This window comes from Zingiber officinale, chromosome 9B, assembly GCF_018446385.1.
Source record: "Zingiber officinale cultivar Zhangliang chromosome 9B, Zo_v1.1, whole genome shotgun sequence".
Lineage (NCBI taxonomy): Eukaryota > Viridiplantae > Streptophyta > Magnoliopsida > Zingiberales > Zingiberaceae > Zingiber > Zingiber officinale.
This window is the reverse complement of record NC_056003.1, coordinates 27,791,378-27,852,325: the sequence shown is the minus strand read 5'-3', so window position 1 is coordinate 27,852,325 and position 60,948 is coordinate 27,791,378. Positions and strand designations below refer to the sequence as shown.

Genomic DNA, 60,948 nt, shown 5'->3' with positions numbered 1-60,948 from the left:
TCTATTTTTCATTTTTAAATTTATTTTATCAATCCAAATAATTCATTTTCTCTCCCTTCACCTTTCCTTCCAAGTAAACACGTCCTGCACCTTTTCGCTGGTTCGTACGGACAGTTCGAATTCCAAATGCGGTGGGGCCGTACAACATAATCCATAAATTAATTCTGCGGCTCTCTTTTCTTTTAATTCCGCTCTAAATGACGCAATTAATGGATGCGTGAGACGTGAGAGACTTGTCCTTACGTGCAATTTGCACCTCGTCGCATACTCTTTCTTTATATGGGCGGTCGCATACCGCCTCATTTGGGTGGAAAATAATTGGATCGCCGAGAGGGATGTACAGGGGCGGGTTCCGCGTCGGCCGCCGCCTCGTGCGGATTTGGCGCCGCCTCTTCCCCCGCCGCAACGGGTACGACAGCCTCAGTTCCGGCCGCCGGCGCTCGCGGGTCAGCCAAGCCTCGGCGGCGGCGGCGAGGAGGATGTGCGAGTGGGCCCGCGGCATCTCGCGCCGCCTGCTCGGCCACCCAACAGTCGGGGAGCGCGCGCCGCTCCTCGAGGAGGAGTGGAGGGCGCCGCCGAAGGGGCACCTGGCCGTGTACGTGGCGGAGAAGGAGGGGGAGCGGGCGAGGCGGTATGTCGTGCCGGCCGTCTATTTCAACCACCCCTTGTTCAGGGAGCTGCTGCGGGAGGCGGAGGAGGAGTTCGGCTTCCACCACTCCGGCGCCATCACCTTCCCCTGCCAGGCCGCCAAGTTCGAGAGCGTCAGCAGCAGGATCGCCGCCGGCGACCGCCGGAAAACTAGCATAATTAATTAAATAGTGAATTTTATTTTCTCTGTACAACTTTTAATAAAAAAAAAAAAGGCCAGAGAGTGAAAGTGTTACAAACCAAATCCTTAACATCATTAATTTTCTAACTTTAAATTGACCTTATACCGCATACTCTGCACATCCGATAAATCTGAACGTCCAAAAATTCGTCTAAATATTTCGATCCTCAAAAGTGAATTAGAATTCTCGGACAGGTCTCCCAAGTCCCAAATTTACGCTTAGTTATCCATAAGTGTGCATGAGTATGTGTACATTAAAATTCCTATATGTATACTTTTTTTGATCTTTTAAATTATTAAAATGAATTTATCGAAATGGTCATTATGGCAATAACACAAATACAATTAATTGAATAGTTAAATTCAGATGGTTGTGATAATAACATACATGCATATAATTTAATTGACATTAATTGCTAGATACTTGTGCCTTCTTTAGGACACCAATAATTTTAATTAATTAATTTATTTACTTCAAAACAGGGAATTATTTATATTATAAAGTTAATAAAACTCTAAAAATTATTATTAGATATGTTTTAGAAATGTTTTTTTTTTTTGCCTAAAATTATCTAAATATCTTCAAAAAATATGGTATGGAAATCAATATTCTTTGCTCATGATATGAAAAATTAGATTTGTTTAAGATATAGTTGGTTTTAGAGTTAATAATTTAAAATTTAGTGTGATTTATTATATTTAACTTATGAAAATTTATTTTGGTGCCAAATATGATTTATATTATATCATACATATCAAAGTAATTTAATTATATAAATCGAAATATGATTGCTTACTAATATAATAATTACTAAAGATAGTAAATTCCTGAATTTTCCATGTAACTACAGTAGCACTCAAAATGCTTGCTAAAGATGGTAAATACATGAATTTTTCATGTAACTACTGGCTAAAGATAGTAAATACATGAATTTTACATGATGATAAAAGTTGAATACGTTTGTTCCTAGCGCCCCTGTCAATTCGTCCCAGGGTCAATATAGAGGAGGTAAATCATGGGTGACTACTAGCCTTTGGAATAGTGACTAGCACATAAGAGAGACATTTGCCGAGATTCGAATCTCAGATCTCATGATGGTAACATCTCATGCGTTAGCCACTAGACTCATCCGAGGGGACAATACATGAACTTTACATGTAACTAGTGTAGGAAGCCATCATCAATCCTTTTCTAACTATATAAAAATTACAGAATTCTAGCCAAATAAGTTCTGTGCAACCTATGTAAGAAAGATATACTGCTTGGATTCCTGGACAATAGTTGGAACATTGGTTCTATGTAAGATCCTTTACAGGTGAGGTTCATTAGAAGAAAATCGATTAAGAATTAAGATAGAAAAATAGGATAACATATTTCTTGACATAGTATCTCTTTTTCAACGACCTCATACCAACCTCCTGAGCATCTCAACACATCCACAAGTCTCAAAACAACCAAAACAGACATTGATTTTAGTAAAACCATGGAAATACACCCTTAAATCATAAAAACTTCAAAATGAGCCTAAAAATTGCTGTAGACCACAATAAATGACAACTAGATCTATTGATCCTAAACTTGGATACTTGTCTCTAGTCCTATTTCCCATAGTCAACAAATTTATACTACTGATCATTTTCAACAGAACTATTATTTTATCTATACTCATCATCACCATTTTCACAATAATTATCCCCAATTAAATACAATCACCGACCTACTGGTCAATTCAGGAAACATTCTTGAACTACAACAACAACATCTAAATCAACTCCTAGACCAAATAGTCTTAACTTGGGAACATCAAAATCAACTCCTAGCTACCCAAAGACAAAATCTTGATTTTCTAAAATCTTTACAAGACACCTTAAACAATAAAATTACTCGGCCTCCTTCTCATTCCAGTGAAACCTTATCTAGTCACTTATAAGAAATATTACTCACTTATAAGAACCAAATTAACAAGGAATTCACACTTATACATAAAACCCTAGAAGAAATAAAACTTAAATGAACAGGTTGCAGTATAAAAATATTCATTATGAAGAAGCACTTGAATTCTTCAAACAATTTACTAAAACAAAAGAAAATGAATATTGTAACCTTAAGTTCATTGGTCTTGGAGACCAAGTATTAGTTCAATAAAATAAAACTATATTAGTTTTGCGTACTTCATTACACTATCATCTTACTATACTAAAAAACTAATTAGTAACAATAGAAAGTCACTTCCATAAGAATGCACAAGCAACTGATATCAAAGAAGCCTTAGGAAACCTAAATAAAGATCTAAGCAAACTTTACCTTAGAAAAATAATTCCCAGACAACTACCTAGTACATACAAGTTTCTTACTTATACTGAAGGAAAATCCAATGAATCTAATAAGTCACACAAGAACTCAAACTGAGTCTTTTGTAGGGCCTTCCTAAACTTTACGAGGATAGACAAACATTATACCTAGAAGAAGACATAGTACTTTAACATATCAGTTGGAAGAATTAATAGATATAGAACAAAATTTAGTTACTTTTTCAAATGAACAATTGAATTCCCTAAAGCTATTATATTTATATAATCAAGGGCTTTTATCCTTTTCAACGACACTATATAGACAACACAAAACACAACCTCTTCATCTACCTGATGGAGGAGAAAAAAGATTTACCCTCATGACTGAAGAATCAACAATAACACTCTTACAATGCAAACATAATTATATCCATTTAGTACTAATTGTGTTTGTTCGTGGACTCACAAGGAAAAGTATAAGAACTAAAGTCTTTTTAGTTCTATATGATTGTTAGTTTTCATATAATGACAAAGCAATTATTGGCTTAATTAAAGTAGATATGAATAGTAATCTAGGGATTACTTATTTCTACCCAAACTTCAACATGACTGTTATGGATTTTATTGAACATATTAAAATCTCTGTCCAAGCAAGAAGCTATGGAGAGTTTCAAAAACATAATATAGTTGATATAATTTTCTTAGGGAAAACAATGACTAATATCAATAATAGTTTTAAAGTACAAATAAACAGTATTTATTGATACTCTTACTACATGAGGTCTTTATTTCCTTAAACAAAAAGACTTTTCTTCTGACATACTAGTAAGATTAGATTTGACTTTGATTCTATATCTTAGTATTAAATCATAGACTTTGCAACCAATGGAATATATTATTTATAAGGACAGACATGAGAGTTCTATAGTTATATTTCACAATTATAAATCCTCCACTTCACAAGAAGACCATTATGAACCTAATAATCATAACTTGAATTTAATGAATCTTGAATATATCCTTATCTTAAATACTGAAACCTCACAAAACACACATAATAATTTATTTGATGACTTAGATGAATTTGTATACATGCCAGTTGAAATTGCCCAATACTTTACTCCCGAGGAGCTATTGGAATTAGAAGTTTTCATCAAAATACACCAAAAGTTAGAACCAAATTAGACATTATACTTTAATGATGACTCCAATACTATTGCACACAAAATAATTACATAAGTTAATCTTATAAATCCTACTGCATCTAGCGGTACTAGTACTTGACCATAACCATTACAAGTAGGTTATCCAAAAAGTGTTGGTGCAGCGGGGATCGACAAGAGGGGACCGGCAAGAGGGGGGTGAATTGCCTGCAAATAAAAGTTACCCTCAAAGCGTTTCAACTCTAAAATAAAGTAACACTTAATAAAAGAAAGAGAAGTGAAGACAAAATTTTTAACCTGGTTACAACCAAGAGGGTTGTTAATCCAGGGCGATGGAAAGCGTAGTAAGAAACTCCTTCTTTGAAGGCGGAGAAGTCTTTTACACTTTGAGAGCACAGAGATTGCAGAGAATGAGATTACAAGAGTTGAATTTTGTTCTAATTCGTTGTTCTTGAATAGCTACCCGAGACCCCCTTTATATAGGGGTTCTAGAGCTTATCAGATAACCTGAACCTTCAGGATCAGGTTTGACTCGAGAGGGATCGGTCGACCGATCCCCAGGTTCGGTCGATCGAACCTGCTGTACCTACTCAGTCTTCCGTCCAAGTGCAGTCCAGGTGCAGTCTATGAGGATCGAGCTTTGGTTCGGTCGACCGATCCTTATGTTCGGTCGACCGATCAGCCAACGGTCTTCCGGCTGAGTTGGCTCGATCATCTTGCTCGACTAAGTCTCTGGATAAACTTCGGTTTGGTCGACCGATCAGTAGGTTCGGTCGACCGATCAACTTTACCAACGGTCAGCTTCTGACGTGGCATTGGTTGGCTACTGATTGAGAGAGGTTCGGTCGACCGATCAGGAGGTTCGGTCGACCGAACCATTGACAAGTCAACTTCCAGTTGACTTGCTCTAGTTTGACTTCTTTGGGTGATTTCGGTCATCCGGAATAGGGCTCACCCGAACCCAGTTCCCGGCCTTCTCCTCGAGCAGTTTTTCGTCCCGGCTTTACGTCCCTCGAACACTGCATATGTTCTTCACGCCCACCGGGTGTACTCTTCCGCAGCTCTCTCGTCCTTCGGACGCACCGAGCCCGTCGGCTCCCTTCCCGTGTCGTCCTTCTCGCTAGTTGCGTCTTCCGCTCAACTTCCTGCGCTTCTAAGCTCCTGCACACTTAGACACAGGGATCAAACACAAAGCATGACCTAACCTAAACTTGGTTGATCACATCAAAACTACCACGGGATTATACAAAAAGTTCCATGAGAACTATAGATTATAGCGAACGTCATCCCCCATGAACAAGAATTACTTCATATATAAATAATAATCCTTTACTCCGAACTATAGGCAAATGAAGACCTCCTGAAATTACTTATTTTGGAAAAAATTTAGTCTTATTAAACATTGGCGAATGTAATGACCCTTAAATGTATGATTCCTACTTAGAGCAATTGATCGTCTCTGTTAAGCGAGACTATTAAGCTAAACATGAATTAGACATAGAATCTGGCAACGCCATGATACGAGTCAGAGAAAATTATTTAAACGATGTAGCCCAAGTCATGGGAAGCCTATAAAACCAATTATCCTAACGAAATAGCACGAATAGGCTCGTAAGGAAATAACATCCTTAATTATTATTAAACTATTCATAGGTTATTTACAACCCAAGATACAAATACAGGATTAGATATAAGACAACGTGAAGCCATGAGAGACTTAGAACAACTTCAACTATTTACTTGGAACTAAATAAAGTCTTTTTGTAATGACTTCCTAACATTAATTGTGGTCTCACGAAATCATTGTAATCCTAAATTAGGAGAAACATTATTTAGTAAATTTCTTAGAGATTTGGGAAAAGAAATACATAAAGGTTGGACCAACATGAAAGTAGCATCACAATATGACAATATAGGAGTCTGTATTCAACACATTATTTTAGTACTTAAAGAAAAATATACATATATAGATGCAACTTAAAAACTAACAATATGAGTTCTGTAGCTAAATTTATACTCTCCAACAATATGACCTTCCTTAAACTAATCAACGCAATAATTATCTACCTCCTTCTATTCGATCTCGACAACTTGTACCAAAACCAAAAATATATTAGGCCAAGGAAAACATATTATGTAAGAAAAAACAGAGGAAAAAAACTATATTTAAATAAAGATAGTCATGTACAAAATTTCAAACCTAAGAAAACCAATACTATTACATGTTTTTCCTCCAACGAACCTAGTCACTTATCTTCGACATGTCCCAATAAAAAAAATCTATATCCTAGGGAAGCCAAATTAATTATTTGTACCAATTTTGACTTAGTTGAAATCCAATCCGTTGTTTCAAATACTTCCTCTATTTATTCAATTATCTCAGTTGACGATATTGAAGAACTACCACGTACTTCTAATTATATATAGGTTAATAAATTATTTCCTAAATACTCCTAATCCTTATCACTATCCTGACGTTCCTAATTATAAGGAATATATACTACAAGATCTAGATGAACTTACTTTTTAATGGGTGGAGTTTCCCGATATGAATTTTATGTTGACCCAACTTAATTCGACATTTAAGTCACTTATAGACAGACATTTTAATATGGGTGATTGTCAGCATGCCTGGCTTTTAAAAATAGGGACTCATAAAATCCCTTGTTTTCTCTATAGTTATTATCTAGCTATAGATACACGTGGCACTTGCAAGCTCTGTCGAAAACAGGCTTGTATTCTTTGCCTTCAACAATTCTTCTCCATCACTATCCCAACAAGCCCTCTAGCTAGAGGAAATACTCGTAATCTTCTACTAGAAACTAGGGTATTTGTATTAGAAATCCATATTAATCTAATGGAAAATGAACTACACGATCTCATCGCTTCACCTCCATAAACTATATACAAAGGTAAAGGAATTCAACTCCAAAACACTCCCCCCTATACGAACTTGGTTTTTATTAAAGCCTCTAGTATTTGTAATATTGAAAAAACTTTAGATATTAGAGTTAAATATCTTTTGAGTATCCATGGTCATGAATTTATATTACATATTTTTTGTTAACAGAGCTACTAACTCTACTATTGATGAAGCTGCTGTTCTTTCTGTTATACCAAAAAGGGAAGCCTAGTGCACAAAGCTCCCGCCATACAGGGAAGGATCCATTATATACTGTCTTATCCTATTTTTACAAGAGACTATTTCCAGGATTCAAATCCGTGATCTTTTGGTCACATAGCAACAATTTTACTATTGCGCCAAGTCTCCCCTTCTTGTTATACGAAAAACTCTTATAAAAACTGCATCACAACCATTAGTCAGTACTATGGCCAACAATTATCCTGTACATAATTTGTTACCAATATCCATCTTTGGTTTTATAATAATTGTGGAACATATAGCACTCCCCTACCACTTTCTAAACTTTAGGTTAAACCATTACTTCATCCTAATATTCACTTAATCTTAGGGTTTAATTTTCTTCTAGCCCCGAACAGGGCTTTTCTTCTTACAAAAGATTATGTCATTTTCTTTTCCACACCTATAGTATCTCCAATAGTATCTAATTATTCATCTATTGTCCATTCTTCAAATACAAATAAGACTTCTATCGATGATACTATAACCCTAGACTATTGTCAATGTTCTACTAAATATGCTTGCTAAATAGCCTATGACCCGACAAGTAACCCAATCAATCAGACTTGTGACCTAGCTTTACAAGAATACTAGGAAAACTAGAGTTACTTGGCTATTCAAGCTCTTCTACAGACCATCTCCATCCAACTTGGACTGTACCACCAGACTTATTATTTTCTCAACAATTACTTTAGGTAATAAATACAAATCAATCAGATTTAGACTTTTTAATATCTAGACTTGAAACACTTGAAATTATTAGTCATAATCCTACCAAATATTGGGATAGAGATAAAATCTACTGCAATCTAGGAATCATTAACCCATATCCCACTATTAAAGCCCAAGACTTACGATATACAAATTGGAAAATAGAAGAATGCACAATGTATATTAAACAATTATTAAGTTTAGGCATTATACAACGATCTACGTCTAGACATAGAAGTACAACCTTTAGGGTGCGTTTGGTTCAAGTTATCATGTATAACCTTAGTTATGTGATTACCAGGTAATCACATAACCAAGGTTATGGGGAATAAAACATAACCAAATATTGTTTGGTTCAATCTAGGTAATGCAACAAAAACTTGTTTGTTTGAAAGTTTTAATGAATAACCTAGTTTAATATTTTACTATATTACCCTCAGTTACAAAACCAACTATACATATTATTATTATTATTATTATTTAAACTCTACTATATTTTACTATATTTTCACATTTTTCTTTATTTTTATATATATTTTTTATTTTGTTTAATTTTTTATGTTTTTTTTAAAGTTTTTTTACTTTTTTTTTACTTATTTTATTTTTTTAATTTTTAGGTTTTTTTATGTTTTTTACAATTTTTTCTATTTTTTATTTTTTTAACAATTTTTATTATTTTTTTACTTTTTTTTTTAATTTTTTACGTTTTATTTTTCTATTTTTTATTTTTTCTCATTTTTTTTTTATGTTTTTTCTATTTTTTTATTTTTTAAAAGTTTTTTTATAATTTTTTATTTTTTTTATGGTTTTTTATTTTTTACATTTTTTAAAAATTTTAAATTTTATTTTTAATATTTTCCATTTTTTCTTTATGTTTTTTTTTCATATTTTTCTCTTATCCGTGGATATTTTGGGAAGAAAAAAATTTGTTAACCCCGAAATTAAGAAAAACCTCAATTTTTCGAGGTTTTCCGATTTCTGGTTGCATGCTCCTTTTGCTAACGTGTCGGGCATAGAACATTACTCGGAAATCATCGATTACCTAAACCAAACAGGGTTTTGTTGATACCTTGAATGGATAACCAAGGTTATCAAGAATAACTTCCAACCAAACGCACCTTAAAGATTCTGAATCCTTATATAGATATGTCTATGATAAATATAAAGAAAAAGGTCATTTAACTTCACTGATTATGAAATTCTAGTTATTATTTATTGTTTAGAAGCTTTTCGACTATTCATATGCAGCAAACAAGAAATTACTATTCATATCGATTGTGAAGCAATAGTAAAGTATATTCAACAAATAAAGGGCTTAGGAAAAGGATTAGATACTAAACGATGACTCAAATTTATAGATACTATTATTAATAAAGGGTTACAAATTCAGTGGGAACATGTTAAAGGAATTAATAATGGGTTAATTCTCAATTTAGTCCCTCGTTATTTAATGTGGTGCTGATTTCGTCCCTAATTTTTCAATTGACCAAATTTAATCCTCCAATTTTCGAACGTTTTCCCAAATTGATCCTTCCGTCTAAATCCCCGTTAAAATAAACGGGAAGACTTGTTTAACCGATGGAAGTGACCTATGTCTTGCTGGATAATTCCTAATTTAGTCCCTTATTATTTGGCGTAGTACCGATTTCGTCCCTAATTTTTCAATTAATCAAATTTAATCCACAATATCTTTGAACGTTTTCCCAAATCAATCCTTCCATCCAAATCCCTGTTAAAATAGATGGGAAGACTTATTTAACCGGTGGAAATGATCAGTTGCTTTTATTCTTGCGCTATTTCCCTAATCTTGACATTGATTGAGTTCGAGATTTAGAAACTTGTTTCCTTTATTGGTTTATAAGATGCGAAGAAGAAGCACTGACCATATTGAAGTCTTTGTTGATTGTTCTGAGAAAATGATCGGAAGGATTGTGCAGAGAAAGGCAGGCGAAACCGTTGGAAGCAAAGAACTGGAGAAAAGTTTGAGCAAGGCTGAATTTCCATAGGTCGAAAGAGAGAATTCAAGTCTTAATTGAGCTTTGAGATTGAGTTGGTACCTCGGCAGCCATCGGAGTAGGGCCGAAGAAGACGGTGCTGCCATAGGCGAGGAGGCAGAGGCAATCGAAGAGGTCGAACACCTCGCTGTCAGGCTGGTGGACGGCGACGACGACCATCATCCTCTCGCGGCGGGTGAGGCGCACGATCCGGTGGACGACGTGATAGGCGGCGGCGCTGTTGAGGCCGCTGGTGGGCTCGTCGAGGAAGAGGAGCGGCGGCCGGGTGAGGAGCTTGACGCAGATGCTGACGCGCCGCCGCTGATGCCTTTGATGTGCCACCCGCCGATTCTAGTGTCCATGGCGACCGCCAATCTCATCTCCCTCATCGTCGCCTCCGCCCTCGCCCGCTTCGTAGGCGTCGACATGGAGTCCGGCAGCTGGAGAGGCGCCGAGTAGCAGACGACCTCCATTTTAAAACTATCCTTGGACAAAATCGGGACTACGTCAAATAATGAGGTACTAAAGTAGAAATTGTCCAGCAAGACATACGTCACTTCCACCGGTTAAACAAGTCTTCCCGTTTATTTTAACGGAGATTTAGACGGAAGGATCAATTTGGGAAAACATTCAAAAATTGGAGGATTAAATTTGGCCAATTGAAAAATTAAGGACGAAATCAGCACCACGTTAAGTAACGAGGGACTAAATTGAGAATTAATCCAATTAATAATTCATTAGCAAATACTTTATCTCGCTTACTACGCTAATGTCTTTGATCTAACAGGAATATAGACAGACCTAAGAAAGTATGTACTTTTGCCACTAAAACTATAAGGTTTTGCAATCAAGACTTACAACAATTTACACAGTATGAAAATCAATTTCACTGCTTAGCCAAAGACAAATTAGATCATATACAAATTTACATAATTGATAATATTTGGAATATCTCTACCATTCCAGGTACTTCTGGTTATAAAATTATTGTAATCAATATATTATCCAATTACTTTCTCACAACACTACAAAAATCAGTAGGTAAAAGATTCTCCTTCTATGTTATTTTTTATGGAACATAAGCCGGGGTTTACTCTACTTGGGAAGAAATAAACTTACCCATTTAAGACTGTGAACACCCTTATTTCAAAGGTTTTTATTTTCTTGACGAAGCCCTTGATGCTACCAAGCCCTAACTTGGTTCAAACTTTTACATAAGTAATTTATTCAAGTCTGGTCCACTAGCCACTATTTCACACAGCAAGTCATGTGTTCAAATACTTTCTAATGAACCTGCTCCAAAGTTACCTTCATCCTCTTCAAGCCAGCCCTATAGGCCCAACTATTTATCATTGGCCAAGCTCAAAGGATGAGCTACTTCTATAGCTGAACAAAGAGCTTCTTAAGCTCACTTATTGGGCTTCCCAAATACAATACTAGTTGACATTACTTCATATGTTTACAGTTTAGTAGAACACTCCACATTTTAAACCTTTCTAAAGTTATGTGAAGTACTCAAAGCCTTCCACAAAAGTCCCCAAGGATGACTATTGTTTATGAAGATGAATTCAATCCAAAATTAAAATGCCAAAAGTTAAGCCTAGCTTGTTTTGATTCTGCCAAATATAGATGTCAATGTCAGCTACTTTATTCATTTCAGAAAGCCAACATTAACTTCGAAGCTTATACTTTCATCTCCTACAAAGGAAAGATAGCACCTTTACTTTGATGGACTATGGTTTCTGATCCGGTGGTAAGAGCTCGGGACCCCCTAACGAGGGGTCCACACCACGTGGAGGTCAAATGGCCAAATAGCCCGCCGGAGAAGGGTGAGCCGACCGGACTTGGAAAAAATGGATAAGACCGATCGACCGACCAATGGACATTCGGTAGTAAAAGGCGCCCTAACCGGGTTAGGGTTCCGACGCTCAATGAAACAATGTCTCAGAGCCGAGCGAAAGTCACTCGCCTGGAAGTCTCCCCGGCATCTCAGCGCAAGCGATAGGCGAGACGTGAGGGCCGTGTCGTCCGGCTGGCGCATGGGATGAAGGCCGCCCGGACGATGTTCTCCATTCAGCCAGCCGGACGTACGTCCCGGCCGGCGGTAAAGGAGAACAGGAGCATCTTCTGACAGCTGTCAAGTCATATGACTAAGCCATACTCCTAATCTGACAACGGGGTGTCTTGTTGTCCCATCGGAGACGCGATGAGACTGTTGCAGTATGATGTCAGGTAAGTTTTCTGACAGGCACACACCGAGGCATGGGCTGCGGATGGCACGCGCCTCGATAGGCGTGTGGGAGCTTCTTCATCGCCCTATATAATGAGCCATAGACTTCGCCGGAGGTACGCATTCTACAAGCTTGGGAGCTCCTTTTTCCACTACTTACCTGACTTGAGCGTCGGAGGGTCGCCGCCGGGAACCCCTTCCCGGCCCGACTTCTGTGCAGGATCGCCGGAGCTTCGGAGGCCTGTGCCATCGACTAGGAGAGCGCCACGTGCCCAGCGTCCCTTGGTTCGACGATTCGGACAGGATCAATTTCCTTTACAAACTTTGGGTGCATGACCCATACTCAGTAAAGACTTTTCAAAAGAAATTGGATACTATTATCTCTCTTGCCTTAGAAGAAGAAAAAAATGTTAGTCTGCACGTTTGATAGTTCTCCTACAAAATGGATTAACTTAAAATTGAACCTGTCAGACACTTGATCAAGATGGACATTACTGAAGTCGGAGGATATCAAGCAGAACTATATAAGGATTAGCATAATTTTGACCAATTAAGTCCTGTGCAGGCTAACTAAGAAAGGTATACTACTTGGATTCTTGAACAAAGTCGGGGCATTGGTTCTCTATGAGATCCTTTACAAGTGAGGTTCATTGGAAGAAAATCGATTAAGAATTAGGATAGAAAAATAAAATAACCTATCTCTTGACCTAGTATTTCTTTTTCAACAACCAGAAATAAATCTTAATTACCTTAAATTAAACTCCTAAGCACCTCAACTCATCCACAAGCATCAAAATAACCAAAACATACACTATTTTAGTAAAACCACAAAAATACAACCTTAGATCATAAAAATTCTAACAGGAACATAGCCCTAAAAATTTGGTATTAGAGCCTAAAGAATGATGTAGACTACAATGAATGACAACTAGATCTACTCATCCTAAACTTGAGTACTTGTCTCTAGCCCTACCTTTCCATAGCTAACAAATTTATACTACTGATCTTTATCAACATAAGTATTATTTTAGCTCCACTCATCAAGATGATTCTCACAATAATCATCCCCAATTAAATACAAGCACCGACTTACTAGTCAATTTAGAAAATGTTCTTGAACTACAACAACAATATCTAAATTAACTCCTAGACCAAATAGTCTTAACTCAGGAACATCATAATCAACTCCTAACTACCCTAAGACACTTGAAACAATAAAATTACTTAACCTCCTTCTCATTCTAGTAAAACCTTATCTAGTCATATTACTCACTTGTAAGAACCAAATTAACAAGGAATTCACACTTATACATAAAACCCTAGAAGAAATAAAATTTAAATCAACAGTTTACAGTATAAAAATACTCATTACGAAGAAGCTCTTGAATTCTCCAAATAATTTGTTAAAATAAAAGAAAACGGATATTGTAACTTTGAGTTCACCGGTCTTGGAGTCCAAGTATTAGTTTAACAAAATAATATTATATTAGCTTTGCTTACTTCATTACATTATCGTCTTACGATACTAGAAAACCAATTAGTAACAATAAAAAGTCACCTCCATAAGAATACACAAGGAACTGATATCAAAAAAGTCTTAGGGAACCTAAATAAAGATATTAACAAATTTTCCCTTGGAAAAATAATTCTCAAACAACTACTTAGTACGTACAAGTTTCTTACTTATACTAAAGGAAAATCCAATGAATTAATGTCACATAAGAACTCAAACTGAGTCTTTTGTAGGACCTTCCCAAACTTTACAAGGATAGACAGACATTATACCCGGAAGAAGAAATAGTACTTCAACATATCAATTAGAAGAACTAATAGATATAGAACAAAATGTAGTTAATTTTTCAAATAAATGATTGAATTCTCTCATGATTTTAGTGGCAAAAGTACATACTTTCTTAGGTATGCCCATATTCTTGTTATATCAAAGAAATTAGTATAGTAAATGGGATAAGGTGTCTGCTAATGAATTATTAATTCCTTTGATATGTTCCCACTGAATTCGTAACCCTTTATTAAGAATAGTGTCAATAAATTTGAGTCATCGTTTAGTACTTAATCGTTTTCTTAAGCCCTTTGCTTGTTGACTATACTTTACTATTGCTTTACAATCTATACGGATAATAATTTCTTGTTTGTTGCATATAAATAGTTGAAAATCTTATAAATAATAAATAATGGCTAGAGTTTCATAATTAGTTAAGTTAAATGACCCTTTTCTTTATATTTGTAGAGGCATATCTACATAAGGGTTCAGAATCTTTGAGGTCATATTTGGAAGTTTAGCAAAATAAAATACTCCCCAACTAATTTTACAACCATCCATTTTGATAACTAAATAATCAGAATATAATAGTAAGGTTAAAATTGGAATAGTGGTGACTAAATCTTTAATTTGTTTAATGAGAGCTATATTTTGTTAGTTGAAATGTTTTTGTTCAGTTAAAGAAGTTTTATTATATAAGAGGTCACTAATTTTCCTAATGCCTTTTAGTATGGCGACTATAATTAAGAAGACCTAGGAAGACTCATAAAATTTTAGTATCTTCCATTTTATAAAAAAAGAGTAAGAATTTTAGAAAATATATGTGGTTGGAGAGCTATTTTACCTTGTCCAATTTTCGCTCCTAGAAAATTAATATGTGTAGTAGCTAATTGCATTTTGTTTTGAGAAATAATTAACCCATGTTGTTCAAATAGGTTGAAGATAAAATGTAGATGAGCAAAATGTTCAGACTTAGTTTTGGAGAAAACTAAGATGTCATCAATAAGTACGAGTAGATATAGAGATATTTTTATAAATGTCATCCATTTTTCTTTGGAAGATTTAGGGGGTAACTTTTAAACCAAAAGGTATTACAAGCCAATCAAAATGCCTTTTGAGGTAAAAAAGACAGTCCATTCTATGGATTTCGGGTGCATTTTTACTTGTCAGAATCCGGATTTCATATTAAACTTGGAGTACCATTTAGAATTTTGGATTTTATTCAGGGGTTGGTCTTTATCAAGGATTTTATATAGCTGTCTTCTTGACAGTTATCATTTAAATGTTTATAATTAAAAATCATCCGTGATTGACCACATTTCTCTTCAACTCCTTTATTAACTATAAAGACTGGACTTCTATGTTTAGACGTAGATCGTTGTATAACACATAAACTTAATAATTATTTGATATACATTGCACATTCTTCTGTTTCCCAATTTATATATCATAAATCTTAGGCTTTAATAGTGAGGGATGAGTTAATGATTCATAGTTTATAGTCTATTTTATCCCTATCCCAATATTTAGTAGGATTATGACAATAATTTTAAGTTTTTCAAGTCTAGATATAAAAAGTCTAAATCTAATTGGTGGGTATTTATTACCTAAAGTATTGTTGAGGAAATAATAAGTCATGTGGTATAGTCCAAGTTGGATGGAGAGGATTTGTAGAAGAGCTTGAATACCCAAGTAACTCTAATTTTCATGGTATTCTTGTAAAGCTAGGCACAAGTATGACCAACTGGGTTTCTTGTCGGGTCATAGGCTATTTAGCAGGTATGTTTAGTAGAATATTGATAGTAGTCTGGGGTTATAATATCATCGATAGAAGTCTTATTTGTATTTGAAGGATGGACAATAGACGAATAATTAGATACTATTGGAGATACTATAGGTGTGAAAAATAATTTGATTTATGAACTTTTTTACACGAGATAAATAGGCATACACCCGACGTTTGTGGATTCATCGCAAAGCTCATTTACCAACTACGTGCCATGGCGATGTCACTTATTATAAAGCTTCTTAGGGAGTGAGATTTTATCGTATAGAGAAACAATCAATAAATAGTTTGCACAAAAGATTTTAAATTCCTGACAAAAATCGATGTATAATTAATTGCCCAAAAATAAAGAGTGCGCCTAATTATTTGAATCAATTTATTTTTAAAAAGTCAAAAGATATTTTATTATATTTTATATAAATATTGTTATTATGATATTATTAAAGCATTCACAACCCATTGCAATTATAATATCAACCGTCTCATAAAAAAAAAAACATAGAATCAAATGTCATATATTTATTATAAACATATCTCTTTCACCTATATTACTTTAACATTAATATTCATTATTTATAAATCCTATAATTTACTCAATCATTTTAAAATTATATCATATTAAATAAATAAAATATATTTAAAATATTTAAATTATTATTATTATTTACTAACAATCTTACTTTTTAAAAGTAATTTAACTTTTTTTAAAAAATAATATACCAATTAAAAAAAAATTGAACATCCCTCTCTTTCCTATGATTGGGCATTAATTATAGAACTATGATATTTTAAAAAAAAATCTCAAAGATAGACACATAAATGATGAGACCCATCATTTCACTTTTATGAGTCTCATCATTTATGTGTCTATCCTTAAGAATTTTTCTTAAAATTTTTCTTTAAGAATATCATTTCTCATATAATACTCACTCACACTGAAAACAAATATTAAATGAACATTATAATATCGTATAATAGTCATAAAACTAGTCATAAGCTACTGCTACAACATAACAGTTAAACGACGACCCTTGCCTATAAATAAGTGAATTTCGTTGCACTGCCCAAAATAACCATTCTCCAAAGCCAATTAAATAATGCATTTGCGTAGAAGTCCTGTTTGAAGTTGCAAGTGATAGCAATTTCACTAAAATGATAGCAAAAGATAAAATCCACCACCCCAACGACCCCACACAATCGGCTCCACGACCATCTGTGAAAAAATAAATCGAAAAATTATAATTGACCAATACGGAGGATTTTTTCAACAATTTCACTAAAATGCTCCTAGTTTAATATACCATTTCATCACCCTTTTTTCCCTCGAGAAAGCTGCAGGAACAAACTCGCAAGCAACAACCATGAAAACAGCTAAAAAAATCCAAGTGCTAACCGATAAATCGAAGTGACGAGTAAATGATACGAGGAGCACCATGGAGACCACTGAGTTTCAGTGATGAAATAACTAAGTCGAGCCCGATCGAGAAACTAACCACACTATAAATTACAAATGTGAATCACTAGAACCCACTGAAGCCAACTAACGAGGAGTATGACTCATTCTCATCTGTTACTTTAGTGTTCTTTTCGCCGGCCTTGCTCAATTCCTTGTGTGTAGCCTCCTGACTAGGGCCAGATTTGAAACCAGTTATTTCATATAGTTGGAACCTCCCGTTTCGTGCTTCCTCCATGGCACCTTCCCAGCATGTTTCAGTGATGATTTCAAGTGCTTTCTCTATCTTATCCTCCGGCATAAGATTTTCATTCTGCAGGAGGACAAGATAGACCTGATCCGCAGCAGCCTTGCGTATCTGAAATTTGACAAAATCATACGCAACAAATACATGATCAATAGCGCTGAGCACTAAAAAAATGAATAAATCTATTAAACACAATGTTATATACATCACTACCTTTGGATAGCGGTGTGCAAGATAAAACAGAAGTTGATATAATGCTCGAGAATTGTTTGGTTCCACAACAGAAGCAATGTAGCCGAGTATGGATATGCCTGCCAATAGCTTAGCAAAGTCTTTTGATGCTCTCAACTCAACAGCAAGAGATTGCAGAATGCCACTAAAGAATTCCTGGGTATGGCCCTGTTCAATATTTGATATTTTAGTCTGTGGATAGGTTGGACAAACCTTCAAGGAATCTTTGTTTGAAATTAAAAAAAAATGAAAATTGGTCCATTCAAAGTTCTCTCATTTATCACCCTTTTTCAAGCCTATTGTTACTTATCTAGATTTAGTATTTTTTTTTTCCCCAAGGAATTTTTTGAAGAGGGAAATAAGTGTTTCGGGAGATACTGGACCGCAGAACCATTTATTCATGTTAAGTCATAAAAAGAGCAAATAAAAATACATCTCCCATTGTTGTTAACTGATTGAATCCAACAGTGAGGAAAGGATGACAAACATGAGATGCATAACTTTACCAAATTTCAACTCCATATGGAATTCAAGCAAATTAGACTATTTCCTGTGATTAGTTATGTTAAACTATTTGAAGCATGAGTAGATGCCTTTAGTAGCCTTAGATACTCAAAACCACACTTCTCAAATAGGCTAATAGTGATGTAGATTGCAGAATTAGATTGGTATTGACAAAGGTTAATTCGATCTTTCTTGAGGTATTGGTCGTCTCACAAACATTGAAACTAAGACCCATAATTCTCAAATCGGCTGACAGTGGTACAAATTACCCAAATTGGGTTGTATCAACACAGTTCGCAAATCAACTGGCAGTGATATAGATTGCCCAAATTGGATTGGTCTTGACGAAGGTTTAGGCTTAGTCTCGAGAAAGGTTGATTTGTTGAGAAATCAGTCATCAGTGAAGTTTAAAAATTAGAGATTTTAAAGAAATTTCCCAAAGATGTGTTATTGTCCACTAGAAAATAAATGAAATCAATTAAATTGATTGAGGATGAAAAATGATGAAATTGGTTGTGATTTGGTGAAATTAGGTTGAGTTTAGAAAATTTGACGAATCTAGCTTGCTTTCTAATGATCTCATCTTAAATTTTAGCTAATGTCATGAAAGGGGATGTGAATTTTTGTTGCTATCTTAAATTCTAGCTAGAAACTGTTAGCTTTGTCACGATTCAAGATTTATCATGAGATGAATGTTCAACCTAGTTGCTCACATCTACCATCTAGAGGACCTAACATCTCATCAAGATTGTCTTGGTCAATGACAATCGAGAGAACAATATCTCTATGATTCAACATTAGCCACAAAATGTCTACCTATATACAAGCTTGATTAGATGTGATTGAGATCCCCACTTAAACCATATATTGTTTTAAAATTTTATGACAATAAAAGTGATTCATTGATTATTCAAAAATAATATATTAAATTACCTAATAATATTTTTAAAATATGACGTTATCTACGTTACTAATTTGATACTACTAACCAAATAATAACAATAATAAAGAAAAATATTATTATTAATAAATGTGATATTACAAATATTTTGATAATATATATGTTTTATTACTATAATTTTATTGATACTATTTAATATTTATTTTATATATTAGATAATCCAATAATTAATGAAATACACTATACATTTTATTGTGAGAGATCATTGAAAGTGCCCTCTACCAAGTTAGTAAAGCTGTTGAAAGTTGTTGCTCTAGTCAAAAACTTTGAATCTGCATACCCGCAAAAGCTCGCTCCCATATATACAAATTTAATGTATTATGTAATAGGGGGTCTTAGCATTCAATCTTTCCATTTCCTCAAAAATAAAAATGTCATTTGTTATCTTATATCCGCATGTGTGAAACTATAAGATTTCGAATCCCACCATTCCTATGTGGGACATATAGATTTCCATTTGTCATTTAATCCCGATCAATTAATTTTGACAAACATGCTCAAAACTTCAAAAATCATGAACTTGGCATAGTAGCTATGAGATACTATCACAAAATTGCATAACTAAATATTCAACATCATAATGTGAGAATTATCTGTAGTAGGACCTACCTCCATATTCAAGAGAACTTTTTTGCTAAAGAGAATCTCAATGGTCTGCAGCAAAACAAATGAAGAAATAGAAGAGGGAAAAGGAAATCTGTTAGAACCACAACAATAAAAACAAACTGTCACAAGTCTATGGGACCAGGTAGACAAATATTATCTCATAATTGAATTGTATGTTAACTTATATCATGAGTAACACCCATATTGCCTCACACCCATGCACAAGTTTGACTTTGTGTCAGAAATGCAAAATCAATTAGACCTTTCACAGCAAATGAAAGAAATGTGCAAATTGGTATTCAACATTAATATTACTGGGTTTAAGAGGCAGAATATTGTTCTCCAATTTACATTAATAGGAAACTGTGGGCAAACAATTAATTTTCATTCGGAAGCAGGTTTCCTTACAATGTAATTAGCATTTATGCAAACCCCACAAATCCTATCTTCAGTACTAAAGCACAAAAAACATAGAGATACAAACCAAAAAATAAAATAATTAAAAATAATAAGTTCAGACAAAAATAGTTGAAAAGAATTCCAGTAGGAGTCCCTCCATAAACTAACACTGAAAATGGCCTACTTTCTTATTTATAAGTTCTGCTAGAAAGGAAGAGATATTGCAGCAGATCAAGTACATACTATTTAGAAAATAATTGTTCATCAGAAAAAATGAATGGTCAAGACAGCTAACAATCAAAATATGAAAAGTATAATGATGGGAGAGTTAATATTGATGAGAAATATGTCGTAAGCTCACCAGCCTAAGAAAAAATAATGTAGAGATAAAATTCATAATGCAAAAGTTTCATGTACCACACGAGCTATTAGTAGTTAGAGAGTCCAAACCTTGTTGTGCAGTACAAAAAAAACGATACTAAAAAAGCAGTATTCCATCAATGATTGTAAAGAAAGGCAGAAGATCCAATCTAACAACAGTATGTATAGGAAGTAAACAAGATAATCAAACAAAACAAGAATGTGGCAAGCTATGTACTCCAAGTTTGTAGATTCGACCTTGTGAACATGAATATAAATGTTAAGAGAAAGCATATGACAACAAAAATGTATATTGATGGTAAGACAGATTTAAAAGTTCTATGCATTGTTTTAAAATGTGTTTCATGTGGCCGCATGCAGTGCTTTACCAGACTGCATACGACCGCATATTCAAATGCAGTCACAGATTACCTCAATCAATTAAATCAGCTGGAAAAAACTATTTTTAATGCATAGAGAGATAGCACCAGACTGTGTACGACAGCATATTCACATGCAGTCATAGATTACCTCAATCAATTAAGTCACCTGGAAAAAACTATTTTTAATGCATAGAGAGATAGATTAGTTGAGAGGAAATGACCTATCTAGTTTAGGTCTAATTTTGTTCAAAAATTAAATCAAGAATATGAGAAGGGAAGACATAGTTGACTGAGAATAGAAGTGTGAATAAATGTGATAAGTCTAAAAGAACAGTTATTTAATAATTTAGATTTAAAAGGAGTTTGCATAAGCACTATATATTCGTATACTGGTAATTATTAGAAATGTTCATACCATTTGCATGTGAACACATTTGCATAGAGAGTTAATCTTTCCATGCGACCACATTGCATTATTCAAAGGCCAACTTCATGTTGGAACCCCAAGATTATTTTTGGTATGATCAACCAAGTTAGGTTAGGTCATGTTATGTTCTGATCCCTGTGTCTAAGTGTATAGGAGCTTAGAAGCACAGGAAATCGAGCGGAAGACGCGGTTAGCGAGAAGAACGGCATAGGAGAGAGCTGACGGACTCGGTGCGTCCGAGGGACGAGATGCTGCGGAAGAGTACACCAGTGGACGAGAAGGACGTGCGCAACATCTGAGGGACGAAAAGCCGGGGAGGAAGGCTGCTCGAGGAGAAGACCGAAATTGGGTTCGGGTGAACTTTATTTCGATTGGCCGAAATCACCCAAGCGGAAGAACGAGAGGAAGATAAAAAGAAGCTGAAGCCTTCTACTGGAAGGCGCCTTCACTGTGTATGGAAGGCGCCTTCAAGCCTTCATGGAAGGTGCCTTCCTTACCCATGGAAGGCGCCTTCAACTCATCACGGAAGGCGCCTTTCATGGCTATGGAAGGCGCCTTCGACCAGACAATTCTGGCCGTTGCGGAAAAGGATAAAGTTTTATCCTTGGCCTCGCTGAAGGCGCTTCCCAGCCCTATGGAAGATGCCTTCAGCCTGAGGATAAGATTTTCCAGGACTATAAAAAGACCCCTGGACCTAGGAAAGAGGTAACAACTTGTGTATTCACTTTCCTAGTCTTTTCTGAGCTGTCATTATGTGTAAAAGACTTCTCCGCCTTCAGTGAAAGAGATTCTTAGTGAGCTTTCTACTGCCTTAGATTAACAACCATCTAGGTTGTAAACAAATAATTCTTGGCCTTTTACTGATTTTATTTAAGTTGTTATTTCTGTTTAATTTTATTTGCTATTGCTGTGGACCTGAGTTGAAAGATCGAGAAAAGTTTATTTTAGTGTTTCAGGCAACTCAACCCTCTCCAGCTGGCCGACCAGGTCCAACAAGTGGTATCAGAGCCAGGACGCTTCAGGAGGACTAATCGCCGAACAAAGCACACGAGATGGTCGGACCAAGCATCTACCCACCAAAGTTCGAGGGGGAGTTCGCAAGCTGGAAAAAGAGAATGGAGGTATTTTTCAAGACAGACTTCGATTTATTATTAATAATGGAATTTAGTTTTGAAGCACCCAAGGGCAAGGAAAAGTTTCAATGAACGAAGAAGGAACAAGCCGACTTCATGGCAAACGACAAAGCAGATGTTCATCTGCTGAGCGTTTTACCGTCACAAGAAGTCAACCGGATCGGAGTCTACGAGTTCGCAAAAGAACTCTGGGAGAAATTCCTGGAACTACATGAAGGAACCTTGGAGGTAAAACTTGCGAGACGGGACTTACTTCGCAACCAGCTCACCAACCTTCGATTTGAAGAAGACGAAACCATTTCATGCCTTCACTTGAGGATTAAGGAGCTCATCACTAGACTTTCAAATCTTGGAGAAAAGGTAAGCAACCGAGATTCGCTAAGGTACACTCTTAATGCATTCCCTAGAAATACAAAATGAGCATCATTAGTAGATGCCTACTATATCTCTAAAGATTTAGAATCTGTTACCTTAGAAGAGTTATTTTCAACTTTTGAAGTCCATGAATCGAGATGTGCAGATACAAAGAAGGAGCCGAAGCATGACATTGCCCTTAAGGCAAAGATGGACGAACAAGATTCAGAGTCCTCTCTCGACGACGACGAAACGGTAATGATGGTAAGACGTTTTAAAAAATTACTTAAATCTAGAAAATCTAACCATCCGCGGGGTAGAAAGAGAAAAACAATTAGATGTTACCACTACAATAAAGAAGGGTACGTTAAAGACAACTACCCTAAGTTAAAGATCAACGGGAAGGTCAAAGGTAAGAACAAGAAGTTCGTCCAAAAGAACAAATACAAGACCCTAAAGGCGACGTGGGACGAAACGTCGTCCGAATCAGAGGTCGAAGTATTTCCCGGGCTTGCGTTGATGGCAAGTCATCAAGAAGACGAACACGAAGAAAGCTCGTCCGAAATGAGCATCAAGAGCATCGATGAAGGGGGAGCGTCAACAGAAGAAAGCAGCAGTTCAGGAGGAGCTACGAACAACGAGATCGACAAGTAAGTTAGGTACAATCTCTTTCACCTGATAAGTTGTTTAAATGTGTTAAATTACTAACTAAAGACTGTTGCAAACTTCAAAAAGAAAACAAAGAATTAAAACTAATTTTAGTCAAATCTTGTCTATTAGAACACAACAACAACAACAACCAAGCCTTTTCCCACTAGATGGGGTCGGCTGTATGAATCCTTTTACGCCATTAAGCTCTATCTCCTATTATATCATCATCTATATTTAAATAAATTTTATCTTGTTTTATTGTTGCTAACCAAGTCTTTTTTGGTCTTCCTCTTCCTCATTTGATATGCGTGTTTATCATAGTTTCACATCGCCTAACTGGAGCATTTATTGGTCGTCTAAGTACATGTTCGTACCATCTTAAACGTGTCTCTCGGAGTTTGCCCTCAATAGATGCAACTCCGACTTTCTCTCTAATGCTCTCATTCCTTATTTTGTCCATCTTCGTATGTCCACACATCCATCTTAACATCCTCATCTCTGCAACTCTCATCTTATGCTCATGTGCTCGAGTCATAGCCCAACATTTAATAGCGATTTCATAGAACTTACCTTTAAGTTTAAGAGGTACTTTACAGTCACATAAAACACCCGACGCTCCCCTCCATTTCACCCATCCTGCTTGTATTCTATGTAAGACGTCTCTCTCAATCCCTCCATCATTTTGTAAAAATGATCCTAAATATTTAAATCTCTCGGTTCCGGATAACTCGCCCTCTCCTATCTTAACGATTGTTTCATTACTTATAATATTGCTAAACTTAAATTCCATATATTTTGTCTTTAATCTACTAAGCTTAAAACTTTTCCCTTCTAGTGTTTCCCTCCAAGATTCTAGCTTAGCATTTACTCCTTCACGTGTCTCATCTACCAAAATAATATCATCTACAAACAACATGCACCACGGTACTGTGTCTTGAATGTGCGCAGTAAGTTCGTCCATAATTAGTGTAAAAAGATAGGGACTTAGGGCTGATCCTTGATGTAACCCTATCTTTATTGGAAATGCTTCAGTTACTCCGCCTGAAGTCTTTACTCTGGTCGTTACATCCTCATACATATCCTTAATTAGTTCAATATATGTTACGCTAACACCTCTCTTTTCTAAAATTCTCCATATAATTTCTCTCGAGACTCTATCATAAGCTTTTTCTAAGTCAATAAATACCATGTGTAGATCTTGTTTTTGCTCCCGATATTTTTCAATTAATTGTCTAAGGAGATGTATAGCTTCTATTGTCGACCTTCCAGGCATGAACCCAAATTGATTTTCTGTGGTCTCCTTCCTTAATCTTTTTTCTATTACTTTTTCCCAAAGTTTCATAGTATGACTCATTAGTTTAATACCCCTATAGTTTGCACAATTTTGCATGTCTCCCTTGTTCTTATATAAGGGAATTAGAGTACTTATCCTCAATTGATTAGACATTCTTTTCGTTTTCAATATCATGTTAAATAATTTTGTAAGTCATTCACACTTCCATACCTCTATCGGAATATCATCTGGTCCAACGGCTTTTCCATTATGCATCTCATTTAAAGTTTGTTTTACTTCTGAAGTTTGAATTCTACGATAAAAATTAAAATTTCTATGCTCATTTGACCTAATTAAATTACCTAAGTTAAGTTGATCACCTAAACCTTCATTAAAAAGTTGATGAAAATACCTCTTCCACCGCTCTTTTATTTCTCCATTATTTACTAATACCTTATTACATTCATCTTTAATACATTTTATTTGACTAAGATCTCTTGTTTTCCTTTCTCTCACTTTAGCTATTCTATAAATGTCTCTTTCCCCTTCTTTTGTATCTAATTTTTTATATAACCGTTCAAAAGTTTCATTTTTTGCTTCACTCACTACTTTCTTAATTTTTTTCTTGGCTATTGTATATTTTTTTAAGTTTTCCTCGTTTTTACAAATATATAATTCCTTATAAGCTATTCATTTTTCCTTCACTTTCTCTTGTACTTTCTCATTCCACCACCAAGATTCTTTACTTAGTGGTGCATGTCCCTTTGACTCACCGAGTACACTCTTAGCTACTATTTTCAACTTTGATACCATCTTATCCCATGTTGTATTAGAGTCATCGTATATTTCACCTAATGCTTGTACTTCTACCTTCTCCTTAAATATATTTTGTTTCCCATCCTTTAACTTCCACCACTTAATTCTAGGAATTGTATATATTTTCTTTCTATTGATACTATGTTTGAGGCGTATATCCAACACTACTACCCTATGTTGGGTAGTTAAGCTTTCTTCAGGGATGACTTTGCAATCTTTACAAATCTTTCTATCCTTCTTCCTAACCATAAGAAAGTCAATTTGCGATTTATTATTCCCACTTTTGAATGTGACTAAGTGTTCTTCTCTTTTCTTAAAAAACGTATTAGCTAATATAAGGTCATATGCTATCGCAAAATCTAATATAGTTTTCCCTTCCTCATTCCTTGTTCCAAACCCATAACTCCCATGTACTCTCTCATATTCTTCATTTTTCACTCCGACATGCGAATTTAGATCACCTCCTATTAAAATCATTTCATTTGGTGGAATATTTTGTAATATTTCATCTAAGTCCTCCCAAAACCTTGATTTGGTAGCTTCATCTAATCCTACTTGTGGTGCATATACGCTAATTATGTTCATAGTTTCTTTCGCCACTATTATCTTAAGGACTATAATTCTATCATCTTTTCTAACTACTGCTACAACTTCATCCTTTAACAAATTATCTACAATAATACCCACTCCATTTCTTGCTTTACTCTTTCCAGTGTACCATAACTTAAAACCCGAGTTCTCTATCATCTTTGCCTTCTCGTCTATCCATTTTGTCTCTTGTACACACAAAATGCTAATTTTTCTCCTGATCATCATATCTACTACCTCCATTGATTTAGCAGTGAGAGTTCCTATATTCCATGTTCCAAATCTTAGATTATTAGTTTTCCTATCATATTTGTTCTTATCTAACCTATGGTGTGAGAACTTTTAACTATTTAACACTACACCCAAATTCTCATGGAGACGTAGCGGTCCTTGCTAAGACGTTACAGTCGGACCCTATAACGCGAACTCTTGCATATTTATCACTACACCCGAGTTCTGGAGATGTAGCGGTCCTTGCTGAGACGTTACAGTCGGACCCTGCAACGCGTTCCTTCTAGGGAACAACCTAGCATTAGCACAATAGTTTAATGGATTCATTCATTGAATATTTGCCATAGTTTGACGTTGACTGACAACCTAACGCAATCTAGCATTAGCCAAATCTTGTCTGTTAGAAGATTTTGAAAAATTAAAATTGGAAATCGATAAATTAAAGACACAAGTAGAAAACTTGAAAAACCATACATGTTCAATTATTCAAACTCAGAATTTTAAAAGGCTAAGCTGATATCTTAAATTTCACAGGGGTCAAATTAGAAAAGTTCCAAAAAGTTACGTACCCCCAAAATTCTTGATTAATCATGTAGGAAGGAACCTATATTGGGTTCCAAAAACTTGTATAAATTAAAAGTAAAATTGGACTTAGGGCTTTCAGATAGAACATTAAATATTTAAATTCTTTAAGAGACTTTGTCTAGAAGTGGTTGATGATCCAATAACCAAGAAGGCCTACTGTCTTGCCACAGCCTGGAAGCCAATTACTGAATTGAATATTTAATTGACAAACTGATAAGCATGAAATAATTAATTAAATTAATGCTTTCAATAGTTGTCAATGGTTTAACATTTATTGTTTTTTCTTCTTGACTTGCAAATTTCACTTAAAATTTTTTTTTCTCTTGCAAATTTTACTTAGAATTTTTTTTTCTTTACCCTTAGATTTTTTTTACCCCAATTTTTTATGTGATCAAAGGAGGAGAAGGGAAGGTTAAGTCTAGGGGGAGGTAGTAGTTAAATTTAAATTTAAAAATCTTTTTACACTTTATTGCATGTTCTTTACTTGGTATTGCAATTTTATTATCTCTACTTGATGGTTGATTTACCCTAACTTAACTTGGGTTGCTCACATCAAAAAAGGGGGAGATTGTTGGAACCCCAAGGTTAATTTTGGTATGATCAACCAAGATAGGTTAGGTCCTGTTATGTTCTGATCCCTGTGTCTAAGTGTGCAGGAGCTCAGGAGCACAGGAAGTCGAGCGGAAGATGCGACTAGCGAGAAGGACGGCACGGGAGAGAGCCGACGGACTCGATGCGTCCGAGGGACGAGATGCTGCGGAAGAGTACACCGGTGGACGAGAAGGACGTGTGCGACGTCCGAGGGACAAGAAATCGGGGAGGAAGGCTGCTCGAGGAGAAGGCCAAAATTGGTTCGGGTGAGCCTTATTTCGGTTGGCTGAAATCACCCAAGCGGAAGAGCAAGAGGAAGAGAAAAAAAAGCTGACTGGAAGGCGCCTTCACTGTGCATGGAAGGCGCCTTCAAGCCTTCATGGAAGGCGCCTTCCTTACGCATGGAAGCCGCTCTATGAAAGGCGCCTTCGACTAGACAATTCTGGCCGTTGCGGAAAAGGATAAAGTTTTATCCTTAGCCTGGTTGGAGGCACCTCCCAACCCTATGGAAGGCGCCTTCAGCTTGCAGATAAGATTTTTTAGGGGTTATAAAAAGATCCCTAAACCTAGGAAAGAGGTAACAACTTGTGTATTCACTTTCCTAATCTTTTCTGAGCTCTCATTGTGTGCAAAAGGCTTCTCCGCCTTCAGTGAAGGAGATTCTTAATGAGCTTTCTACTGCCTTGGATTAACAATCATCTAGGTTATAAGCAAGTAATTCTTGGCCTTTTACTAATTTTATTTAAGTTGTTATTTCTGTTTAATTTTATTTGCTATTGCTGCGGACCTGAGTTGAAAGATCGAGAAAAGTTTATTTTAGTGTTTCAAGCAACTCAACCCTCTCCAGTCGGCCGACCCGGTCCAACACTTCAGACTGCTTACTTTAAAGGCCATAGTTCTATGCAAATAATTGGCATCTTATGCTATATATTTCCATACCTTTAAAGTTGGTGTAATAACCCTGTCACATTTCTGATATTGTTGCAAAATCCAAAGAAAACCAGTACTCAACAAATACTCTCTGAGATTTCGCTCTTCATTTTTATCAGATTCTGACACCAGGAGATAATCCAGCAAAGCTGTCACGGAGGTTTTACTCAAAGACTCCTGCAATCCACCAACAGAGATTACCAAACCAGAAAGCACAGATCTGCTATAGCTGTTGATTTGTAGAAGTTGCACCAAGCGTGGAAAAGAAACAGATGGGACCTGATAGAATAAAAAATATATGTAAGAATTATTGGCTCGTATAGAATAGAAGAAATCAACAGAAATTCATAAAAGAAGATAATTTAAAACTACCAAAGTGCCCATCTAAATACCAAAGGTATACAAGAATATTATAGAGACAAAATCATGAAATACAATCACAAAGAGCTTTGGTTGCTGATAGTTTTACTAATGATGTGCCCTGTAGCGCACAATGGCCGGAAAGATTCATTCAGCAAACCCAGATAAACTAAAACTTATGTTTCTGTTGCTTACATTGTGATTGCAAGAATATGAAAGGATAAATTTTGTAAAAGTTCAGACAAGATTGACTTTTTCTAACTTTGAGGAAAAATAAATGAAAAATGACAGGAATTATTTCATATGAAAAAAATGACAGAAAACAAATGATTAGGTAGCTGCTTTCCAGCCATTAGTTACCAGTACAATACACAAGAAAACTGTTTGTCCTAACAGTTTGGTGTTGTCTTTGTGAATTTAATAGTACGTTAGTAACCATTGAGCAGCATGCATTCAAGATATTGCTTACTGTGATTGATAAGAAAATTATAATTCAGAAGGATTCATCCATCAAGTAATGAAAAATAGCAGAACTAAAATAATTCATTATACTAACAAAGCTTAGATGATCAAATAATTGATTGGAAACACCAAGGAATTTTGATGATGTCCAAGCATGGAAATTATCAACAAAACACTTACACTCCACTTCAGTTCTGGATCATTAGGAATAAATTGTTCTAGTGTTTCCCTATCTGATACAAATGGAACAAAATACTTTTGGTTGTGGAGAATCCTCTGCAAAGTCTTGGCAGCTATATCTCTTATTTTATCTATTTTCTCAACAGCTTGTTTTGCTATGCCGCCAACTAAGTTTGTAGTAATTTCTGGGCCAACAAGCCTGGAGCTAAGATTAGTTGTTTGGCCGTCAGAATGGTATGCCTCACTGTGGTGCTCAAGAGATTTTCTAGATTCAATACTATCGCTCTTACATAGGATGTACATGCACCTCTCAAGAGCATCCATAGCAGCTTCGCGCACCCAGGAGCCCACATCACCTCTATTATCAACAGCATAGTCATCAAGGGCTTGAAACAGAGTTTGCATCACATCGTTTCTGATAAATAAATACAAAGAGGACAATTCTTGTCCAAAGTCATCAGTGGAAGAATTTGTCAGCATTTCACAGACTGCAATTAATCCATGGACAGCATTTACACGTGCTTCAGCATCTGGATCATCTGGTTTATGCTGCATACAAAGGCATCTGATGAATGACTGATACTGCTGAAAAGTTTCCTCTAAATAGCTGACATAATACCTGAATGGTACAGGAGCTGCAAAGCTTTGTTCCAACAGATCTCCATTTATGTACTAAGAATTCATAAGGTAAGATGCCAAGGGCCAGTGCTGCACCTCTTCTTGCAGCCACATTTGGATCATCTAGGAGTTCCAGGTACTTTAAAGTTACCTCATTAGCAGTTTTATCGCCCAACATAACAAGATAAGCAGGGATGAAATGCTTTAATGCATTAACAGCAGATAACTGGACGGGCAATTTTATCCATTAGAGTTCATATGACTGCAACAACAACTAATTGGCATGCAATAAACATATCCATACATAACAAGTTATATTGCAGTATTATTAGAGAATTCAGGAAAGGACAGAGAAGTTCCGATTTAAAGAAATTTTACCTGTATCTGAGCATTGGGGTGCTTTAGATTCTCATTTAGAGTATCAAGTAAACTTCTTTTTGTCTTAACATTCAAGGATATTTTGGAGAGAGAGAGACACTGGATGAATCTTGAAACAGCAGCTCTCATGATCTCTCCTCCCTTTCCTCGATAAAGGCGAGCTTTCTCAATTGCCGGCACAACACCGGATAAAGACTTTTGTTTGTCTATAAGGAAAAGCAAAACCACAAAATATATAAAAGAGAATTATCCAGGATATGGGATTGGGAAAAGTTAAAGGATTATGAGCAAATACGACATCACTTTCTCTAGGAAAAAAACATATCTAATTCTGATCTTAACTAGAACTCTCATGATTTTATTGATCAAACAATAAATCACAAAATATTCATGCAAGCATCAATTATTTGTTTTAGAATACAGTATAAAATGCAGCATCAGAATGCCGGCATGTCTTTCTCAATTATTATAGATAGTAAATGTCATCCGGTATAAAATTCAAGCTAATCAAAGCATTCATATAGTTCATTGTTGGATAAGAAATAAAAGGCATTTGAATTCTGTTAGAATACTGTAAATATAGCTAGAGATAATTCTGTAATTATGATGTATCCTCTTCCCTATAAAAACAAGTAACCCCATAGTATCCGGTGGTGGGATAGACTTTTATCCAATATCTCTCGTTTCTCTTCTTAGATGGTATCGGAGCCAACCCTAATTTTTTTGCTGCCCCCACCAATTCCTGCCACCATCAGTCGTGCTTGGACGGGAGAAAATCTCTCTTGATCCCTCTTCTCCCTCTCGCGTTGCCCACGAGCACAAGCAGCTACTTCTCCCTCTTGCGTCGCCCGTGAGCACAAGCCACCACCTTCATTCCTTGTGCGCGAGCAGAGGCATCTCTTTCCTGATCGCAAGCACAAGCCGCCACTGCCCTCCCTTCTCGTGTCACCCACGAGCACAAGCCGCCGTCTTCATTCCTTGCGCGCGAGCAGAGGCATCTCTTTCCCGATCGCGAGCACAAGCCGCCGCTGCCCTCCCTTCTGCGTGGAATTTCCTTACGCCGCCGCAAACCCTAAATTTTCAGTGGCCCTCCTTTCTGCATTTTCTTCGACAACGCTACGCAAATCACTGCCACTCTCTTTGCATGTTGATCGAACCGACGCCGGCGTCTCTTGTCTGCGTCGTGCGCACACCGTCGTCTTCTCCTGCAGTCCGGCAACAGAGAGAAACTCCGTTCCTGTCTCCGAGGTGCTGCGACGTTGCCGAAGAGTCGGGCACCGAGCTGACTACCTCCAGCACTCCAAAGCCGAATATTTCGATCTTTACCAACCACATCACTGCACCACTCTCTTCCGAGCAGTTGGATGGTAAGAACTACTCCTCTTAGGCTTCTCACATTGAGCTTTGGCTTGTTGGACAGGGTTATGAGACATATCTCTCTCAAACCGAAGATGTCCAAGTCGCTAATCGTCCTATGTGGAAAAAGGTTGACGCCCAGTTGGGTTGCATTATCCGAGCCACCATCCATCCATCTCTTAGGGATGTCTTCCGCACTCACAAAACCTGTAAAGTTGTTTGGACACAGGCTCAACAACTCTTTACAAACACCTCTCGGCGACTCTATCAAGTTTGTGAAGATCTCATGACCATCCTCAGTACCCATCAGATTAAGGATTCAATGTCAACTTATCTGGCTTCAATATCTAGCCTTCTTTGTGAATTCAATGAATTACTTCCACCTGCGGTCACTCCTATTGCAGAGCTTGAAAATCAGAAGAAGTTTTTTTATGTCTGGCTTTATATGGTCTGCCCACATATTATTCTCATGTTTGTGGTCAGATCCTGGGCAGCCCCACAGAAGCTACCATAGACAGTACTTGGGCGACTCTCCTCCGTGTCCCTGCCAAAGTCTTGACGTTGCCTGCTTCTGTTCCTAGTGACTCTCAGCTTTGGTCTCTCGAAACAACAATAGACCTCCACCTCGTAAGGGTGGCAAATGACGTCCTTGGTGTGATCCCTGCCACCGACCAGGACACATGATTAAAAAGTGTTGGAGCCTACATGGTCGACCTCCTTGCGCTACTCAGGTCGTTTAGAGCTCTGTCGCTTCTTCGGCTTCCGCTACGCAGTTGCCACCGGATCCGACCCCACCGCCTTCCTATGATGACTTTCTGAAGTGGTACCAGGATCGTCAGGCTTCAGATTCCACTACTGCCGCTGCACATGCTGGTAATTCCTTTGCTGGCATATCTCGCTCTTCGGGTCCTTGGGTTCTCAACTCTAGAGCCACGGATCATATCACTGGTAATAAATTCCTTTTTTCTTCTCTTTCTACTTCTGATTATTTACCCTTTGTCACTATGGCCAATGGTTCCCAAACTCAGTCCCAAGGTGTTGGTATTGTTCATCCTTCTCCGTCTCTTTCTATCCAAAATGTTCTTTATGTTCCCCGTGCTCCCTTTAATTTATTGTCAATAAGTCAACTTACTCTGTCCTTTGATTGTGTCATCTCTTTTACTAAAACTTCTGTTTCCTTACAGGACCAGAGTAAGGGGAGGATGATTGGCTTCGGATGTGAGTCTCAAGGCCTATATCGACTTCACCGACCCTCTCTTGTTGGTTCAACGGCGACATCTCCGCTTCTTATTCATGCTCAGTTGGGACATCCAAGTCTGGATAAGTTGAGATAATTACATCTTAGTCTTTCTCATTTAGAATCTGTCTTATGAATCGTGTTAGTTAGGAAAGCATATTCGTAGTTCTTTTTCTTCTCGCACTATGAGTCGGTTACGCCCCCTTTTGCTTTGGTTCATTCTGATGTTTAGGGTCCGAGTCATATTTCTTCTATATTGGGGTCACAATATTTTGTTACTTTTATAGACGATTTTTCCCATTGTATTTGGTTGTATCTGATGAAGGACCGTTTAGAGTTGTTTTCTATTTTCCAATCTTTTTTCAATGAAATCAAAACTCAATTTGGTATTTCTCTTTGAACTTTGCAAAGTGTTAATGCACGCGAGTATTTATCTACTCAGTTTTGTACCTTCTTGGCATCTCACGGTGTGTTCCATCGCACGTCTTGCCCTCATACCCCTCAACAGAATAGGGTTGCGGAACGTAAGAATCGTCATCTCCTCGAGACCACCCGGACTCTTCTTCTCCACTCTCACGTTCCTCATCAGTTTTGGGGCGACGTCGTACTTACTGCGTGTTATCTCATCAATCGCATGCCTTCCTCAACTCTCCAGGGTAAAATACCTCATCAAGTAGTTTATCCTCATCAGACTCTTCATCCTTTACCACCTAGGATCTTTGGGTCTACATGTTTTGCTCATGCTCTTGATCCTAGCATTGACAAACTCTCTCCCCAGTCTCATAAGTGTGTATTCCTTGGGTACCCCCGGTCTCAGAAAGGGTATAAGTGTTATTCCTCTACTCTCCGTCGGTATTTTATCTCTGTTGATGTCACATTCTTTGATTCATTTCCCTTTTTTGGGCCTCAGGCATCTCAATCCGAGTGTTCTCCTTCTTCACCTACACCAGTAACTATCTTTTATCCTCCGGGGGAGTCTCTATCGCCTCCAGCATCATCTCCTCCTTTGCAGGTTTATCAGCGTCGTCCTCGTCCTACTTTGCCGCCGCCTATCACTGACACTACCATGGACACATCTTTGGAGCCGCATCCTTCGCCTCTCCCTTCGGTCCCGTCTCCTGAGTCTGATATTCCCATTGCACTTCGGAAAGGTATGTGTTCCACTCGTAATCCTTCTCCTCATTACATTTCTTTGAGTTATCATCGTCTTTCTCCTTCCTACTATTCTTGTCTTTCTTCCTTATCATCTGTTTCTCTTCCGAAGACTGCAAGTGATGCCTTTGCCCATCCGGGATGGAAACAGGCTATGCTCAATGAAATGTGTCTTGCAGCGCATTGGGACTTGGGACCTCGTTCCTCTACCACCTGGGAAGTCAGTTATTGGTTGTCGATGAGTATATACGGTGAAAGTTAGTCCAGATGGCACGGTTGACTAGCTTAAGGCTCACCTCGTCGCTAAAGGCTACTGTGCGCCTATTCCTTTCCATTGCTGCGATTCGACATTGGTCTCTTTATCAATTGGACATTAAAAATGCATTCTTACATGGTGACCTGCTCGAGAAAGTCTACATAAAGCAATCTTCGTGTTTTGTTGCTCAGGGGGAGTTTTCTGGTCTTGTATGTCGTCTACGTAAATCTTTATATGGCCTCAAGTAGTCACTCAGAGTATGGTTCGGTAGATTTAGTGTTGTAATTCTACAATTTGGCATGACTCGGAGCAAAGCTGACCATTCTATCTTTTATCGCCACTCATCTATTGGTTGCATTTACTTAGTGGTTTATGTGGATGATATTGTCATCACATGTAGTGATCATCTCAGGATTTAACAGATGAAACAACAGCTTTTCAAACATTTCCAAACAAAGGATCTCGGCAAACTCAAATATATCTTGGGAATAGAAGTAGCACAGTCTAAAGATGGGATCATCATATTCCCAAGGAAATATGCAATGGATATTCTAGAAGAAACAGGAATGTTAAACTCAAAGACAGTTGACAACCCCATGGATCCTCAGGGGGAGCCTCTTCTAGATCCTGAACGGTATAGACGATTGGTAGATAAACTAAGCTACCTTACTGTTACTCGTCTAGATATTTCGTTTGCAATAAATGTAGTAAGTCAGTTTCTCAACTCTCCATACAAGAAACATTAGGATGCTGTGACTCGCATTATTCGGTATATAAGAGGCGCACAGGAAGGGGTCTTTTGTATGAAAACAAAGGACATACTCGAGTTGTAAGATATTCTGATGCAGATTGGGTAGGATCTCCCAATGATAGAAGATCCACTTCTAGGTTTTGTGTATTTATCGGAGGTAACCTTGTCTCTTGGAAAAGCATAAAGTAGAATGTTGTGGCAAGATCCCGTGCGGAAGCAGAGTATCGAGCTATGACCATAGCCAGTCAAGAGCTTATATGGCTAAAACAGTTGCTTCAGGAACTAAGGTTTGGAGAGGTTACACAAATATCACTTATATGTGACAACCAGGCCGCTATGCATATAGCCTAGAACCTAGTTTTTCATAAGAGGACAAAACATATTGAAGTTGACTCTCACTTTGTCAGAGAAAAAGTCATATCTGGAGAAATATCTACTAGCTTTGTTAATTCGGATGATCAACTAGCAGATATATTCACTAAGTCACTGAGAGATCCCGAATTGACTACATATGTAACAAACTTGGTGCATATAATCTATATTCTCCAGCTTGAGGGGGAATGTTAGAATACTGTAAATATAGCTAGAGATAATTCTGTAATTATGATGTATCCTCTTCCCTATAAGAACAAGTAACCCCATAGTATCCGGTGGTGGGATAGACTTTTATCCAATATCTCTCATTTCTCTTCTTACAAAGTCAACAAAAAAAGGTCAGCTAATTTATCAAGGTTCTACAAACTTGAACATGTGAACAAAACAGAGGAAAATATTGTCTTTTGATGATAATATCCAAGTTGCATCAATAGAGAAGCATATTAATGAGGTCTATGCGTGCAAGCATCTACCTGCAGAAAACACAAAGCCGTGGCTATGCAAAGCAAGAATAAGTTCTCCAATAGCCAATGTAGCACCATGGCGTGTGCATAAGTCAGATGATAAAGTACTAGGAATTAATTTTCCAAGAACATGATCTGCAAAATATTCAGGATCATACTTTGCAAGGGCAGAAAGTGCCTCTGCCGCCAGTTCTCTCAGGCTCTTGTCCTAAAGAAGAAAAGGAAGTGAAACGCAATGGAGTGCAATAAAAAAACAAACTTGAATGAATATCTAACTTATGGCTATGCTTATTGTACAGAAAAGACATTGTTACTTTGTTATATGTAACAAAATTTTATGTAATTAGTTATGAGATAGTAAAATTTTGATTAAGACTCAGAAAATATAGTTTATTTTACTTAGAGGTAATTCAGAATAACTTGATAAGTACCAACGTAAGCATAAACTTAAGAGGTGGCAGTCTAACTTTATCAGAGTTTAGATGAAAACACTAGGTATGTATTGCATACATAATTAATGGTTATTGTATATGAAACTTAGAGAAATCAGGTAAAAGAACAAATAGCATATTCAAGAAATTTTTTTAATGAGCTATGCATAGACTACTCAATGTCAAGTTCAATAATCGATGAGGAATTTGATTAATTAAACCAAGAAATAAAGTAATATTGATGCCAGTCGGCCCAGTCCTAAGCCCAGATGAAATAGTTGATGGTTGCATTAGGTCGGAGTAACCAACATCAAAATTTGTTTAAACCTATGAATATAAATCTTAACCCTAATCCTCATGTGGCTAAGTCATCACTTGTAAGTGACACGAGGGACCTTTACTACATTTACTATTTGCAGTAAGTTTAGTCCTTTGTTTCAATCTTGTTAGAGTTACTAGAATTATTGGTAAAATTTAATATAGATATTATGAGTTTAATGGCATATTTAATATTTAGGTATTGATTATCACATGAGAACCCTATACATATTGTATGATGCATCCCTTGAACAACATCAGTCTAATACTATATTCCTCTCAACATAATATCAAAGCGAGCTCTGCTGCATGATGGTGGAACCACTATCAGCCTCAAAAGTTATTAAGCATGATTCTAGGCTGAGTTTAAGTTTGAGACTTGAAAAGAATGTCCAGATTTAAAGTGAGGGAGATTGTGACAATCTAACTAGTTCCAATATCAGGACTCTAAACTTTGAGCAAAACAAGGTCGATATGGCCAATGAAGCAAACCACTTTAAGGGTTCAAAATGTATTTATGTTATTTTACTTGGCTCAATCCATTGTTCATTGATTCAAGCAATAATATAAGCTCCTATCCTAATATTATGCCATCTCTCCTGCAAGGTTACCAATTGAGGCATGCCAACCTCCATGAGACAGATTAAGGAAAGCCAATTATTCCATGCTTCATCAATCAGACAACCAGAGATGTTCTCTAAGAGCTAACAAATATAGTTGGTATGACAAGGCCATCTCTCCTGCAAGGTTACCAATTGAGGCATGCCAACTTCCATGAGACAGATTAAGGAAAGCCAATTATTCCATGCTTCATCAATCAGACAACCAGAGATGTTCTCTAAGAGCTAACAAATATAGTTGGTATGACAAGGCTTGTTTTTTACTATTTTCTAGAACTGGTGTGATTTTCCTAACTCCGAACAAATCCTGTTTTTTCTTTAATCAGTTAGGTCATTGTAAAACCATAACAATTTAGGTACAATTTTGAATTATAAGTAATTTATCACAAATCTCGTAGGATCAAAGAATATATCGATCATAAATTTCAGAACTAGAGGCTAAATCAAGTATTAAAAAAAAAGAGAGATACCCAGTGATTAATTTTGCTGCACAACAATTCCTCCACGAAACAGTAGAGATACTCTGTATACTGAGCTATAGAGACAGCAACATCAAGATAAGAGTTTGTTCGTGACGCAAGAGAGAAATAATCTGTTTTATTGACTATCTCAATGCCATGTGGAAAGTTTCCCTGTCTTCCAACATTCTCCTGAAAGGCAGCTGAGGCTGCTCTTCTACAATTAACCTACCAACATCAGATAGAGTGGCTAATTGTACTAAATAGAAAATATCATAAAATATATGCCAAGACTTCATTAACAAATTTAGTGAATTCTCATAATGCAGAAGAGTATAGAGTATAATACTAACCTCTCGATCATAACAAGCAACTGTTAGAAGGTGTGGAGCAAGTTGTTCCAAAGTATCTTTCATATCTCTGCTGGAATATGCACGACCAAATGCCCAGCAAACATATGCAGCAGCATCACGTACATGAGATCCAATACTATGGGGACCTCTACGCACATCATAATGTAAAGCCTGAAAATAGATGCTCTTTCAGCAAGGCTAACTTCGTCATTCTCAACAAGATGAGTGGGTCTTATTTCTGTCATATTTCACTAAAGGTATTATAATTGAGGTTGAATATAGAAAGCCTAAAATTGGATGATAAGGTTGAAGAATATTAGTCTATACCAAGCCAAAACTTTATGAGGGGCATGTCATTATTACACTAATATTGAACCTCGGTTGAAGACAAAATATGGAAAAAAAATCTCACCTGAAATCATTCATAAAGAAACACAATTTGATGTCCCTAACGTAAGAGCTTATAGTGATCCATAGATATATTAAATTAAGTATACTTATGTAATCAATAAGGCAACAAAACATCAGTAAATCACGACACATTATGGTTATTAGTTATTACCTTCACTATCAGAGGAACTACTTTAGCAAAGCTACTAGGCAGCAGCAAACCTCTCCGTGCCAGCTCTGCCAAGGCTAAGCACCCTCCATGCCATGAACCATCTCCCTGAAAAACCAGAATCAATTGCAGAACCTGTTCAGTCTAAAATTAAAATCAGAAACAAGTGCAAGATAAGAGCATAATACAAAGCCGTTTAACATCCTAGAGGAAAAACGCAGACTTTGAACACTGATATCAATGGCATTCAAAAAAGTATATATAACTTTAGCAAGAGATACACAGGCAATTTAATTACCAACCTCTCCAGGTGAAAATAACTCCATTACTGAGGACAGCACATCTTCAGCCAGATAAGATGTCAAGCGTGCAGTTATTCGCCCAATACCTTTTGCAGCTGACCAACGCACAACTGTATCCTGCATTATGATCATGATTATGATGGCAGAAACTAAAGGTATAAAGACGACCATGACTAAAGTGAAATTTCACAGAATTGTATCATTCAAATTTTATTTTATGAGGTTTTATTTTAACTCTCATGAAGGGGAGCCTTGGTGCAACGGTAAAGTTATTGTCATGTGACCAAAAGGTCACAGGTTCGAATCCAGCCTCTTGCAAAAAGCAGGGTAAGGCTGCGTACAATGAATCCTTCCTCGGGACCTCACATGGCGGGAGCTTCGTGCACCGGGCTGTCCTTTTTTATTTTTTTTTATTTTAACTCTTATAAAATAAAGATTAAATTATACAATCTTGTGAATGATCCTGCATCCTGACTAATGAGTAGTATTTCTGTTGCCATCAAGGTTTAAAATTTGTTTGGTGCCAATGTTTTGATCTCCAACAGGATGTCTCAGTATCGTGCTGTACTGACACTTGACACACATCAACATTCTTCCAAACATGCTAAGATAAATCCAAATAAATTTAGTACTCCAATCAACATCCACTTGACTTTTTTTCCTTTCATGTATAATACCAATTAATAATCATTTGAATTAAAATTCTAAACAATAGTTACAAACATTACAAGCATTTCAACTACTAATTACACTTTATTAATACCAAGGTTCAAAATCTCAATCCGTGTTGAAGTTTCGGTCTTTGACTGGATGATACTATTTTGGTATCATGCCAATGTTTCGATGCATGGTGCTAGTAATGGATTGAAGTTGAAAACGGAGATGAAATATAAAAAGTAGACATCGTCAGCATAATATTAAATCTTGCACCATATTAGACAAAACAATCAAAACATATCATTCCGATAAATTATCAAAACTCGATAACACTCAACACAAGCAATGCCTTCTTTCTATGTTTCATTTCCTTCCTCCTCCAACCTCCAATCTGTCACAGGCACATATATTGGAGCATCGGCACAATACTGGAATAGTAATTTTCAAGTCAAAGACCAAAACTATGATATGACTGGAGATTTAGAACCTTGATGTCAAATGTTATAGAGTTTCGGTGATTTAGTGGAATGACATGTTTCAACCGGCATGGTATGAGATTTCAAACCATGACTAGTACCATAACGAAAGTCGTATATTGAATGGAAGCAAAGATTAGTATCATTCTGCATTGGAATTTTGTTGTTAGTTCGAAAAGAGTAAGATTTCAACGACATGTTACATTGACTTTCGGTATGCTTTGGCGTAAGTGTGCTAAGACGAATTTAGATGAGGCTACCCCTTTAATATTATTTCACTTAGTTTATTTATTTCTAAAATAGAGTTATAATGATTAGATAGTCATTGAAGTAAAATTTTATTGTACTATACTCAACATGTAGCATGGCGGAATGAATTCATTGGGTATTAGTTATTTCTCTTTCACTTAGATTTTATAAGTTTTTATAAAGATTTTATCAATAAGATAGTTGGATTAAAAAAAAAAATCATTTTACTTCGATGTGTGCATGTCGAGATAAATTTAAATTAATTTTACTCTTATAATCTTCTTCCACTTCTTCTTGTTTTCTATTAAAATTAGATTATAGCAATTAGAAAACCGATTAAACTAGAATTTAAAGAAACAAACTAAAAGAAAATGATAAACATTACTTGAACTAATATGACAATCGTTAAAGCATGTCAAAAGCCAACACTGAATGATACTCATTAGCATTAGCATTGTTGGCTCATGAGAGATTACATATGCTGAATAACATCAAATTTTAGTAATTTACCAAAACAATATGTTTCAACAATGGCATCATCATGGCATAAGATTTCAAACCATGGTTATTATTACCAATCAATCAAACACTCAGAAGAGATCATAGCAATAAACAATATTTTCTTACCATAAGATGTGAGTTAAAGTTATACAAACATGGGATCACTAAATGTTTGTATTAGGTCAACTGAATATATTTAATTTGAAAAAATTAAACCAGTGGATAAGTTCACATCAGCATATTATGAATTAACATACCGAGTCACGCAAGCTAGATAACAACAATTCAAGTATCTCTTCGACAATTTCTGGAACATCCATGTCTTCTCCTACTAACTCTGCATATTCTCCATTATTGGAAAAATCAGCATGCTGGCCAATATTACTGCTGTAACCTTCTCCAGAATTTTTTAAAATAGTTTCACCTAATAATTTGTTCTGTCCCTGCATGATGTAAACTACAGATTTAGTACTATTAAATGTAAAGAAATAAAATAAGAAAACAAAAAAAACAACAAAAGGACTGGTCTAATCCTAAAAAAAACAGAAAAATAATATTTGTAGGAATTTATGGGATCTGACTGCAGAAAAGGCAAGTTAAGAAGAAATTGTATGCTCACACTCCTCCCAAGATGAGCTGGAGTTGACCAGGACAGGAAAGAGTACTCGTTCCGGTCATAAGAATATACATACAGAAAAAAATTACATCCACAATGACAGTGTTGGGTGAAAACAGGAAACTCAATAGTAAAGTACACTTGCTGTTGCATCTAATATAGATCACAGAAGAGCCAGAGACCAGAGATTACCTGAATTACCATTACCAGTATGCCCATTTCTCTTTTTATATAATAATATGCATGCTTGATGTTCAAAGGTCCAGTAAATCTAGGAAGCACATAATGATTTTAATTTATATCCTAACATAAGAGTAAAGGAGAAGAAAAAGAAAATGCACTACTCTTCATTGTGAAAAATAATGGAAAATAAGAACCTAAAATGGTAACAGTTTGTACTACCTACAATATGGGAGGAGAGAGCATAGTAGCAAAGCACTTTTACCCTTTGCCTTTTGTTTCACTTCTGCTTCTCTTTTTCTTCCACTAGGTACCTATGTTGTTGCATGATAGGAGGAGTCAGAAGAATCTTTTTCCAAACTCTTTTCATTCTTCCATTTCTTTTTCCCTCTGTTTCTTTTTGCTTTCAATGTAAAGTAGAACACTACAATCAATGTGAAAAAATGTTGTTTGGTTTTATTTGTTTTACTGTCAGTAAATAATAACTTTGTTTTGTTGCTTGTTGTCCCATAATGTTGTGTTACCACTCTTCACAAATACTTTTAGTTTTCCTCGATATTTATATTTTAATATACTAAAAGAAATGGACCATAATTGTGTATCGATCATCATTGTGAAAACCACATTAGTTCGTAAAACTGATGTCTTATCCTCCATAAGATGAAAGGAAATGTGAAACATGTTGCAATACAATGTTTAGTTCTACTTGGCATCAACATACAGAAATTTCAATGTCTCTACTAAGCAATTCAGAGCAGAACATATCATATCTACACAAGATTCACCAAAGAATCTCAAACATGATATGCTGATAAACAAGACATGTATCATTGCTAAACAAAGATATGAATTGACAAACCTGATATCGCCATGATTGCAAACGACGAGGCAAACATGTAAGCCCAATACGTTGTGATAGTTTAACCAAAAACTTCCGGAGCAAAGGGCTGCGAGCTGAAGTGTTAGACTTCATTAGTAGAGATATATCACTCCATGTGGTAGACACGACACTAAGCAAAACTTTACGAGTACCAACCTGTATTGTAAAACTCAAATAAAAGTCAAACTCAAAAATAATGTCTTGAGTCTCCAAAGAAGGGAGATAAAAAAGAAGCAAAAGTAAAATAAGATGCATCTTTCAAAACTAGTCTTTTATCAGATGAAACGAACAAAAAACCTAAAAAGAAAAAAGTTGAAAGTGAAAAAGGGAATGGACAAATTTCAAAAGTTATAAATTTTAACCACTTGGTTCCTAGGTGATCTAAAATGCCCACAATAGTGCCAAAACATACTAATTTAACAACAAGCTATACATACAAAACTATATGGGACATCATTGTTTTAAATCTTCTATTGTCTCCTCACAATCTATGAGATGGTGGCAAGCCAAAGAACCTTCAATGGAGGCTTCCAAAAACCATCTTCGTAATAGAATTGACGGTGATGATTCTGACACATTTTCAATTAGGTTTTCTTCTTCCTCCACATCCTCCTTCAATGAATCAAACCTAGCTCATGGTGGAAGGCAATTTCAAATCCTAACTCACAATGAAAAGCAGAAATGCATCATCTGGAGTTCAAGATCACCTTAACTCAGCCGAGATCTCAGCTAGGGTTCAAAATTACCTCACCTCAACCATGATTTCTTCCCCTATTTGTGCGGGCAAGAACCCTCTCAAGATGTTATCAACAGCACCAACACATCTCATTCGAGCCAAGAGATAGAAATGCCAATGCAAAAGAAGATTTGAACCTGATTATTATCCTGCAATTATAGTAAGATAAATAGTGTCTGTAGCCATTAAACCCATGAGAGGTGAAAGCTAAAGGAAGCAATGCCATGATAAAGAATCAAGAGATGACCAAGAAGAGAAGTGTCGCCAAGTGGAGAAAAAGTCAAGAATAAAGTGCAGAATATAGCGGAGATAGAGATGTGATGGTCTATGCAATCAGGTAAGCAAGAAGACCATGAGATGTTGGGAAACATAGTAGGCAAAATTGGCCAATATCAATATGAATCATCCGAGTTGGACAGTATTAGCAATGGTACTTGATCCTATATTTTCTAAGAAATAGATATATTATAAAAATTGAAGAGAATTTTTTTTTAAAAAAAAAATGAGATTTAAAAAAATAGCTAAAAATTAGTTAAATTATATTAGAAAATGATGGAATCCATTAAAAATTTAATCAAAATGAGAGTCAAAATAGATCGAATTGAGTTCAAATATGGTTAGATTGAGATGACTTTGAAAGACTTAGCAAATTTAGTCTTTCCTTTTGTCCCTACTTGATGCTTAGAAAATTTGTACGAGAAGAAGAAAGTTTTCATCTCCTCTTAAATTGCTTAGCCTTGTTGCATCTCGCAGTTCATTGCAAAATTAAGGATAATCAAGTGGGAATATTGTGAATTGAGAGAACTTACTATAGAGCGAGAGAGGTTATTACGGAATGGGAGAGAACACAATAATCTCTTTTAATTAAAAACAATTCTAAACCTCCTCTTCTTTCAACCAAAACCCAATTTGAATGTAGTTAAAGCCGTGATTAGACCCTATACAACAACCAACAATCAAGCCTATCCCACTAGATGGAGTCGGCTATGATTAGACCCTATAACATTGAATATTAAGCAATGATATATATATATATATATATATATAATCTAGTTTTATTGGATAATTGAAATTAAAAAAATAATGTTATTATTGGTTATAATCTATTTTTAGCTATTAATATTATATTAATAAATTAAATTATTTGTATATTGTATTATTAATGATCAAATATGTATAAATAGATACTCTCTTTAAGATTTTAGAATATTAATTGTAATATAAATAATTTTATTATATCTTTACTTATTTTTTATTTTTTCACCAATTTCAATTTCACAATCTTTCAATCCAATCATCCAATTCAACTAATACTTGAATTTTTTAAAAGGGCAGTCCGGTGCACGAAGCTCCCGCCATGCGGGGTCCCGGGGAAGGATCCATTGTACGCAACCTTACCCTGCTTTTTGCAAGAGGCTGTTTTCAGTAATACTTGAATTTTTTATCTATTCAAAATCATTTCTAATAACAATTTTGACAACTATGGTGGGGAAAGCATGGTTTGAACATGAGAGAGTACATCATGATATTTTTCCCCCCATTTCTCCTGTGAGTTTCATAAGTAAGCTTATCACATTAATTTCTCTCATGTTATCATCATTCAAGGTAAACCAAATTATTTTATCTCTCTCCCGTTTTATCATCCTAACATTCTCACGTCCACCTGTCATTTATGGGTAGCGAACAAGTCTTACAAAAATAGAATTAAGATTCATATTCATTTAGACAATTTTAATTTTTAACACCAACATTTTTCCACTTAAGCTTGGGATTCTCAATGGTGGTTTTCCTGATAATTATTTAGATAACACTTAGTGTTTTTAAGATTATAACCAGGAAAATGAATAACATACCTAATACGGAAGAACCAAAAATATAACATGAGCAGATTAAAAGTACCATTTCTCATGTGAATGGAGAGAAAATTAGAAGAATTCAATTCATAGAAATAGTTTCAAAAACTACACCCTTGTCTAGATGGGTGGATATAAGGGTGTAAACAAGCCAAGTTGAATTTAGTTGTGTTCAAGCTTGTTTATTTACTTATCAAGCAACTTATTTATTGAAAATCTTATCGAGCTCAAGCATTTTATGGAGCTCAATTATCAACATCATTACATTATAAATTAGGCCAAAAGTTTATTACATTAAACTTACATCCTTTTCTTATAATTTAAGATTATAAAAATTTATAAATTACTATATTTTTTAAAATTTAAATAAAAAATAAGAATTAAATTTCACACAAGTTAATAAATAAGTTTTATTCATAAATTGTTCAGGAACAGAAACAAACTAAATGTTCAAGTTTATTTATTTTATATATTCTTTTACTATTGAACAAATATTAACAAGTTTATCGAACATCAAGGTTGTTCACGAACGTCCAGTTCATTTACAACCCTAAGTGGATAAAAATACCTTGGTATTTTAAAATTCCAACTCAAATTTAAAAACTAAAAATTTAACGCTGAAGAATTTCACAAGAAGAAATTTAAGAGAAAACCTTGAAAATGGAGGAAAGGACTTCAGCAAATCCAAGTAGCTTAAAGTGGTCCAAAACATCTTCTACGACAGAAAACAAGACTTCATGAGCCCACTCAGTAAATCTGATAGATGATCAATAGAGATGTAAGGATACATTATTAGAGAACAAACCTAGATTAAAAAAATAGTTCACATTTCAAATATTATAAGAAATTGCAGTAGCTTAATTTGTAGAGAGAGAGAGAGAGATGGTTCCATCAGTTGATAAAATTGAAAATGCTTCTGTTCAGAAGATCTTATGTCGATAGAAAAAGCTTAATGTTTGGCATAACCATATAAGAACCTTTTTGAGCTTCTCATGCTTGTTCACAAAATTCAGTGGGTCCAAATCACTACTATTCTTCTTTACAATCGTAAACGTGGATTTGGCAACATGTTGATATGAGGATATGGTGCATACTCATCCATTTATTAGCAAATAAATTGGTTGATGTTATTTATATTGTTGTAAGGATGAACTTAAAGGAAGGGCAACTGTATCTGAAATAAATGTTTAACTTCAAACTATGTTTTCTGGGTACTAGAGTTAAATTCATTGATTGAATGCCTTGTTTGATCTCTTATGTGATCCTTATTCGCTACCTAGTTCACTATCCCTCCAGCTTCAAGGTGGTGGTGTTCAAATTCCCAAATTACTTTAATTGTTTGTATGCAATCGGATATCAAATTATGCAAGAGGGAAAAGCTACAAAGCAACTCTTTAAACTAGTATCTCCTTAGCTTCCACGATAGACACAACCAAAAAAAATCAATTATCATCAGATCTTTCATTTAATGTCCATCACATTCAATGAGAATTATAACTGAAAATACGAATGATATCTCCATGCCCAAATTCAAATCATTTTATACCTGAAGGGCATAGGAACTGTCAGAAAATATCAGAAAGTACCACTCCCACACCTGTTCCCTATGAAATAGTATTTAAATAAGGATTCTCGAGTTAAATGGTAGTACTAATTGAATTCCCAAGGTTATTGAATACACCATGTAAATCCAGTTCTCTGTAAGAGATAGTGGACAAATTCATGGAAAATATATTTAAAAAACATTCATATCTAACCCATCAGCACTTCAATTTGTTCATTTAAATAATTTAATATGGTGCTTGCATGAGGAAAGAGCAATCTAGTGTACATGGCTCCAACTAAAGGGAACTAAGGGTAGGGTGTCATAAGAATAATTTAACACCTCAAAAAGAAAAGAAAATTATGTTGCATAAGGTTCATGGAATGGAATCAATAGAAAATGAAATAGTGATCCTAGGGAGTGGGACAAACAAGAAATAAAATAGGAATATGTATTCTTTAGTTTGGTGTATGGACCAGAATAGATGGTTCATTCTCATTCCTATTTTTGATGTATAGAAATGGCATTAATAGACAAGGGATAACCTCCTCAATATTAAAATCTCTTTATAATATTCTTTTAGTCCCCTTTATCAACGTAGCTCGCTCAGCTCATCCAACTCCCCTAGGTAGCTCAGTCCACTTGATACTCTTCCACCCCCTCCCCTCCCCTATTCAATCTCCTCGCTCTATCTTGCCAGCCCTAGCTCTTCTACTAGGACCATTCAGCTCACCAAGATTGATTTAACATATTAGGAGAATAAGACAATTTAGTGAACTATATTTAGAAGAATTTTGGTTAAAGAAACAGGTTAGTGGTTCTAATAAATGATAATGAGAGAAAATGGGTTAAGATGGTATGGACATGTTCAAAGATGACTAGTAGTCCTATAGTTGAATAAGTTGAATTGATTAAGTGTGAGGAATAAAGGAAAATCAAACAGTTTCTAATTAACATAATCAGAACTTAAGAGTTATATAATGATATAACTTTGTATTGAGTTCAAAAAAGGGATAAGATATAGATAAGGTATATGTAGCTGATCACAAATAGCTGGGCCTAACTTAAAGATATTATGATCAGGATGCTGAAGAAAATGCTGGTAAGCGTGCAGACATAATAGTCCAACAACCATAGGCACTAAGGGATTCCTATTGACATTTGAAGCTAATGAAAACAAGGGATACAAAAAGTCACTGAAAAGAGCATAGCCATAAGAACAAAAACAATGAAATATATTTTGGAAATGGTTTAATGTAAAACTCTTTGCTAATGAAATATAATTTGAAATTCGGCTTAATGCAAAGCTCTTTGCCAATAAATATCAACATATCAGGATCTTGCACCATTCATACGAACCTAGTAAAAGCAATTGTCATATCAGGACGAGTTAAAAGCCTCGCAAGCAACAAACCAGCCATTTTACGCATAGGACCAGCACTTGAAAGGTAATCCTTGGAAATCTCCAATATTTTTTTGACTAGTGGTGAGGGTTCAGGTTCGTCCAAGTAACTCTTATTCACTGCTTGTGTGTCAACTGACAGGATATCAAAAGGAATCAACACGAGTATGTAAAGCCACAGGAGAACGACGCACTTGGTCTCCATCTCGCCCGTACTTTCATGCCGCAGTGATGTCACAGAAGTAGCTTGGTGGCATGTCTCCAGAAGATCGACTGCAAGTTCAAGGTCCGAAACCTGGTGCGGGAAGAACTTAACAACGTTCTTGTAGCCGCATACTGTAACGAGCGAGTATATTATAATGCACAGGGGCTTAATAATCTCCATAGCTCCCTCCGGCGAGACCCTAAGTTGCGTCGCCTGGGAGCGAACTATCGACATAATAGGCGAAATTATTATTTCCAGGAAGGGTTCTAGGAGCTGTCCCTGTTCTTGGTATTTGTCCATCTGTGCAGTCGATTAAGAAGGCAAAAGAGAGAGAGGGAGAGAGAGATTTTGCTCAATAGTAAATCAAAGATTTGCGGAATAAAATCAAAATTGAGATGCGATGGGAGAACGAAGGAAGCCTACAATGGATCGGATCTTGTGGACATCGGCCGGAGACGAGATGCCCCCATTGTCGACTATGCGGTCGAGGATGGACTTCACCAGCTCCCATTCTTGGAGAAAGTAACGGAGGATGACCACCTCTTTGGAGTCGTGCTCGTCGTCCTCCTTCTGGGATGGATCCACCTCGTCACTGGCTCGAGCGGTGGCAGCGGCTGTGTCGGCGGAATCGGCCATGGTGCGGTGGTCTGGAGCAGTGGACTGGGCGACGAGACAATATTTTGAAAGTCCGGATCGAACCGTTCTACCTTCTTTCGTATAGGCATGAATAGGCACGAATAGGCCCCCACGGGCGGGATCAACTGGTTATGACATGGATTCTTACCGCATGAGTCGAGAGGTCGAGGATCTGCGGCAGCAAATGCGATAACATCAATATCTGTCCGTGCTAAACACCTGAGACCACCATGTCATAGCTGGGCCCGTATTCACCGTGATTTACTCCCTCTCATACTTGTGGGGCCGGGTTGAGGGGGCCGCTGGGTTGGCGGTTCCAACCTTTTTGCAGCATGAATAGGCACGAATAGGCATGCATTTCTCGACAAAATCGTGATAGATGTCTCTCTTATATATTAGTCATTATTCTAAAGACCAGTAGTCATCCGTAATTTACCTCCTTCTCCTTCGTATTGGCCCTGAGACGGGTTGACGGTGACACTGGGACGAACGTATTCACCTTTTGTCACAATAAATAGGCAGACTGATTGCCACCATGAATAGGCATTGATTTGCCCCTAGGTATTTCTGGCGTAATTAACAGGGATCGATTATCAAAAATTGATGACAGGAGATATATCCTACCATGCACCTGACACCTATGTGTTGGATCGATGAGTTCGCTAGAGGGGGTGAATAGTGATTTAAAAATATCGGCGTATAGAGTAGGCAGCGAAAAAACGAAAACACAATGCTAACAATGTCGTTTTACTTGGTTTGGAGCTTTTGTCGACTCCTACTCTAAGACCCGCATTCGTCGAGTGCTTTCATTGGACAATCATTAATAATTCAAAAGGATTTTACAAATGCAGTACAGGAATTATTTAGTAAAAGAAAAGAAACCGACAATAAGAGAATAAGACACAAACAAAACTTGTCGGAGAGCCTTCGTAGTGTCACAGGAGCACAGAAGCGTAGATTCTGAGTTGTTTCTTTGCTTCAGCCTTCACCCTCCTTATATAGGAGATTTGGGGTGCCCGGATCCCTTCAGGGCGCCCTGAATGTGACGTAGCCGAGCTAGTTAGCAAGCTCCACGTGGCGAGGCGACGAGAGGGATAAAATTTACTTCCAGGGGCCCAGACCCATGTTTTCCAGCAATCTCCTTCCTGCAAGAAAACGTTAGTCCGAGGCAAGTATAAGTTATATCCTGCAAAATAGAATGTTAGCACAATTTATAGATAAGCAAAATAGTAATTAGATTCCGTCTCCTCGAGATCGGAATCTAGTCACGATCTCGACTTAGATATCCGAAATGGATCTAAGTCGGATCGACGCCTAATGTTCCCTTCCTGGGAACGTGTCCTCACAGTCACTCCCCTCCAACGACTTACCTTAACTTACCTGTCAAACGTCCGGTCAGCCCTTCGACCTGTCTGGACTTCGTTCCAGCTATCCCGTTAGCCCGTCGACCTAGCTGGTCTTCGTGTCAAACGTCTGGTCAGCCCGTCGACCCGTTTGGACTTTGTGTCAGCTATCCGGTCGGCCCGTCGACCTAGCTGGGCTTCGTGCCAGACATCCGGTCAGCCCGTCGACTTGTCTGGGCTTCGCCTACACACTCGATCAGAGTGTTAGATAACAACGAAACTAACTTAACCTATTTTGTCATTCATCAAAACTTGAGTTAAACCGTTAGTGCTAACCGCACCAATAATCTCCCCCTTTTTTATGCAAGGACAACCTGGTTAAGTTAGTGAAAGAAATATGCAAGTAAAAACAAGTATTTATAAGGTTATTAAGTTAGCTTTGTTTTAAATTTTGTTGTTTAACTAACTTAAACCACCTAACTCTCCCCCTTTGGCATTCATCAAAAATAAACATAATAGAAATGATGATTGTAAATTACTAAGTAAAAGAAGCAAGAGAGAATCTAAACTCGAGTCAGATTGACTTGGGGGAGTATAACATAGACAACTCTTGAAAATTTTGTTTAAAGCTTTATTTTTTATCTTTTTCAAAAATAGCTAAGTTTGAAAATTATTTTTTTTAATGATAAACTTTGTAAAATTAATCAAATTTTCATAAGTAAGTTTTTAAAACGCCTTTTTAAACATAAGTTTTATAAAGATAGTTTTGCAAAAGAAAAATTTTCAAATCAAATACTAATTTTATTTAATTTTCAAACTTAGTTTGAACACTTTTCAAACACAAGTAACACTAAGCAGATTAATCACATTTTCAAAACTAAGTAAGATTTAATTTTCAAAACTCAGTGTGAAAAATCTAATTTTCAAAACTAAGTAGATAAATACGATTTTCAAACTTAAGTTTAAAAAGTTTTAAAGTTTAAAAAGTTTTAAAGTTTAAAACTAAATAAAACCACTTTTCAAACCTACATTTAAAACCTAAGTTTGAAAAAATCCAAAAATTTTGTTAGTGTTAAAAAGGTTTAAAATGTTATTAAAGAAATATTTTTCAAAACTAATTTCAAAAGAAATATGAAAATCATTAATCCTCTCCTTGAACCACGGTTTCTTTCCTTTGAATCACAGTTCCAAAAATTAAAGTATAGCACTAAATTCGCTTATTTTATTTGTAGCGAACAAAAATAAATATTTAATTCATCGTAATCGTAATTAAAAGAAACAATATATATTGTTTTCCTTGTTGACATAAGTTCTCCTTGTAGATAGACAGGACATTACAAAGATTGTCTAACCAATTAGCTACTTACTGACTATTAGAGGATAGCAGTTTTCACTTGGTTAGTCAGGTTAAGTCTAATTGTAATCAGTTAGTGTTTGACTAAGTTGAATAACTTAACCTAATTAATGTCTATTTTGTATTTAACGCCAGACTTATGTAGATGCACTGAAATAAGCATCTCAAGTCCAGGCAATTTGTCTATGCATCTCACCCCTTTCTATGTTTGACAATCACAAACAAGGGAATCCTAGGGTGTTGGTGAGATGCTCAAGTACTAGCCCTATAGGTGCATGCTTTCTAAGGAATTAATCTAGTCTAAGGCTAAAACTGTTTTTGAAATTCTAAAAATTGAAAGTTTTGAAAAACATTTTCCCCTAGAATTTCGAAATACTCAATTTTTTAAAACACTTTAAAGAATTTCAAGGATCCTAGTCTATTAAACACATCCCTAATTTTCTACGTAGATTGCTAAACTCACTTTCAGGGAGAGGTTTTGTGAATATGTCAGCTAAATTAGATTTGGACTCAATCTACTTGAGTTCAATATCTCCTTTAGTGACATGATCTCTGATAAAGTGGTGCCTAATTTTAATGTGTTTGGTTCTTGAATGATGCACGGGATTTTTTTGTTAAATTAATTGAGCTAATATTATCAATTAACACTTTTACATTTGTAAGGTTTAAGTTAAAATCTTTTAAGGTGTGCATCATCCATAAAAGTTATGCAATGCATTCTCCTATAGCTATGTACTTTGACTCAGTTGTTAATAGAGCAACACAGTGTTGTTTTCTACTAAATCAGCTGACAAGTGATGGACCTAGCAATTGACATCCACCACTTGTGCTTTTATGGTCTAATTTACATTCGGCGTAATCTGAGTCAGAATACTCTATTAATTCAAAATTATTAGTTCTAGGATACCAAATTCCTACATTTGATGCTCCTTTAAGGTATCTAAAGATGCTTTTGACTTAAGTCAAATAAGATTCTTTAGCACAGGTTTGGTATATGACACACATACTAACTGCAAATAAAAAATCAGGTCAACTTGCAGTTAAGTATAGTAGGCTACCTATGACACTCCTATAGTATTTTAAGTCAACTGGTTTCCATTGGGGTCGTCATCTAGGACTGTGTTAACTATCATAGGGGTTTTTATTTCTTTAGTATTTTCCATCCCGAATTTTTTAAGTAATTCTTTGGTATATTTTTGTTGATGAATATAATTTCCTTTGTTTGTTTGATTTGTAATCCTAAAAAGTAAGTTAATTTTCCTACTAGACTCATTTCAAATTCTTGTTCTATTAGATTTGTAAATTGTTCTAAAAATTCTGAGTTAGTTGAGCCAAAAATTATATCATCTACATAGATTTGGGTTATAAATATATTCTCTTTTATTAATTTAACGAATAGGGTTGGGTCAATTTGACCTTGGTTGAACCCTTTAGATATTAGGTAAGAACCTTTCATACCATGCCTTGGGTGCTTGCTTAAGTCCGTACAAGACTTTCTTTAGTTTAAAGACATAGTCAGGATGTTCTAGACTTTCAAACTCAGGTGGTTGTCCTACATAGACTTCTTCTTTTATTAGTCCATTTAGAAAGGCAGATTTAACATCCATTTGATACAGTCTGAACCCTTTATGGGATGCATAACTAAATAACATTCTAATGGACTCTAATCTAGCTACTAGGGCATAAGTTTCATCATAGTTTAGTCCCTCAACTTGACTAAACCCCTTAGCAACTAGACTAGCTTTATTTCTAGTAATTTCTCCAGTTTCACTTAATTTATTTCTAAACACCCATTTTGTTTCTATTATTTTCTTATTTTTTGGGTGGTGACACTAAGTCCCGAACCTCGTTTCGCTCAAATTTAGCTAATTCCTCTTGCATAGCTATAACCCAATCTGGGTCAAGCAAAGATTCATCTATGGTTTTGGGTTCAATTTTTGAAATTAGAGAGATTTGACTTAGATTTCGAAAGGACGACCTAGTTTGAACCCTTAGGTCTGGATCACCAATTATTTGGTTAATTGGATAATTTAGGTTGACTCTTATGGTTCGAGATGGTTGATTTTCTTAAGTTTCTTGTTCCTCTTCATGATTTAAATTTTGATGGGTTCCTTCTAAATTACTGTTTCCTTGAGTAAATTCAATTGGCTGAAGGTGGGTTTGTTCTAGGTTTAGTTTAGATTCCTCAAATTTTACATTTATGGTTTCTTCAATTCTTAATATAACTTTATTATATATTCTATAACCTCTACTGTTCAGTAAATATCCTATAAAGATTTCATTTTCAATTTTAGAAGTGAATTTTCCTAAGTGATCTCTTGTGTTTAAGATAAAGGTTGGGTACCCAAATACTTTAAAGCATTTTATATTGGGTTGTTTATTGTAATAAATTTCGAAGAAAGTTTTGTTATGTGTTTTATTTAATGTTGTTTTGTTTTGCACATAACAGGCTATACTAACAACTTTTGCCCAAAAGTACTTAGGTAGATTATATTCGTTTAGCATAGTTCTAGAGGCTTCAAGTAGTGTTCTATTTTTTCTTTCTATAATTCCATTTTGTTGAGGAGTTTTAGGATACGAGAATTCATGATGATATCGGTTTTCAAGACATAATTTATTAAAGTTATGATTTTTAAATTCTCCCCCATTGTCACTTCTAATTATTTTAATTTTAAGATATTTTTCATTTTCAACTTGTTTGCAAAAGTTTGTGAAAAGTTCAAAAGTTTCATCCTTATTTTTTAAGAATTTTACCCAAGTGAACCTAGAATAGTCGTCTATTATTACTAGGCAATATAAACTTTCATTTATTGATTTGACCCCATGAGAGTCAAATAGATCTAAATGTAGAAGTTCTAAAATCGAGTTGGTTTGAATTTGATTAGTTAGTTTGTGAGTCGATTTTGTTTGTTTACCTTGTTGACAAACATTACATATTATTAAGTCTAAGTTAGGTAATTTTTGTAATCCTCTAACTAATCCATTTAATTTGCTTATGTTTCTAAAATTTGTGTGTGACATTCTTCTATGCCATAACCAAGTTTCTTCTTTTCGTGTTAAATAACACTTAATTGAAGAAGTGGTTAAGTTAATTGCATAGATGTTGTCTTTCCTAAATCCTTTTAGACTTATTGTAGGGCTATCTAGGTGCTTGATTGAACATTCTGAAGATAGAAACTTAACCTTATATCCAGTGTCACACAATTGACTAATACTTAGGAGATTATACTTGAAATTTTCAACAAGTAGTACATTTGTAATAATGAAGTCAATTTTTAACTATTACCTATACCAATTACCTTGAGTTTGTTATTGTTTCCAAAGGCAACTGTTCCTAAGTTTTTGTAAGTAAGTTGGGTGAATTTGGTGTGATCTCCAGTTATATGTTTGGAGTAACCACTGTCCAAAATCCACTTGATTTCCTACAATAAGTAGGAACTAGAATTAGTCTAAGTTAATTCTTAAGATTTTTTAAAGAGTTTTTTTTAATGATTAAAAGAATTTTTAAAAGAATTTTTAAAGTTTTTAAAATGATTAGTTTTTTTAATTTAATTTAATTTCGATTTGGTTCAATTCAATTTGAAATCCTTAGTCATCTCACCCGATCTATGTTTTCAATCAAGGAAACCTATAATTTTTGTGAGATGAATTGAGTTTAAATTTCAAGATTTGGTTTAACTTTGTGTTAGATTCAGGTTTAGCTTTGGGCTCAACAAATAGGCATTCTTCGGATAAACTTCTGGGCTATAGTGAGTCACTTGGACATTATTAGAGTAATCATGCATTCGAAGTTTTCCAAATAATCCTATCCACCGAACTTAATAAAAAACCTTGGTCTAACTAGTTAGGGTCCATAAGGGGTAGCTTCGGTTAGTTCCACTTAGCCAAATGCACCAGGTTGAAATCATATCTTCCTAGACATGCATAGACTAAGCTTCCATAATGTACTATCATCCAAAACTTCACCAATACCACAGGTTAAGTTAAACTATTGTCCCTTTTTAACTAGTCCTAATTATCCTGCCGGGTAGGTTAGTTTGGTTACCCTATCGGGTAGATTATTTTTGGAGGTGCCAGCTATTCTGGAGCCCCCCCTGAATTATTGACCTTTACTTTGATTTTTAGTTCTTGGTTTTATGTCTGTTATTTTTATAGTTATAATTGACTTGATGATATTCTAAGTTTTGGTGGGTTTTAAAATATTTAGATTTTGAATTTGTTGGTCTAGGTTTGTATTTTGATTTTTGATTTGATTTATTCGACTTTACATAGTATATTTTTTCTTTGGGTATGTAATATTGGTTAAGTTCTACTTACGTGGTTAAGCACGCTTTCGGAACCAAAGCTTTACTTGATTGTTTGTGTTGGGTTATTAACGATTTAAATGTTTTACTTGAACTTGACTTGTAGCCAAGTCGATTTTGTTGTAAATTGCCTTTTGATTGCTTAAAATTAGATCTAAATTCTTGGATGTTGTTGTAAATTTCTCTAAAAGATCTTTTAATTTATTAATTTCTGTTTTTAGTGTTAAATTTTCTTCCTCAAGTGTTAGGTCTTGAGTTAGATTGGAATTTGTGATTTGTTCCTTGAGGTTTTGGTTTTCCTCAAGAAGCAATTTATTTTCACTTTCTATTATAACTATTTTTCTATTTAGACACGCAATAATTTTAAAAAACTTTTTATTCAAACTAGAGTATACCTCTTCGGGACCTTCGGAAACGAGTACAGACTCGTGGCTCGATTCAGGTTCGGACCCGTCTTTCGATTCGCCCTCCGATTCTGCTTCGCGAGCCATCAGTGCGAGGTGACTCTGGTGCTTCTGATCTTCTGAAGAGGAGTCGTCCCAGGTTGCTTTGAGAGCTTTCTTCTTGAATGTCTTCGTCTTGCCACTCTTCAACCTTGGACATTCATTCTTGTAGTGACCCTTCTTGTTGCACCCGAAGCATGTCACATTCCTTGGTTCGGTTGGGAAGTTGATCTTTTGCAGGTCCTTCTTGCTGAAGCTCTTCTTCCTCTTGGTGAACATCTTCCTTACCAGATTCACCAGGTACTCTTTGTCTTCAGAATCCTGGTCAGACTCATCTTCAATCTCAGGCTTGTTTTTTGTTCGCTCCTTGGATGAACCTGCAAACAAGGCAACACCTTTCTCGATCCCGGAGTTAGTTTGCTCGTGCAATTCTAATTCGAAAAATAGTTCGTCTAATTTTAGCTTAGATAAATTTTTTAAAATCTTTTAGGCATTCACGATGGATGCCCACAAGGTGTTATATGGAAAGACATTCAATACGTGCCTGATTAGATCGTGGTTCTCCATTTGGTGTCCTATCGCGTGGAGTCCGTTGAGAATGTCTTAGATCCTCGCATGCAGTTGACTTGCGGTTTCTCCTTCCTGTATTTTAATATTAAATAACTTATTTAAAAGGAGATCATGTTTCGTTACCTTGGCATCGCTCGTTCCTTCGTGTAGCTCGATCAACTTGTCCCACAGTTCTTTCGCATTCAAGTACGGTCCTACTCGGTTCAATTCTTCCTTCATCAGTCTGCATTGTAGCGTGTTGAGTGCTTTGAAGTCTGTTGACGATTTTTTTCTTCATGTCCGGAGTCCACTGTTCTGGGTCCAATGAAATTCTGGAGTTGTCGACCGGTACCTTGTAGCCTCTGGTGATGCTGACCATTGGTTGAAATCGGTCTTCAAGTAGACCACCATCCGCTTCTTCCAATACGGAAAATCATCCCCGTTGAATAGGGGAGGACGTACTGTGTTGAAGCCTTCAATTTGAGACATTTTAATCTGCACACAAGTAAACAAATAGACACAAAGATCCCAAGACTAGGTCTTGGATTAGTAGTGCTGAATAAAATAAAAGGAAATTAAAAACTAAATTGGTGTTGCACCAATTCAGATTAATTGCGACGAAAAAGATTCCAAAAAGGTAATAATACCAGTTTGGAATATTACGAGAAACTGAAAACCGAAGAAAAAAAGAAATGAGTTTCACCCCCTGTCTGATTGGTGGTTTCACCAACTTAGAGCGGTACCTGCTCTAATACCACTTGTTGGATCGATGAGTTTCGCTAGGGGGGGTGAATAACGATTTAAAAATATTGACGTATAGAGTAGGCAGCGGAAAAACAGAAACATAATGCTAGCAATGTCGTTTTACTTGGTTCGGAGCCTTTGTCGACTCCTACTCTAAGACCCGCACTCATTGAGTGCTTTCGTTGGGAAATCACTAATAATTTGAAAGATTTTTACAAATGTAGTACATGAATTATTTAGTAAAAGAAAAGAAACTGACAATAAGAGAATAAGACACAAACAAAACTTATCGGAGAGCCTTCACAACGTCGTAGGAGCACAGAAGCATAGATCGTGAGTTGTTTTTTTGCTTTAGCCTTCACCCTCCTTATATAGAAGGTTCGAAGCGCCCGGATCCCTTCAGGGCGCCCTGAATGTGACGTAGCTGAGCTAGTCAACAAGCTCCATGTGGCGAGGCGACGATAGGGACAAAATTTACCTCCGGGCGCTCAGACCCATGTTTTGCAGCAATCTCCTTCCTGCAATAAAATGTTAGTCCGAGGCAAGTATAAGTTATATCCTGTAAAACAGAATGTTAGCACAATTTATAGATAAGTAGGATAGTAATTAGATTCCATCTCCTCGAAATCGAAATCTAGTCACGATCTCGACTTAGATATCCGAAATGGATCTAAGTCGGATCGACGCCTAATGTTCCTTTCCCGGGAACGCATCCTCACAGTCACTCCCCTCCAGTGACTTACCTTAACTTACCTGCCAGATGTCCGGTTAGCACTTCGACCCGTCTGGACTTCGTGCCAGCTATCTAGTCAGCTCGTCGACATAGCTGGTCTTTGTGCCAAACGTCCGGTCAGCCCGTCGACCCATTTGGACTTCGTGCCAGCTATCAGGTCGGCCCGTCGACCTAGCTGGGCTTCGTGCCAGACATCCGGTCAGCCCGTCGACCTGTCTGGGCTTCGCCTACACACTCGATCAGAGTGTTAGATAACAACGAAATTAACTTAACATATTTTGTCATTTATCAAAACTTGAGTTAAACCGTTAGTACTAACCACACCAACACTATGTACCTGCATGTACCTCTCTCCATATCTGTGGGGCCGACTAGGGGTGTAAACGAATCGAATCGAGCCGAATATGCTGAAAATTTTAAGGCTCGAATTCGGCTCGAAATAGGTATATTTGAGTTCGAGCTCGATTCGAAGCTCGAAAAATTTAAAATGTTCGGTTCGAGTTCGGTTCGAATTAGGGTTCGGGTTCAAATTCGGCTCGAAATATTCGAACATGTTCGCGAACTATTCGAATTATTACTCAAAGATAGGTTCGAAAGGCTCGAAATTTATTTATTTAATATATATTTAACTTATATTAATAAATATTAAGGCTCGTGAGCGGCTCGCGAGCGGCTCGAACAATATAATTTGGGTTCGAGTTCGGCTCGAAAAAAAGTTCGAACATGTTCGAGTTCGGCTCGAATTCGATAAATTCGAATACGAATCGAATATTTTTCGAGCCGGCTCGAAAAGCTCGCGAGCCAGCTCGATTCGTTTGCAGCCCTAGGGCCGACACTAAGGGGTCATTAATGAATAGGCACTGATTTTTTAATATTTGCCTCCGCTAGCTTAGCTGAGTTCGTAAATGGCAGGTTAATTATCACATAAGGTTTTGAAATTGAATCTTAGAGATGGCAAGGTGTAAATCCTTATAACCTATGTAAACTCACCCCACCTATCATTTGTCCTCTTAATCACCGTGATTTATCTCCTCCGTGTTGGTCCGGGTAGCTAGATGTTTGTAATTATCATTTGCTACAACGAATAGAGACCGAATGCATGGAGGTATGTACGGGCGGTGCCGACCCAGCAAGGATGGTCATGTAATATTATACCTCTGTCACTATGACCCCCGATCATACGTTCCTAGATTATATAGTCACTTCCTAACAATAAATTTGGAAAAACTCCTAAAACTCTAATTTAAACCCCTAATAGAGTCTTGATTTCCGTTTCAAGGGAATACCATGGAAAGTAAGGGATACCCCCTGTCACTAGGTCCCATGATCTTACAATCCACGATATCTCTCCTCTGTTGGGATGTATACTATAAGACTAGATTTTGTATGAACATCTGTTTTAAAATATTTTGAAATGAGAATCACTTTGGTCAAATGATTACATTTTATATTTATATATATGTCAATGTAATTGTCCATTTAATTTATATTATAGATAACATAGTGTGTGGTGCCACATAGAAAATCATATTATCGGTTCTTTATAAATTATAAATAGTAGCTCACAACCAAGATGGATTGGGACAAACCATTGGAACGGTTGTAGTGTAATTTGGTATTAGTCTATCTTAACTATAAAATTACACTAGTACACTATGTGTGTATTGAGTAGGACCGTTTGAGGTTGTTCGATTTGTATTGACTATATAAAAGAATAGACCCTCTGTTATTATGGATGTGCGTTCTCCTAATCCCTATATAATAACAAGAACGTATACTTAGTATTTATTTCTTTAACTTATCAATGGGTGAGATTTATTCATTAAATCAATAGACCCGATGAGTTGGGAAATAATATTATTTATATGGTGTGTTGTTGATTATAGAAGGAATCTGTGTCCTAATTATTTAGGCTGATAATGCCCCCTTGAGGAGCTCATAAGGATTATCATGTAAACCATGCAAGTAGACTTAGTCCGGCATGATAATAAAGTTGAGTGGTACTACTCTTGGAATCAGATGTTAATTAATTGGGTTGTCAGTAACTCAATTAATTAACGGACATACGATATCTTAAACACGGGGAGATTAACACACTCATAATAAGAACGAGCTCATATTGTAATATGGGATTGGTGCGGTAGTTCAATAATAACCCTTTAGTGGTATAGGTTATTATTGATAGACTTGAGTTGGGTGTTTGGGCCGAACACAGGAAGCCCAAGCCCATCAGGAGACCTAAACCAATTCCTCCTTTAGGTCCC

The 60,948-nt window shown here is 36.0% G+C and overlaps 2 protein-coding genes across 10 annotated transcripts; one reads left to right on the top strand and one right to left on the bottom strand.

Annotated features, from left to right (window-relative positions):
* The first annotated feature begins 298 nt into the window (after positions 1–298).
* Positions 299–892, top strand: LOC122024910 (auxin-responsive protein SAUR36-like). The gene has a single exon (XM_042583646.1). The coding sequence runs from the start codon at positions 336–338 to the stop codon at positions 813–815; it is 480 nt and encodes a 159-aa protein (XP_042439580.1). The 5' UTR covers positions 299–335; the 3' UTR covers positions 816–892.
* A 16,249-nt stretch (positions 893–17,141) lies between these two features.
* LOC122022643 (tubulin-folding cofactor D-like) lies at positions 17,142–49,267 on the bottom strand. Of its 9 annotated transcripts, XM_042580682.1 has the most exons (17): positions 49,002–49,267; positions 48,331–48,878; positions 46,082–46,184; positions 42,819–42,995; positions 41,421–41,606; positions 39,281–39,397; positions 38,982–39,086; positions 38,420–38,590; positions 38,079–38,294; positions 36,249–36,447; positions 30,649–30,854; positions 30,272–30,496; positions 29,653–30,201; positions 28,660–28,929; positions 19,933–19,977; positions 17,841–18,026; positions 17,142–17,738 (listed from the first exon to the last, which is right to left on the bottom strand). In XM_042580682.1, the coding sequence occupies exons 1-17, from the start codon at positions 49,212–49,214 to the stop codon at positions 17,448–17,450; spliced, it is 3,807 nt and encodes a 1,268-aa protein (XP_042436616.1). In that variant the 5' UTR covers positions 49,215–49,267; the 3' UTR covers positions 17,142–17,447. The 9 variants fall into 9 exon arrangements, with proteins under 9 accessions (XP_042436616.1, XP_042436618.1, XP_042436619.1 ...); XM_042580684.1 differs by lacking the exon at positions 48,331–48,878 and having other exon boundaries at positions 17,300–17,738; positions 42,819–42,906; positions 46,082–46,143; XM_042580685.1 differs by lacking the exon at positions 48,331–48,878 and having other exon boundaries at positions 17,300–17,738; positions 42,819–42,906; positions 46,082–46,140.
* Between the last annotated feature and the right edge of the window lie 11,681 nt (positions 49,268–60,948).

Bases quoted from the DNA above. Each gene is read 5' to 3' on its own strand.
- LOC122022643 (XM_042580682.1), bottom strand. From the start codon at position 49,214: ATGGCCGATTCCGCCGACACAGCCGCTGCCACCGCTCGAGCCAGTGAC. The intron at 42,996-46,081 runs GTTTTCTCTTAA...TTTACAATACAG, and splicing joins TCCTTTCCTCCATTTTCAAG to GTTGGTACTCGTAAAGTTTT. The intron at 18,027-19,932 runs GTAGGTCCTACT...AATATTGAACAG, and splicing joins AAGTTCTCTTGAATATGGAG to GGCCATACCCAGGAATTCTT.
- LOC122024910 (XM_042583646.1), top strand. From the start codon at position 336: ATGTACAGGGGCGGGTTCCGCGTCGGCCGCCGCCTCGTGCGGATTTGG.